Here is a 72,089-nt window from a genome sequence, read left to right as displayed (position 1 = left end):
AAAAGTAAATAAATGAAAGGCATTAATAAGCATTTAAGAAAATCAAATAGGCATGCAATTTTCATTTAGCAAGTTGGATCACATAGGGAGATACACAAAAAAGATAAAAGAAAGTATACCGTCCCCTTTTGTGGTGCTAATAAGTTGGAAAAGGTTCTAAATTGAAGCTACAACCACTAAGCAAAGGATTAATGCACCAATTTAATAGTAAATCAAACAACACAAATTCTTCAAAAACAAAAATTAAAGAACCACTAATAACTATGAAATTGAACCATTAGATCCCTTTAGATAATCAAACAAGTCCATATTCATCAAATGAAATTCCAAGTTAAAAGGGAAAGGAAACTCGAAGGACCCAATTGATTAATCTTTTCAATTGCTTAGGCCATGGTAGAATAAGAAGGGACTTGAGGGGTTAAAGAGCTATTATAAGAACTCTTTTCATGCAAAAACATGCAACCTACGAAGGAAACTTGTTTCTTTGGTATATAAAAATCCTCCAAATACACTAAACCCCTCGGAATACAGATTTTCTATCAACAAGGGTGTTAAAAAAAAATGAAGAATCTTAACACCTCCTTAGGACCTTTTGAGAAGAAAATAGATATAATAACATCAATAAAAGTAGACTGCAATAGATCCCTATTAAAATCAAGTTTGACCAATTCGCTACTGTGAGTCAAGTATCTTTTCCACTACACTCAAAGGAAGCAGGTAATGCAGCAAAAGCAAGAGACAAAGCATCACTTTAATCAAGAAATAATCACAAAAGATAAAAGTAAACATGAAATTGGATCAATCCAAGGCATTTAAAGGAAGGTGAACAGCCCATGTAGAATTTAAAACAAGTAGTGACTTGATTGCAAAAACTAAAGAAATTTGAGAGGTCAATTTGATTGATTTTCCCAATTTTTTGGGTCATACTGGCATAAGGGGAAACTTGAGGGGGTTAAGAGGCAATTTTGAAACAATTTTCCATGCAAATTCATGCAAGCTACGTAAAAAACTGAAATCCTCTTCACTTATGCAAATTTCTGCCGCAAGTTTGGACAGCTTCAAATCACATACCAGAAAAAACACAAAGACCCATTTGTTTGCCAATCCAAACTCAACTAATGGCTTAACAAACTAAAACTTAGATCAAAGAAGCAAGATCATCAAATGTTTTTCCCAGCTTTAACCTTAAACTCCTACATTCAGCATAAGGTTCAGAAGGAAAAGAGTGCAGAAATCTGGAACATATGCAAACATTTGAAGAAAGAAAGCTGCTGCAACTTCACATAATCTCAGCAAACCAAATTTATGTCACGGCTTTGAAACAAATTCCAATCAAAACATGGCTGAACATGTCTAAATAATGCACTTGTTAGAAAAGTTTCATGCAGGTTTTCATTCAAAGCTACAAAACAAGCTTCTGCAAATCAAGAACCAACGCATGCTGCTGCCCTCTTGTTTCCAAAACTTCAGCAATTTTAGCAGCAAATACATCCATTTCATCATACAAACAAGTTCACCAAACCAGAAATTATTGACCCAAATCAAAACATGAAATTTTGTTTGCAGGATTAAGATGACAAATCTGATTTTTGATCGACAGAGAAAAGGAAAGTGCAGCAAAGTTTTTCGGCAATTCTTATCCGCAAAGCTTTCCACAGCTCCTAAACACACTCAAATTCAATATGAACTAAAGCAACGAGACAACCACCTAATCATCTCACTTTGCAACACAAAACTTTAGGATTTGAAGCACAAAATTCAGGTAGAGAAAGCGTGCAGCACTGGATATAAAACTGCTGCAATTTTGTTCCAACTTCCAACACCAAATTCAGATCCAATCACATACCTTAACCAAGTTTTCTTGATATAACATCCGAACTTAGAACTAAACAAACAAAATTTTGACAATCGAGCAAGCAAAGACATAGGAAGGAACTCAAAACGTAGAAATAATTGCTGCAACTAACCTTCACTTGACACATAAAGCTAACAATTTTTATGCCCTATCAATATAAATTTCTGTTATACTAGAATCACAAGCTGCAAAACAACATGCAAGCTCTCGGTTCCTCACTTTAGGTCCAACTCACATTTTTTTATATATCAAAATTCCCTTCAGCCACAAAATATTAGTCACGGCTTAAAACCAACATGCAACCCGTATTCAGCTACATGCATGATCAAACAAACAGCTACCCATAAGATTTAATCCAAAACCAATTTCGGATGTCATAAAAAAAACATCTAACCAGAATTTCATCCAATTCTCTCGGTTGGCATGCATGCAACCAGTTTTCTGTTTCATTTCCTTTTCTTGTTTAATCCGAACTGATTACCCTCGCGTATAGCATAATCATTTAGTTTCCAGCTAGCTAAGCACATAACTAACTCAGATTATCATAAGTTGGTCAAATAAAGCTGCAAATTTCCAGCTTAAGCTCTCGGCAACCACAGTTCCTTCAACATCAGATTTTTCTGTGACTTAATCTAACATCTAACCACACAACCACCACATGCATGCTTATAATCAGCTTCATCAACCCATAAACAACTCATCTAAGTTCAGAAATTACCTTAGCTTGAAGCTCAATACCCTCGGCTAGCTGCAAAACAAATTTCCCTCCTCTCGGTCAGCCCAGAAATGCAGCCCGTCACTCCTCCTCTCTCTTGTCCAAGCTTGCGACTTTAGTTCCTCACAGTTTCTCGGCAGAAACAAATCTTCCGTTTCTACCTGGTGCTCAATCTACCGAGTTAAGGTTCCTTGCTGTCTAACTACTGCTCAGAAATTGCAGAGCTCTCTCTCTCTCTCTCTTGGTTGTGGCTGGAAGGAACCAGAAATGCTCCTCCACTCTCACTCTTTCTCACAGTTTCGAGTCTGCCGCAGAAAGGAAGCCTCGCTCTCTGTTTTTTTTTTCTATTCCTCTCGGTCGATATTACCTAAGTAACTAATCACTCCAGCTCCTCATCAGTCGGTGGTGTCAATACCGAAGCTCTCCACTCCACTTCTACTTCTCAGGTTCACACAACACTCACGGCTTTAGTGTTTTGAAAGAGGAAATGGTTTGACACTCACTTTTCTCTCTCGGATTGTGGCAGACAAAATGAAAACCGAAGTGCTCTCTTCTGCTGTAGTGAGTTGGGAGTAGTGTGCATTAGTGGATGATTGCACTTCGGCAGAAATGGAAATGTGTGTATGTCCTCCTGAGCTTCCGAAATGTTGTGGTAGAGGCTGGAAAGTGCTGGAATGCGAAGTGGAAATGGATTCGGCAGAAATAGAGTTGTGATTTTTCCTTTTTCTTGATTTTGATTTTTTCCTTTTTGACATTAATTGAATAAAACTGATAATAAAAATAGATAACTAACAACAAAAACAACAAAACAAAAAAAAAAAAAAAAAAAAAGTAATTTAATTAACATCGGGTAGAAACTAAATAAACTAGAATCAACAAAACACAATTTTCCATTTTCATCAATTTTCATCATTTTCCTTTTTTTCTTTTCTCAACTTAATAATTTAACAAAAATAATAGTAAAACTAAATAAAAACAACAATTTTAATTACAAACACATCAAAATAAACAAACTAAAAATAACAAGATTACCATTTTCGATCTTTTCTTTCATTTTTCATTTTTCATCATTTTTCACAAGTTTTACGTTAAAACTTAAAACTAAAACTAAAACTAAAACGTGAACAAAATTAATATGACAAATAATTAGCAAATAAAAGACAAATAAAAAGGTAACAACTAAAATGCAGACAATCTAAAACAAAATCATGAATTAGATGCAACATACAAATTATTTAAAAATTTGGTGTCTACAATGGTTCTTTGGTTTCTCCTTGTCGGTGATACCAAGGCAGGGAAATGTTGTTGTGCGCTCAGCTTAAGACCGAGCTCACACAACAAGCGGCTGCAATACTTCTCCCTCTCGGCTAACCAGAATGCAGCCTGCTAGTCCGTCCTTTTTCTTGCTCAAGCTCGCAACTAAGATGAAGGAAGTTTGGCACTCAAACTCCTCCCCAACTCACGGATGGAATTGTTGCAGAACCGCAGGTCTCACTCTCTTTTCTTTAACTCACGAACAGAAAAAAAACAGAGCAAAGGCTTCGGCTCTCCCTCACTCTCAGTCTCAGCTTGCCGGGTGCAGCTCTCTCACTTTCATGGTCGATGATCACGAGGCAGAGGCTGGAGAGGGAGTGTTTGGTTGCGGACTGGGGTAAGTTGGTGCAGAGAGGAAATGGAAAATGGTGTTGGTTGGAAGATGATTGCAGCTAGTGGAGGTTGAAAAGAAACGAAGGGAACTCACGCACAACTTCTCCCTCTCTTCCTTCGAGCTCACGGACAGAAACAAGAAAGATTGCAGCTCTCCAGTTTCTTTTTTTTTCGGATGCAAGGTGCGGCTCCCTCTTTGTCTCTCTGGTCGATGATTCCAATGTGAGGTGGAGTGGTAATGTGGAGAGGAAATGGAGAGAAACCGTGGTGAGGTTGGTGGAGTGTGCGGTGGGGAAATGAAATGTGATCCGGCAGAAAAAATGGAATTGTGATGATTTTTCTTTTTTTTCTTTTCTCTTTTCTCAACTTAATAATTTAACAAAAATAATAGTAAAACTAAATAATAATAAAAACAACAATTTTAATTACAAACACATCAAAATAAACAAACTAAAAATAACAAAATTACCATTTTCGATCTTTTCTTTCATTTTTCATCATTTTTCATCATTTTTTTTCTTCTTTTCTTTTTTTTCAAAATAAATTAACAAAAATAAACCAAAATGCCAAAAATTAAATTTGAACGTATTTTTGTGAACAATTTTCCTTTTTTTCTCTTTTTTCATGATTTTTCTACGCTAAAACTTAAAAATTAAAATAGAAACTAGAAACTAAAAAAACTAAAAGCAACCACGACAAATGAGAATAAAAAGTAAAAGAAATTACACCAAAAATTTGGTGTCTACAGTTTGCCCCTCTTTGTCTGAGTTTTGGAAAAACTTGAGACAAAGAAGTAGACACCAAATACTTACCTGCTTTATTCGGTGGCAAACGTCACGAACGGTGGACGTTTTAGGAATAAGGACTGACCCCTTTTGGCAAAACTTTTAAAATGGAATTGACTTAGACAGGAGATTTAAAGCGGGATTGACCCGAACGAAATTTAAAGACGGGACTGACCCGAACAGGAATTTAAAACGGGACTGACCCGAGCATGGACTGAAAACGGGACTGACCCGGACAGGAATGTAAATGGGATAGACCTGAACAGAAATTTAAATGGGATAGACCTGAACAGAAATTTAAATGGGATAGACCCAGACAGAAATTTAAAACGGGGTTGATCCAGACAGAGAAATTAAAATTGGGACTGACTAGAGAAGGAAATTCAAATCATGGGACTGGCCCGAACAAGCTTTAATCGCGGGACTGACCCGAATAAGCTTTGAATCGTGGGACTGACCCGAATAATATTTGAATCATGGGACTGACCCGAATGAGCTTTTGATCGAGGGACTGACCCGAAAATGCTTTTGATCGAGGGATTGACCCGAAAATGTTTTTGATCGAGGGACTGACCCGAATGAACTTTTGATCGAGGGACTGACCCGAATGAACTTTTGATCGAGGGACTGACCCGAAAATGCTTTTGATCGAGGGACTGACCCGAAAATGTTTTTGATCGAGGGACTGACCCGAATGAACTTTTGATCGAGGGACTGACCCGAATGAACTTTTGATCGAGGGACTGACCCGAAAATGTTTTTGATCGAGGGACTGACCCGAAAATGCTTTTGATCGAGGGACTGACCCGGGATCGAGGGACTGACCCGAAAATGCTTTTGATCGAGGGACTGACCCGAAAAACTTTTGATCGAGGGACTGACCCGAAAATGCTTTTGATCGAGGGACTGACCCGAATGAACTTTTGATCGAGGGACTGACCCGAATGAACTTTTGATCGAGGGACTGACCCGAAAATGCTTTGAATCATGAACTGCTCACTAGTGGGACTGACCCACGGCTAGTGGCGATGCAAAATGAAATGCGCACTAGTGGGACTGACTCACAGCTAGTGGCAGAGTAAAATAAAAATGCCTTGACAATCGGTCAGTGGGATTAAACCCGAGCCTGCCGCGATAAAATTTGTGTTCATTTTGGTTTTTGATTGATGATTTTTGCTTCTTTTTGACTTTTGAAAATCTTTCCAAAAAAATAATTTGCCCCAGTATGATGAATTTTTTGCAATGTGAGTCCAGAGTTGATTCTGTATTGCCATGCCGTTGCATTTTTTGATGAAATTTGCTTGCGACATTTTCAATCTGCCTTTGTTCATTAGGACTCTTTCCGACACCGATTTCAGTGCAAGGTGTGATTGTTTTCATCCATGCATGAAATTTCCTGCAAAAGAGAAAAAACAAAGGAATCGCCACCATTATTTGATCCGTTTGTCCTTGAGAATCGTGTAAACATGAGTCTTTGGATGCCTTCGTCAAAGTTGACCGTGGCATCTGACTTGGTTGGATTTGTCATTTCTAAACGTCTCTGATTTTTTCCCGACTAACCGAGCGTGCATTTTGCCATATTGTGAAGCTTGCGTAACCGACCTTGCTGAATTTCAACCATTTTCGCAAGATGACTGAACCCAAGTATGCTTTGAATAAACCATGGGGTTATCATTCACCAAAAACTCGATGATTAAAAAGTAATTTCACCTATCATGCAGAAATGAATATGTGAAAGAATGCAAACACAAACCATTTGTGCTTAAAGCCTACAAAAATGCCATGAATACAAGCAATTGAGAAAAAATGAGCTTCCTAAGAATGAATTTGCTAAAGAAATATTTTTACAAAACGACACAGTTTTGGCCAACGGATGTCATATTCAATTCTCTGGATATCTTTGCTCTGGAATTCAATGTTGCCAGAGGTTTGACAAAAATGAGAAAAATCCGAATGAACCAGGTCACCAGTTGTTCCTCCTCGTGCTCGTCTGTTTGAAAAAAAACGCCTTGGCGCCCTTTCGGGTTTTCACCAAAGCTACCCCCAATCTTTTCTGCTTTTGTTTGTTTTTTTGTTTTTGTTGTTGTTGTTTTTTTCTTTCTTTGTTCTTTTCTTTTTTTTTCTTCTTCTTTTTTTTTCTTTTTCTTTTCCCTCTTCTTTTCTTCTTTTGAGGTGACCTTTCGGGTTTTCACCTAAAGACGCAAATGAAAGAGCTCAACCATGATCGACTCAGGAGTATGAGTTGAAGATTTCTGGCATCAGTAAAATGCACTTCCCTTAGAAGTTTAGGTGAAGGCATTATAGACATCACTTGCCAATTGATTAGCGAAATTCCTAATAGAAATACAGCAAGTGACGAAAGCCAGGACTTTTGGGCTTTTGTAATGAGGTCAGGTGGGGTGTTTTCAAGAAAAGTTAAGGCCTGAAAGCAAGTTTGATGAAAGGTGTGAAATAACCTGAGATTGCATCATTTTGAGATCATCTCCAAATTTTGAACAAAACTGAGGAGAATTTGCCCCAGTTTGATTGAATTCTTCTCTTTGTGCTTTTCATTGCATTTTTCATTTTTGCATTTTTTTTCAAAGCTGAATTTGCCCCAGTGTGGGGTTCTTTCTTCCTTTTCATCTCACTTTTAAAGATAAATTTGCCCCAGTGTAGAGCTTTCCCTTTCTGATCATCTCTTTTCAAAATGAATTTGCCCCAGTGTGGGGTTTGCAATCCTCAGGGGCTGCCAAACGAAAAAATTATTGTTCTGATAGCTCAAAAGGGACGACTAGGGATGAAATGTTTTGATTGGAAAGGAAGATGGCCTGACTTTTGCCTCGTCCCTTGCATGATTTCCAAAAGAAATTTGCATAATCAGAAATAAAACTTCTTACACATGTCTGAGTTGATAGGTTGAGAGAATATCTGTCTATCCATGAATGCCCCGCCAGGTAATACCTTTTGAACACCCAATGAGCTTTGCCAATTTGAAGCAATTTTTGCCTTTGGCTTCATCTTTCGTTAGCAAAATCACTTTAGCATTTTGTTCCCTCCTTCAAAGGATCGGTGGCGGACCTTTTTGTTATGAACACAGGCCATGGGTCTTGGCAACATTTGGCCATGGCACATAGCATCCAACTATTTCTCATCAATCAAAATCAATCATTGATGACGCTGCTTTAACCCATCAGCTTCCAACCTGGCAGGAAAGGGATTTTTCAATGAAGAATTTCTCAATGAAGGGTTTTCTCAATGAAGGCTTTCTCAATGAAGGTTTTCTCAATGAAGGTTTTCTCTCAAAAGAAGAGGTTTTTCAATGAAGAGCTTCATCAGATTCCAGAACAGTGATATTCAAAGGATCAAATAATTTCATCTTTGGCCATCTAAAAGAATTAAAAAAAATTCATGACAATGATTAAATAAACAAATAAAACCAATTGTGCATTTCATGAAACTCCAAATCAAAGCGAAAACAAGACAAAACTCAATTTGCAAAAGGCGCTTTCATTAAGCTATTCACACATGCAAGAAAAAGTTTTTGTGAACTTTAGCAAATGACAACCCCTAAATTTATCGAAATTATCTTCGAGGGGGAAGATAGTCAGCCATTCAACTTGTGCAGAGCTCCTTTAGGATTTTCAAATTTCGTCATTGGAGGTGGATGCCTCGAAGGTGTCCTGGTGTTCAGGAAAAGGATTTGTACTTATGATCGGCCCTTGTTCACCTCTTTTCCTTAGCACTATTTCTCCTGCCTCGATCATGTCTTGGACTTTGTGCTTAAGTGCCCTGCAATCGGCGGTTGAGTGGCCAGGTACTCCCGAATGATAGGCACAAATAGCATGTGGATTGTACCCAGCAGGCATGCCATGAAGGTAAGTTGGAGGGGGAATCACGCCTATTTTGTTGGCAACCTTCAATTGCTCATACAATTGGTCCAAAGGCCTGCCTAGGTTGGCGAAGGTTCGGGTACGGCTTTGATGGTAGGTTTCAGTGGGTCGGGGATAGTTGTAGGTAGGTCTATTTGGTGGGGAAAATCTTTGGTGGTAAGGAGGCCGAGGACGAGCTTGTTGAAAGCTTGGTTGAGATATTTGGAAAGGGGTTGTAGGCGGGTTGGCATAATTTGGGCGAGGTCGAGGATGAGTGATATTATATTGGTGTGGTAAACAGGATGAGGATTTGAGTAGTAGGAGTAAGGGTTTGAGTAGGTAGGGTATTGTCGAGGTCTGGGTCTTGGGACAGGGTTTTGATTCCAGGCAAAAACAGTTTCCCCCTCTTTCTTTTGGAATTGCGGGTTCTTCCCACTAGTCCCCTGACCTTGCAAAGCATCCAACTGTGACTTGAGGGTAGAGACATTAACAATCTTCCCAGCTTTCACGAAGTCATCGTACTCCTCAAGTTTATTGACAATGGCGGCGAACGAGCATCCAGTCATGCGGAAAATTTCTTCAAAATACGGGGGATCATGTGCTTTAATGAAAGTGTGTATGATTTCGTCCTCAGTCATCGGTGGCTCGACTTTTGCAGCTATTTTCCTCCACCTCTTGGCATAAGTCTTGTGATCCTCGGAGGGTTTTCTTTTTGTTCCTTCCAACGTGGTTCGTGTCGGAGCCAACTCGCAGTTATACTCATATTGCCTTACAAAAGCATTGGACAAGTCAATCCAGGTTTTTACTTCTTCGGACTTCAAATTTGAGTACCAGTCGAGGGCATCCCCCTCCAGACTTTCCGGGAACAACCTTAGAGGCAGGTTCTCGTCGTCTACAGACTTTCCCAACTTGTTAGCAAATAGTCGGAGGTGTGTCTTGGGATTACCCGTCCCATCGTACTTGTTAAACTTAGGGGTTTTGAACCCCTCGGGCAATTGCACATTGGGAAAGAGACAAAGCTCGTCGTAGTCCAGGACTCCTTGCTTGTTCAACCCCTGACTCTTCCTCATAAACTCATCAAAACGATCAAGGCGTTTGAGCAGCTTTATATCAACGGGAGCAGAAGATTCCCCCATTTCTGCCTTGGTTTGAACAATATGGTCTGGTAGGAATGGCTCGGCAGCAGTGTGATAAAAGGTATGTGGCTCAGGTGGTATATTTGAAATGATTTGGGGTGGTGAACCTCGCGTGTGAGTAAGAAAAAATGAAGGATGAGGAGGGTAAGTGTATGGCAAATTTGTGGTGGGATAGGTGAAAGTTTCTTCGGGTGCAATAGGAAATGATGGAGTAACAGTGGTATGGGCCGAAGGTAGGACAAACGGCTCTTGCTCAGGCTGTCTGGCGGGTACAGGTTCGGGTTGAACTCCGCTGCTAATTAGCTCATCATTCAACTTCCTTTGGGCGGCCATCTCAGACGCCATCTCTCCAAACTTGGTAAGCATCTCAGTCAACTGAATCCCCAAACTTGCAGTCTCGGGTTGAGCGGTAGTAGCAGACCTATCTGACTGTTCCGGTTGTGAACTCATGTTTACACGACTCCTCTGGGCTTGACTACGGGATCGCGTTATGATGGGGCTTCGACGAGAAGCTATGTTTAAATATTACCTGAGAATTTTTGAAAAATTGCCTTTAGATTCAACCCTCGCTTAGTTATTCCAATAAAAATAAAGAAAAGGAAAAGAAAAAGGCAAGAGTTAGTAACTATCCAAAAAATTCGGATGCATGTCCTATTGGGGAGCCCTTTTTATGCCAAGGGTAGGCCTAGCATGAAAATGCAATCCTCTAGGGTAAACACTATACCATACCTGACGGATCTGATCAATTCATTGAGTGAAAAATAATTTGAAAAATTTGACCATTGTAGTGACGAGGGATTTGTCAAAATGAGGACAAGTCCGAATAGATTGATCACCTTTGATTTGCAAAACGCATGGGTTTGACCTTGACGAACTCCTATCGAAGAGATTGGAATTTGTCGACAAATTTACTCAGTGAATCATGAGTCAAAAACCCAACTGATTAAATAGTTGGATATAATGGATGGTTTTCTCAAAAATTGACTAGATTTCCCAATTTGAAATTTGATATCGAAACCCTAATTGGTCAATTGACAATTTATTAAAAATTGACTGGATTACCCTAAAAGGGAAACAGGTCAAATGAATTAAATGAAATTTAATTTATCCAAAATTAATCAAATCACCCTAACAAGGGTAAATTGATCAAATAGATTGAACGAAACTTGATCTATTCAAAAATCGGCTCGGTTGCCCTAAAAATGGGTAAATTGGCCAAAAGACCCTAAAAAGGGTAAATTGGTCAAATGAATTGACGATTTATTCAAAATCGACCGAATGACCCTAAAAAGGGTAAATTGGTCAAAAGACCCTAAAAAGGGTAATTTGGTCAAATGAATTGGATGAAATGAATTTATTCAAAAATGATTAGATTGAACTAAAATTGAATGAATTGACAAAAATGGATTGGATAAAATGGATGATTTGTTCAAAAATCGATTGAGTTCTCTACCCATTGGGTAGTTTCAAGAAATCATTACAATGCCTTAGTCTATGAGCCTCCTAGAATCAAGATTTGGCCTCCATTGATTTATCGTCTCAATAGTGAAGAATTATTTGGGTTTCTTCAAGTTAATGTCCTTTACGCAAGGGATTTTTACCCATTTTGATAAAGTGGCCAAAAGGTGATTATTAGACGCTCATATTCCAAAGATCGCTCTATGAAAATGATCGGATCCTACCTTACCTTGTGCACTACCCTTTTGGATGATACAAAAAATGTAAACGTGCAAGTCTCCTTGGATTAAATATCCGAGACATATGGTGGCTTATTCCTAAACACGGGATCCCCTAAATGGCATTCCCTTCCTAGGGTGGATGCGTGATGCCAGTTTATTAAAAGCAGTAAGATATGCAATTTGAAATGAGACATGACCTAAGGAACCCTTTATCTGCCAGGGTAGGCCTAAAATGGCATGGCATTATTATTTGATGAAATATGTCACAATTTTAAACATGCGATATCCTATCTATAAGGGTAGGCCCTAAAAGAAGTCATGCCAGACCTCCTATTTTCTAACGTTTGTGAATGCAAAGGCAAAAGACAAGGAAAGTTAGTTCAACACATAACACGTTGGACAATTAAAGGATATAAAAAGCAGGAAACATAAATAAGGAAAAAGGGTGGGATCCCTCCCCTCGTGAAAGGTGTCCCTAATAGGGTAAGGCAGACTCTACCCTAGGTGAAACTATATGGATGCATGAGGTTGGGGTTCGCTAATGCATCTATACTCAATAAGCTCAGGCCCCCAAGCCTTCAGACTCGTGGCCAAGGGTCATCAATCCCAAGGCCCTTTGTCGGTGGCTCGAGCGATTCCCCAAACACCGCTACGCACACGTCGTGTTACGGCTGCATGTTTGAGTGAATCTATAAAAAACCCTCAACCTTCGACTAAAAACTAAAGGCTATCAACCCAAAGTTTAAAGCGGAAGATTGAGTGACCCATTGGATCGTGCTACGCACACGTCGTGTCACGATCACACGTCCAAGTGGGTCTCCTAATCCTAATAGGGTGGAGTGGCGTGACAAGCCACTAAAAAGAAAATAAAGAGGGATGAATAATAAAGCGTATGCGCGTATGATAGTATACGTTTTGGAGGGGAGGGATCGAGAACCAATGCGAGGCTCTAGGGTATATCCCCCACCCAAATGCAATGCAAAGCGCGAGATAAAACAAGTACAACATACATCCAATCAACCAATCATACATACGCAAGTGAGGGAATAGTTTGATATGCGCGTACGTGGCAAAAAGTCCTAGAAAGGGAAAATGCAATCCTAATATCCAAATGCTATACATAAAAAGGGTAGAAAAAAGGAAAAGAATGGCTAAATCAAATGCTTGGACCCACTTAGGAAGTTCCCCAGTGGAGTCGCCAACTGTCGCGCCCCACTTTTTGGTAAAAAATAAAATAATTGTTTTTTTGTTGAATTTTATTGATTTGGGAAAAATGAATTTTGTTGATAGAAACAAAAATGGGTCTAAATGGGACTTTTGAAAATGCGACGATTTGACCCAAGAAAAATAGTCCAAAAAGGGTTTTTATATGAAAAATGGAGTCGCCACTTGGTATAGAGTTAGGGTGTACCAAGTCACCCAAAAAATGAATTTTTTAAAGAAAAAAGTAAGAAAACCCTTTTTAAACGACTCCTAGTCCACGTAAAACAAAGAAAAAGGTTCGGGAGTCACATTTGACGAAGGGGAAGGCAAGGATAAAAATCCAAGGCACCCCTTCGACCTAACCAAGGCTAGTTGCGTGATTTAACCCTTATTTTCCTATATTTTCTACCCAAAGTATGTATTGCAAATTGGATTTGACTAATGAATGAGAAATGCAATCCTAAGTCTAAGAAATGTTTCTTATGAGGCTTTTGGTCCCATTCACACGAGTCGTGATGGCCAATAAGGAAAGTCCTCATAGAAAATCATGAACGATGCAAATGAGGACTCAAATGAGAGTGTAAGTGTGCAAAGTGTAGAAAAAAGGTGCATGTGTGCAATTTGAAAGTGTTTGTGTGCAAATGAATAAAAATATAAATGCTCGTGTGCAAGTGAATGAAAATAGAAAATATATAAGTAAAATAGGTGCAATGTGTGAAGTGACAAGTAAAGAAAGTGAATGAGTGTGTGAATATGACATGTGGATTTAAAATATATAATTAGTGAGGAAAATAGTGAGAAAATGATATGAAAATGCATGAACTTAGAGGAATGCATCAGGTCGGGTACGGGAATGACCTCTAATTTTTGTGATTTTAATTTCCCCTTTGATTAGAAGGAAAAACTAGCGTGCTAAGGCTATTTTGAAGCCACACTCGCTCGTTTCCCTTACCCAAGGGGGTTTCTCAGGCAAATGGACCCTATAACTAGCATGAAATGCAAAGGTCTAAAATGAAAGGGAAAGGTTAGAGGGACATGCCAAATGCCATAAAACTAAAAAAATGCATGAAATGTAGTGAACATGCAAACATGTACTAACGAGGGGAAATCCCTAAGGGTCTAGCGTTGGACTAGCCCATTCTACGAATTCCGACTAGCATTGGACTAGCGGAAACGTACATTCATCCATCACATTCATTTATAAATATAGAAAGCAAGTAGACATGCAAAACACTCATAAACATATAGCACATAACACTTAGCATGCTCGACTAGATGCAAGGACCTAACAAAGCAAATTAACACATAGTAACTAAGCATGCAAGACAAATAAGACGATTAAAGCCCTAACTATTACATTTGCTAGCTAAAACAAAGAGGAAAGGGAAAATGGACCAAATTACTTGCTATGCCCTATCTATTACAAGCCAAGAGGTGTACACATACCCCATAAATGAAAATAAAAGAAAGATTTAAAAATAAAATAAAAGTAAATAAATGAAAGGCATTAATAAACATTTAAGAAAACCAAGTAGGCATGCAATTTTCATTTAGCAAATTGGATCACATAGGGAGATACAAAAAAAAATAAAAGAAAGTATACCGTCCCCTTTTGTGGTGCTAATAAGTTGGAAAAGGTTCTAAATTGGAGCTACAACCACTAAACAAAGGATTAATGTACCAATTTAATAGTAAATCAAACAACACAAATTCTTCAAAAACAAAAATTAAAGAACCACTAATAACTATGAAATTGAACCATTAGATCCCTTTAGATAATCAAACAAGTCCATATTCATCAAATGAAAATCCAAGTTAAAAGGGAAAGGAAACTCGAAGGACCCAATTGATTAATCTTTTCAATTGCTTAGGCCATGATAGAATAAGAAGGGATTTGAGGGGTTAAAGAGCTATTATAAGAACTCTTTTCATGCAAAAACATGCAACCTACGAAGGAAACTTGTTTCTTTGGTATATAAAAATCCTCCAAACACACACTAAACCCCTCGGAATACAGATTTTCCATCAACAAGGGTGCCAAAAAAAATGAAGAATCTTAACACCTCCTTAGGACCTTTTGAGAAGAAAATAGATGTAATAACATCAATAAAAGTAGACTGCAATAGATCCCTATTAAAATCAGGTATGACCAATTCGCTACTGTGAGTCAAATATCTTTCTCCACTACACTCAAAGGAAGCAGGTAACGCAGCAAAAGCAAGAGACAAAGCATCACTTTAATCCAGAAATAATCACAAAAGATAAAAGTAAACATGAAATTGGATCAATCCAAGGCATTTAAAGGAAGGTGAACAGCCCATGTAAAATTTAAAACAAGTAGTGACTTGATTGCAAAAACTAAAGAAATTTGAGAGGTCAATTTGATTGATTTTCCCAATTTTTTGGGTCATACTGGCATAAGGGAAAAACTTGAGGGGGTTAAGAGGCAATTTTGAAACAATTTTTCCATGCAAATTCATGCAAGCTACGTGAGACTTAAACTACTGCAACTAAAAATGCAACATGTTCTCTTTTGCTTCCAAGACAAAACCAAACGCACAGCTTATTGTTCAAGCTCGGATTCCAAACCCAAACACACAACTTTAATCTAGACCCAAACTCCATACTCACCACCATCCAATCAGGTAGAAAATCTAGAAATATTTCATGCCAAACTCTGGAAAATCATGCAAACATGTAAAGGAAAAAAAACAAAAGGCTGCTGCAATCTCTTTGCGATTTCTACACCATTTCAGTCGAGATTTCATCATGCAAACGAGTTCACCAAACCCAGATTTTAACTATCAATTATCAACTAAATCAAACCCAAGATTTAAATGTACAAACAAAGTGATGAAACCGACTTGTAAGCTGTTGCCGAATAGAGCATTAAACTAATGCAGCAAAAATGATGTGAGAAACGTTTCTGCAATTTTCTTATAAACTCAGATTCTTATCACAATCTTGATTAGATGTAATTAAACTCAACGTCACAACTTTAGACCAAGCCCACAACTAAACCCACCATCATAATCCAAACAAACAAAAAAACCAAGAAGATATCATGCAAATTTCTGGAATAAACATGCGTGCAACAGATTTTTGTTTCACTCAAATTTCTGGTTTACACACAGCCAATTAATCTCATGCAGGGCTTAATCATCCAGTATTTAGTTAGCTAAACACACAACCAAGCGAGGATCAAGCACTTTCCAGCAAATTTCATACTAAAATACCCAAAACAACTCCATCGGCTAAGCTGGAAGATTGATCTAACAATCCAGCAACATCCAACAAAATTTTCCAGCCATACAACCGAATTCCCAGCCATAAAGATCATATGCAAGACCAAATAACAAACTATCTATCAGATTGGATCCAAAATCAAGTTCAAATAATATCCATAACCATCAAAATTTTCCAGAAATTTTTCTGTTTAGCCCGGATGATCTTGCCTTAAGGCAGATTGCACTTTTGAATTTTTATTCCTCTGTTTTATCAAACTGATTGGCTACGTGCAAGGCCTAAGTACTCATTATTAGCTGCATATTTATGATTATAAGCCCAAATTACAAAAATCAAAACCAATTTAAGCTGCACTACTCCAAGCAAGCTCACGGCAAAATTTCTAGCCAAGACAGAATTTTCCACAGCTTTGTTTTTACCATTTGATTGCGAAACTTAACACATGCAAGACTCTAATCCTGATAATCATCCAAAATCCAATTAGATAAACATCTTTCATGCTCAGATTGTCCAAATTCAGACCCATTCAGCAGCCAAAATAAAACAAGTGCATCAAGCTCACGGCAGGAGCTTTATATCTAACCAGAATTTCTGCAGGCTTTCACTATGCCATCCGAAGGTACAAATCAACATGCATGGTGGAAATCATCACATTTTCATTTGGCTAAATCTACTTAAGTGCTCAAGTCATCACAGGAATTCAGAAATAGAGTGCATTATCATCTCAGCTTTCGGATGGTACCTCAATATTCAAAACAGAATTTTCTAATGATTCAATTCAACATCCGACTGCTCTAACATCACATGCATGTTACTAGATAACTCAAATTACCTCAGATTTATCCTAAAAATGATCCATAAATTACCTCACAACTAGTCAAGCTTTCACACGAAAATCTGGAAAATGTTTTCCTCCTCTCGGCTCACAAGCACGCGACAGGTTTTCTGTTTTGGGTTGGCGTGACTGTGGTTGTCGGTGGAGATGATTCTTTGGTTTCTCCTTGTCGGTGATACCAAGGCAGGGAAATGTTGTTGTGCGCTCAGCTTAAGACCGAGCTCACACAACAAGCGGCTGCAATACTTCTCCCTCTCGGCTAACCAGAATGCAGCCTGCTAGTCCGTCCTTTTTCTTGCTCAAGCTCGCAACTAAGATGAAGGAAGTTTGGCACTCAAACTCCTCCCCAACTCACGGATGGAATTGTTGCAGAACCGCAGGTCTCACTCTCTTTTCTTTAACTCACGAACAGAAAAAAAACAGAGCAAAGGCTTCGGCTCTCCCTCACTCTCAGTCTCAGCTTGCCGGGTGCAGCTCTCTCACTTTCATGGTCGATGATCACGAGGCAGAGGCTGGAGAGGGAGTGTTTGGTTGCGGACTGGGGTAAGTTGGTGCCGAGAGGAAATGGAAAATGGTGTTGGTTGGAAGATGATTGCAGCTAGTGGAGGTTGAAAAGAAACGAAGGGAACTCACGCACAACTTCTCCCTCTCTTCCTTCGAGCTCACGGACAGAAACAAGAAAGATTGCAGCTCTCCAGTTTCTTTTTTTTTCCGGATGCAAGGTGCGGCTCCCTCTTTGTCTCTCTGGTCGATGATTCCAATGTCAGGTGGAGTGGTAATGTGGAGAGGAAATGGAGAGAAACCGTGGTGAGGTTGGTGGAGTGTGCGGTGGGGAAATGAAATGTGATCCGGCAGAAAAAATGGAATTGTGATGATTTTTCTTTTTTTTCTTTTCTCTTTTCTCAACTTAATAATTTAACAAAAATAATAGTAAAACTAAATAATAATAAAAACAACAATTTTAATTACAAACACATCAAAATAAACAAACTAAAAATAACAAAATTACCATTTTCGATCTTTTCTTTCATTTTTCATCATTTTTCATCATTTTTTTTCTTCTTTTCTTTTTTTTCAAAATAAATTAACAAAAATAAACCAAAATGCCAAAAATTAAATTTGAACGTATTTTTGTGAACAATTTTCCTTTTTTTCTCTTTTTTCATGATTTTTCTACGCTAAAACTTAAAAATTAAAATAGAAACTAGAAACTAAAAAAACTAAAAGCAACCACGACAAATGAGAATAAAAAGTAAAAGAAATTACACCAAAAATTTGGTGTCTACACAAGGGGCTCGACAACACTTAAAGCATAAACAGAGTTAGTCTCATCTGGGTACTTCATCGCTTCAAAAATATTAAAATTTACAATTTCCCCATCAAACTCCATCGACAAAGTACCCTCATTTATATCTATTTTTGTCCTAGCAGTGCTTAAAAATGGCCTACCTAACAGAATAGGAGACGGATTTAGTGCCCTTTCATCCCCCATGTCTAGGACATAGAAATCTGCAGGAAAAACTAACTCATTGACCTGTACCAAAACATTTTCAACTAACCCTTCTGGGTAAGCATTGGTACGGTCTGCAAGTTGGATTATGATGCCTGTGCCTTTTAACGGGTCAAGATTTAGAGAAGCATAAATTGTCTTAGGCATAACATTAATTGACGCCCCCAAATCCAACATTGCTTTCCTAATTGGAGTACCCCTATCTTGCAGGGAATGGTGAACATACCTGGGTCTCCACATTTTGGTGGGAGCTTTCTCTGGAGTATAGCTGACACGTTTTCTCCCACCGCCACTCGTTCATCTCCCCTTAGCTTCCTCTTGTGGGTGCACAAGTCCTTCAAAAATTTAGCATACTTCGGTATCTGCTTGATTGCATCCAACAGGGGAATGTTGATCTCCACTTTCCGAAACACATCCAAGAGCTCTTTTTCCTTCTCTACCTTCTTTGTCTTTTCCAACCTGCAAGGAAAAGGGGGTAAGTTAGAGCTAATAGTGAGTGGAGAGGTGGAAGTTACCTTAGGATCCTCACGAACACGTCCTTCCTCCTCAATTTCCTTTTCTATCTCCTCCTCGCTTTTGCTTTTTGAATTTTTCACTTTAGGCCCTTCCAGCTCCTTGCTACTCCTCAGCGTCATGGCACTTACATTTTTGGGATTCACCTCGGGCTACGATGGCAGTTTCCCATAAACGTGGGACTCCAAACGGTTAATAGCGGTTGCCAGTTGGCTTATCCGAGCTTCTTGGTCCTTCTTGTCCGCTTTGATCTCCTGATGAAGCTGAGTAGTAGTTGTGGCCAGGCTTTTGACTAGGTCCTCCAAGGAGCTTCCTGAATTGGAGGATGAGGGTTGAGATTTTGGTTGCCAAGGCTGGTGGAATCCTGGTGGACGATTCGGGAATGAACCTTGTTGCATGTTCCCATAACTGAGATTGGGATGGTCTCTCCAACCGGGGTTGTATGTGTTGGAATACGGGTCATACTGCCTGCGTGGCGCGGGCACGCCTCCGGCCATATTTACCCGTTCCGCCCCGTCCTCTTGCAGAATGGGGCACGAATCCGTGCAGTGGTCCATGCTAGTACAGATTCCACACGCCTTCGCTCGCGGTGTGTCTCTCATGGCCAATTGACTGACAGCAGACGTCAACTCTGACAGTTGCTGCTGGATGGATGACGTCTCTGCCTCATTGACTCTACGGGTAGGATTGCTCTCACGGAAGCCGAACTGCTGAGAGTTTTCTGCCATGGCTTCAATAAGGTCCCACGCTTCCCTCGGTGTCTTGCTCGCCAGGGCTCCTACACTCGCAGCGTCAATAATACTCCTGTCAGTTGACTGGAGTCCCTCATAGAAGTACTGGATCAACAGTTGTTCACTAATCTGATGCTGTGGGCATCTAGCGCACAACTTGTTGAACCTTTTCCAAAAATCGTACAATGACTCCCCGGAGTACTGCTTGATGCTGCAAATCTCCTTCCTCAAACTTGCAGCCCGGGATGCGGGAAAAAATTTCTCCAGGAATTTCTTTTTCAATTGTGCCCACGTGGTGATACTACCTGTAGGCAGGTAGTATAACCAATCCTTCGCTGCATCCTTGAGAGAGAAGGGGAAGGCTCTCAGTCTTATTTGCTCCTCAGTGACCCCAGGGGGTTTCATGCTAGAGCAAACTATTTCGAATTCCTTGACATGTTTGTGGGGTTCTTCGCCAGAGAGACCATGAAACGAAGGCAGGAGCTGAATCAACTCCGATTTCAGCTCGAAAGAGGTATTTTCAGCCAGAGTTGGGAACGTGATGCACAAGGGCTGATGAGTCAAGTCTGGGATAGCCAGCTCCCTTAATGTCTGGGTGTTGGCCATGCTAAATTCGTTTTCTACTGACTCGTTTGCAAAAGATAAGTGCCATTCTTTTCGTCTCTTGGTTTCTTGTCTTCGCCTACGCGCTGCCTTCTCAACCTCAGGATCGTATATCAATTCACTTGTGCGAGAGGAACGGGGCATAAACTAGCAAAAATACCAAAAAAAATAAAAAAACAAAAACTAAATAAAAAAACTGAATTCGAAAAGAAACAAATAATTCCGATGCCAGTCCCCGGCAACGACGCCAAAAATTGACAGGTGCCGAACCTGTGCAATAATAATAAATAAATCCTAACTACCACCTGAAACAGTCAATAATCAATTCGAGTACTGGAGCAGGGACTCTAGGTGTGCAATGGGTTACTTGATTCACCCTGTTCCCGAAGAGTTTGCTTAATTCGATATACCTGAATTAATTATTTAACTGAATTCTCCAATTAGTAGACAGTGGTAAGCAGGGTCGTCTCCTCAAGGACTGGAGAGATATTTGTTTCTTTTCAAATCAAGATTAATGGGGGGTTTTGGTATCAAATGCCAACTAAACAAATTAAATGCAGAAAATAATTAATTAAAAGAAATAAATGAGAGAAACTCTAGCCAATGGTGCACTTCAGAAATGGTTCATGCACTGATCATTGATGCAGAAATAATTCCAACATTTATTAATAGATTGATTATAGTTGTCTCGCACGCGCTAAACAACCAACCATTCCTTAATTTATCGATAGCTAAGGTACGACCGTTAGCTATTTCTCTAACCCAAAAATAACCCTAGGTACGACCGTAGAATTTAATTTCTAGATTGCATTAATAATTAGAAAGGCCCAATCCTAACTAACAAACACGTTACGAGGGTTTGTTTAAATTAGATCGTATGCTCCCCTGACATAAACCCAATTACGCCAGTTGCTACTAAGATAGAGATAACGAACAATTACGGATTCAATTACCTCTATTTAGCAAAATAACCTACATGAATAATTAATTATTGCGCACTAACCAATCATACACAAGGCTATAGCGATTAAAAGCCAGGAACATGTAAATATCAATAAATGAAGAAAATAATTAATAATGGTTTAGATCTCACAGTATTAGTTGAACCAATTCATCAGTCGCTCCCTTGACTAGAGTTAGGAGGTTTAGTTCCCCATAATTAGAGTACAGGCCATGCGGCAGAGCTGGAGGAAGCCGTCAATTCTTCAATCAAAGCAAACGGAAGATTTGACCCTCGTTCACTTCGGTCAACCGAAGAAAGAAAAAGCAACAATGGATTACGATTGCTTTCAATTGATTTCCAAGGCCTCAATTTCCTTCGGCCAAAGCCAGAATCAAAAGCATTTTCAAAGGTCCACAATTGCAGCTCCTTTCTTTGCTTTCTTTCTTTCCTCACAAAGATAACATACGAGAGATTGGAAAATTGGTTGATTTCTCAATTTGGTCCCAAAAGCAATGGAAAGTTCACAGGCATCCCAAAGTCAACAAAAGCGGCTATTGCTTGCTGCCTTTCTCTCTACAAAGCTGCGGCTCTCTAGTCTCCTTGCAGAGCCAAGGAAAACAAAACAAAGGAAAAAAAACTCAACTCCCCCCTAACCTAAGCCGCGCGAGAGATAAATAAACTCCCCAATAGCCGGAAATTGTTACTTGTTCAAAATTGCCACCAGACTCCCTCAAAATAAAATAAAATAATATCTATTACAATTAAGTCTCTTCAGCTTCTCAATTGGACCCCACAGCGACAAATCTTCTAAGTTTTGATTTTAAGTACTTTTCAGCGTCCATTCCTGCAATTAGCATCAAAACAAAATATCAGTGGAATCCACCCGATTAATGAAAGTATTTAGTCAATTAGTTGTGCAATAATGCCCAAAATACCCACTAAAATGCATCCTATCACTAATGTACAAAGTTTCAAGAGAATCTCTCCAGCAGAAATACAGTATAGGAGGGACCATCAGTTGTGTTTCAAATGTGGCGAGAAGTATGGGCCTGGACATCAGTGCAAATAGAAGGAGATGCACCTCTTGCTGGCAGTAGAAGAAGGGGATGAGGAGGCAGCAAAACCAGGGGATGAGGAGATCATTGAATACCAAGGGCACCAAAGGAAGAGGGATGTAGAATTTGTCATTCATGCGCTAACTGGAAAGATGCTACACAATACCATCAAATTGAAGGGACAGTGCCAGGGGGCGGAGATGTCCATTTTAGTGGATGGAGGTAGCACACACAGTTTTGTGACCAATGTTGTGGCTCAAATCTGCCCCGAGTCAGTCCAGCAAGTTAAGCCCTTTCGGGTGAGGGTGGCCAATGGTCAATACTTGTGGTGTAGGCAGATGATTCCCAAGATGACCTGGGAGATGCAGGGAAGAACCTTCAGCCATAACATGTTCGTCCTCAACCTGGAGCCTTATGACATGATCGTGGGGGTGGACTGGATGGCAGCGCATAGCCCTATAACTTTTGACTTCAAGAACCTGAGCATGGTCTTCGATCAGGATGGAGATCAGGTGCTACTGCAAGGTGACACTAATGAGACAACACTCAACTTGCCAGCAGATCACATTGAAGGGGAAGAATGGAGTACCAAGCTATGGAAAAGATCGTGTGGCATCAGGCTGTCAGAAGCTCAGGTAAATGACTCTTTTCACCACTCCTTGGATGCTCTACTCAGGGACTACAAAGACGTTTTTGGAGAGCCGAACAACCTCCCCCCCTCAAGAACCTGTGACCATCAAATACCCCTAATTCCTAATGCTAAGCCCTTCAAATTAGCCCCATATAGGTACCCCCATATCCAGAAAAATGAGATTGAGAGGCAAGTCAAAGACATGCTCAGCAATGGGATCATACAAATTAGTCACAGTCCATTTGCCTCCCCAGTTTTGTTAGTCAAAAAAAAAAGATGGGACGTGGAGATTTTGTGTAGACTATAGGCAACTAAATGACTTAACCATCAAGGATAAGTTTCCAATACCTATCATTGATGACTTACTAGATGAATTATTTGGTGCAAAGTTCTTTTCCAAAATCGATTTGAGGGCTGGTTACCACCAAGTTAGGATGCATCCTGATGATGTGCACAAGACAGCTTTTAGAACACATCTTGGACTTTATGAGTTCACTGTTATGCCTTTTGGTCTCACTAACGCCCCAGCCACTTTTCAAAGCCTCATGAACTCAGTTTTTGAACCTTACCTGAGGCACTTTGTCCTTGTTTTCTTTGATGACATACTTATCTACAGCCCTGATTTGGATTCCCACCTTAATCACCTTCAATTAGTACTTGACACCCTCAGGAAACACTCCTTGTCTGCCAAGCTCTCCAAATGCACTTTTGGACAGTCCCAGGTAGAGTATCTCGGTCATATTATATGTGGTGAAGGGGTAATGGCAGATCCTGCAAAAATTAAGTGCATGGTGGAGTGGCCAATTCCCAAATCAGTAAAGTCATTAAGAGGTTTTCTTGGACTCACTGGATATTACAGGCGTTTTGTGAAAGGATATGGACTAATAACCAAGCCTTTAACAGAATTACTCAGAAAGGACGGATTCACATGGAACCAAGAGGCTGAGCTAGCTTTCCAGAAGCTTAAGCAGGTGATGAGTAGCACCCCAGTGTTGGCATTGCCAAATTTCTCTGAGGACTTTGTTCTGGAAACCGACGCCAGTCACAAGGCATTAGGGGCAGTGCTCATGCAGGGGGGACAACCAATAGCGTTCTTGAGCCAGGCTCTTGGACCCAAGAATCAAGGGCTTTCCATTTATGAGAAGGAACTGCTCTCCTTGATCACAGCAGTAACTAAGTGGAAACATTATCTTCTTGGTTCTCATTTCATCATTAGAACTGACCATCAGAGCCTTAAATATCTCCTAGAACAGAAAATTTCTACCCCTCTGCAACAGAAATTGCTCACCAGATTGCTGGGGTTGGATTATGAGATACATTACAAAAAGGGGAAGGAGAACTTGGTTGCAGATGCTTTATCGAGGAGAGGGTATGAGGATGATGAAGGAGACAGGAAGAGAGCTGTGAATACAATTTCTGTGGCTAAGCCATCATGGCTGATGGAAGCCATAGATACGTATAAGGGAGACGAAAAGGCTACAGAACTCCTGCGAACACTAGCCATGCAACCAGACTCTTGTTCTGATTACTCCTTAAAAGGAGGAATATTACGGTACAAGGGAAGGATCTACATTGGAGCTGTAGGTGAGCTAAGGAAGAAGCTGATAGCATGCTTTCATGAGTCCCCTATTTGTGGCCATTCTGGAAATTTGGGTACCTATCAAAGGTTGAAGGAGCACTTTTTCTAGCCAGGTATGAAGAAGGATACTGAGGAATGGGTACAGAACTGTGATTGTTGTAAGAGGAATAAGCCGGAGAACTGCAAGTACCCTGGATTGCTCTAGCCTCTACCAGTTCCAAACCAGGCTTGGCAGAACATTTCCATGGATTTTGTGGAGGGACTTCCTAAGTCTGCTGGATATGATGGCATATTTGTAGTCATTGACAGGTTTACTAAGTACGGGCACTTCATGGCATTAACTCCAAAATATACAGCTTCTACTATTGCCACCTTGTTCTTTGAAAATGTGCACAAGTTACACGGACTGCCACTCAGTATTGTTTCGGATAGGGATAAAATTTTTACAAGCACCTTCTGGCAGGAGTTGATGGGCAAGCTAGGTGTTGAACTGTAGTTCTCTACTGCTTACCATCCACAGACAGATGGCTAGACAGAAAGGTTGAACAGATGCCTTGTGACGTACCTCAGGTGCTTGTGTTTTCAGCAGCCTCACAAGTGGAAACAATGGTTGGCTGCAGCAGAGTGGTGGTATAATACCAACTATCACACAGCACTACAGATGACTCCCTTCCAAGCATTGTATGGTTACCCTCCCTCACAACTAGGCCTAGATGCTGTAAGGTCTCCGGTGGCAGCAGCGGATTTATGGTTAGGAGATAGAGTGAAGTGGAATGAGATGCTCCGGGACAACCTTTTAAAGGCGCAGAATAGAATGAAGCAGTTTGCTGACAAGGGAAGGACAGAAAGGAGCTTTAATATTGGGGACTCAGTTTATCTCAAACTGCAACCATACAGGCAATCATCCGTAGCTCTCAGGAGAAATCTTAAGCTATCTTCCAAGTACTATGGGCCTTACAAGATTGTGCAGAAATTAGGCAGTGCCGCATATAAATTGGAATTACCAGAGGGCTCCACCATTCATCCTGTCTTCCACGTATCCTTGCTCAAACCCTTTACCAAAGGAGCTAGTTTCAACCAGGATCTACCCCTGACAACTGAGGATGGCCAAGTCAAGATTGCACCAGAAAGTATACTCGCAACTAGGGAGGTGGCGAGGAAACGGCAGAAAGTGCTCCAAGTATTGGTTAAATGGCTGAACTTGACTCCAGATGACTCCACTTGGGAGGATGCCTCTGTCCTTCGGTCTCAGTTCCCTAATTTTCAATTCAATCCTAGTGAGGATTGTGTTGAGGAGGGGGTGTTGTCATGATCTGCAAGACTATCAACTCCATGCAGTGGCAGACCAGCGGATCATTCCCATGAAGACGCAAGCTAAGATGAAGAACGTGAACAGCTGCATGGCTGCATGGCTGACGTGGAGGATGGAAATACACGTGAGAGAGTTAGCTGCAATTCTGTTAGGAGTCAGTTGGATCACCGTTCAGTGTTAGGACAAAATAAGCAATGTTAGCATGACAATTCTGATCTAGAATCTTCGGACCGTAGCTATAAATAGAAGGCAGATTTCTGAGATGAACAGATTTTTGGAATGAAATAAACTCTTCCCTCTCATTTCCTCCTTCTTTTCCAATTTCTCTTTCTCCTCTTCTGTTAATTTCCGGGTTCATAACAACTTACAATCTCAATCTTTAACCCTCGCCTTTTGGGAAGAAAAATGCAGGAAACTTCACCAGAGCATGAAGATTGGAGATAAAGAAGTATGCAGGGGCCAAGAAGACTACAGATCTTCTACTAGTGAAACTTGAAATGTAAACTTTTACATTTAGGAGCTTAGCCAAGAAGTTGCTTAGGCCAAGTCATTATGGAGTTCATCACTCATGCTAAGAGGTATAGGATGGTTCATCACCATTCTTTATATTTATGTGGCCATTAATGACAAATGTGTTAAGTTCAACCCATACTCTTATGTGACTATATATTAATATGCGTGATTTCTAAATTGTCAAACGGATAAATATTCTCAATCAATCTTTCATTTTCTTTTCTGCCTAATCTTTAGTGCTTCGGTGATTCAATCAGATCAGCATGTAAATACTACGAGATTGCATTTACTTATTTGCCAATCTACTAATCCCCCAAAAAGGCAACAACCAAAATACTACTTAGAAAAATTAATTCATTATTTTTAACTAACATTAGAAAAAGAAACGAAAAAGAAAAGCATAACCATAGACCATGAACCACTAAGCAAGGTGGTGGAATAGCTTTCCACTTCCGGAGTGATACGCACCCTCCGAGCACCGAACGCAGCATTTGGCCAAAACAAATTTGGGTCCCGCACACATCGAAATGCATATACGGCAGTAGGCGTTTGTACCTCTCTAAGATTTTTGACTATTTCACCGGTCTCCTCTAAGGTTTGTAAAATTACACTGACTTTCCTTGGCAGAAATTTGGGTTCAATTACTTACATCACATGGTGTGAAATTACTACTATACCCAAAGACATTACATTATGTCTTATTTGAAGACTAATATTTGACAAATGAGTAATTAGGGCATAAATTAATTAATTCCAATTGATTAACAAAAATAACTGTGGTGAAGTCCATAATCAGAAACTATAACTACAATTACAAAAATAGCTCCATTTTGTGATTGATATCAGTAACAAGAACAACGAATCAGTCCTATACAATATGAGAAGAAGGTATTTTGTAGAAGAAACAAAACTAAGGACAAAGATGGAGAAAATAAAAGCTGAACATGAGGGGAATTTCTAATAATACTTGTGAGGCTGTGATAGTAGCCAAGTGATTTAGTGGTTTTGAAAGAGAAAGAATGGAGTATTGATAGGGTGTTAATTGTTGGTTATTTTATTATTAATTTCCCCTTTTGTCCTTACTAAATATTGTTTTAAATTGTTAATATATACTTATATTTGGTATTTGGACCTATCTACAGGAAATGAAATTAAAAAGTGCTAAAAAAGGGGACCTGTTGGAGAAAATTGCTCCACATGTGAGAGACTCCAAACAAGCTTCACAAAGCAGACGGATGGCATTTCCTTTTTGCCGATTAGGAGTTGAAGTCTTTGAGGAGCAAGAGGAAACGAAAAGAGAAAAATTTGGCTGGAGCTTACTTGTGGGAATTGGACTCTCAATTTGTGCGGGGACCACGGAGAGAAGAAAGGCATTAGTCATTTGAATTGAAAGGAAACAAACGTGCAGAGAGATGTTTTTGTTCCTTATTTGTGGGGACCACTGGATAGATAACTTTAGTCATTTCCTTTTGGCTATATAAGGACAATCGTAAGAAAGGCTACAGGGAGTTTTTAGCATAGTTTAGTTTTATTCTTTCTTGGTTCCTTTGATGGCCTGGACCTCAATTAAATTACGTGGAGATTTTCTCATGAGATGTGGCTAAATTCTCATTTAGTCGAAGGCCAACTTGAAGGCACGGTTCCAAATATCTGTGAGATCGAATTAATTTTATTTATTTCTTTTATTCATTGGTATTTATATGTTTCCTGATTTAATTGCTTATGTTTGTTATGTTATTTGAATGTCAAGGGCCCGATATTCGAATTAACTTAATGATCTAATGCCAAATTAATTGATTGAATCCGTAATTGTTTAATTGATTAATACCAATGGCGAGTGGTTTCATATTAGGGAAACGTATGATCTAACTTAAACAAACCCTCGTAGCGTGTTTGTTGGTTAGGGTTGAGCTTTTCTAATTATTAATGCAATCGAGTAATTAAATTCTATGGTCGTATCTAGGGATATTTCTTGGTTAGAGAAATAGTTAACGGTTGTACCTTAACTATCGAGAAATTAAGGAAAGATTGGTTGTTCATCGCATGTATGACAACTATAACCAATCTAGTAATGAGTAATTGAATTATCTTTGCATCGATGATCAGTTGAATGGACCGTGTCTGAAAAGTTGCACCTTTGGCTAGAGTCATATTGGTTATTGATTAATTCTTGTTTATTTCTATTAGTTGTTTCATTAGTTAGTTAATTAGTAATTTTATATTTTTCAAAAATCCCCCATGCGCTGAACTCTAGAAGAGACGAATTATCCCCAATCCCTGTGGATTCGACCCTACTCACCGCTATATACAAAATTTGTATTTTTCTTGAGTAGGTAATTATTATTGCGTAGGCATCGACAACCTACCAATTTTTGGCGCCGTTGCCGGGGCCTGGTGCCTGATTAATTTGTTTCTTTTTGAGTTCACCCTGTTTTCTTTCTTCTTTTTTTCTCTTATTTTTTTAATCTAGTTTATGGCTGCTAATATTTCGTATTTTGAGAATAGACTGGACTTTATTCCTAAATGGGGTTATGAGACTCGTGTTTTTCCTAATGATCAATGGGCTGGTACAAATTTTAGAACTTATTTTGCCTTAAGTTATTCACCGACACATGCTCCGCATTTCAAGATAATCTAAGTGCTCCAATTGATACTTTTGGAGATTTTTCATCTCGATTTCAAACGTGGTATGACCCTTATTCAAACAGGTATGATCAAGGACGGTGGGATAATTTCAATTTTAATTATACGACCGAGCCAATGGATTTTCAACAGCAAGAGTCTCAACAACCATCATCCGTATCTGGTATGTCTCTTGAAGAAATGATTGAATTACTAGCTGCTAATATATATCGATTTCAACAGGAGACACAAGCGATGGCGGAACAAGTGCAACTATTGACATCCGAGATGGCAGATCAAGTGCATCTATTGGCGTCCAGGATAACGCAATTAACTTCTTACGTGAGTGAAGAATTGCCCTCACAGACCGTCGTCGACGTTAAGAAAGATGAGAGTGCAATTATTCTGACAAGTGACATGGAATTGCAAGAGTTTCAAGAAAATGGATCTAAAGATGCAGATGAAAAGGATGTTGAAGTGCAAGAAATGGGGCCTCAACATCAACTCGTTCAAGTGAATGAACCCAGTGAACAATCTCCAAATGCAGTGATATCTTCTCCATTCCTTAATCAATATTTTCCTGACTCTTATTCTTCAACTCCTGTTACTGAGATTGATTTTATTATACCAAAAAATTTTAAATTTTATGATAGGAATAAGTTAAAAGTGGCAATGACAAAATATCTTGAACCAATAAATACGCATGATGGAGGAGTAAGTGAAGAATCCAGATTATTGTTGATTGGTTTGGCGCCATCTACTAGTCCATGGAAGATCGTAGCTTGTGTGCTCAAGAATTATTCTATTTACGAGGACTACCAGGATTACATAGAGAATGAAGCACTGAAACGAGCCACATGATTTTATCCTCCCTGAACAAACATGACAATGTCTAGCCAAAAACATTAAAGAAAGACGCTCTTTTGGGAGGCAATCCAAATATTGGTTTTATTGTTTTTAGTTGTTCAATTCTTTCGTTTTGTCGTTTCCCCGTTGGGTAGTATCAATATTAATATTTTCCTCCACAATGACCAGGAAGTGCATTCTTGGCGTGCCCACGCGGTGTTTGTGTCTCCTGAGATCAGTGGACATTTACCAATCTTAGCATGCCCATGCAGTGTTAGTGCCTCCTGAGGTCAGTGGACGTTTTATAATCTTGGCGTGCCCATGCGGTGTTTGACAACCCAAAAACAAATGAAATAATTTTAAAAAAATCAAAATTTTTTTAATTATTTTCCTTTTTGTTTTCTCTTCAAAAATTCAAATCTTGAAATATAAATTCGAAAAAATGAAAAAAAAATATTTTTATTTGAAAAATAAAGAACCAAAAACTATCTTTTTCTTTTCTTTTCTTTTTTCTTTTTTCTTTTTTTTTTTTCTTTCTTCTTCTTTTCTTTCTTTCTTTCTTTCTTTTCTTTCTTCCTTTTTCCCTGCTGCCCTGCTTCCTTTTTTTTTTGTTTCCTCCATTGTCGCCGCCACCAACCTCGCACGCCGCTGCCCCAGCTCTCCCTCTCCCTCACCTCTGCCCCAGCTCACTTTTCACTCTTGCTCTCCACCTCACTGTCTACCTCCACCTCAAATCGCTCCACTTTCCGCTAACGCCATCTCCCCAGCGCACACGCCCGCACACGCCCGCACGCGCAGCCAATAGTGAGCGCCACGGCTCCTCTTCCATCGCGCGCAGCTCCTCCTGAGCTCGCGCGCTAGTGGCAATCGATGCCCGCCTCTCCAGCTAGCTCTCCCTGCCGCGACCACGGCTGTTCCGCTACTCCAGGCCAAGCAAGCAGCGCGCGCTACCCCGTCCTCCTCTCGCCCATGACCGCGCGTCGCTGCTCAGTACCACCACTGCCTCTGCAGGCGTCGAAGTTTAAATCATCTGAGGTCCAATTTCTTTTTTATTATTGCAGTACATTGCAGTCCTTTTGTTGGGAATTTTGTGTGTTTAGACTACCGGAACTATCTATTGCTCCTGTAGTTGGATATTTCTGTGATTCTTTGTTGAATTGGGAGGCTACTGTGCCATTTGCTTTGCTTATTCAGGTTGGGCACATTTGGTGGAATTGTTGGGCTGCATTAATTCTATTTTTGCCTAAATTGAGACCACCTATACTTATTGATTGGAATTGCTGTTTGTTGGGATATTTGTCTAGTCTTTGGGTGGCTAACTTGCACATGTTGTTGATTGGGTTGGTCGTTTGAGTTGTTTCATTTTCTGTGGAGTGCACCAGTGGTGTTGATTGGAGTATTCAGCCTACATTTGTGGATTTTATTTGGTTGGCTGCCTGTTTGACTACTAAATAACGAACCTTGTGATTCAATTATTGTCCGACTTTTGAACTACTATTACTGGCGTTGCCCATTTCTTGGGTCATTTGGGCACTATTTGGGTCTAATTGCCATGTTTGGGAGTTTTCTGGCAAGAGATTTCAATTACTTCGTTCATTGGAGCACTTGCTGCAATTCTGGGCTACATTGATTCTGCTTTTAACTAACATTGGAACCACCAAGACTGGAGACTCGAGTGACCCACATTGACGTCAACTTGCATTACCTGGAGCAGAATTTGGCAGCACTTATGCACCATGCGGGTCTTGCTCCTCAATTCCCGCCTGACCCGTCCCTATTTTAACGACTTCAGGGAAGTACCGTTGCCCTTCTCCTTTCTTTTGCTGTTAGATTATCACATTGGCGGCAATGTGTGATTTAGGTGTGGGGGGGATCAGTTGTGGTACTAGTATTTCCAGTTTTCAATTTTTAGGTGTTTTTCCTTTGTTTTTAGTTTGATATTTATCTCCTTTTCGTTTATTTCTTTTATTCGTGATCAGCTCTTATTTGAATACCAAGTTTTAATGTTGGATTGTTGCCTCTAATTCTGCTCTTGCCAAGTTTTAGTAATAAAAGGGTATCAAGTTAATGTGGTTCAGTTTAGGAACATCTCTTTGGTGAATATCAATAATTGCCTGACTTTTCTAATTTTTGGTTAACTTTTCTAGGCATAGGGAATGATTGTTGGTATTTTTCATGTGAATTGGTCCAGTTATTAATTTTAGTTCTCCATGTTTGAAAATTTGAGGCTGGCTGCTGTTATTTTTGTGTTATTTTTAGTTATTGTGGTATATGATTGTAAATAAGAGGTGACTATACTCCACTAGTTGTTACTACTGAGTAATCGGGGATTTTCACCTAAAATGTCGATTCTCGCGTCAAAATGTAGTAGTTACTATGAATGTGTGGTACCATAGCGATTGGAGCTGAGTAACCGGGCTCCTCCATCTGTCAAATGTTGGAGTTCGCGTCAAAAGGCTCTAAGGGCTATAGACTAAGTCTTTTGTTATTCAAAAAAAAAAAAAAGAAGAAGAAAAACAAAAGAAAAAAGAAAAAAAAAGAGAGAAGTAAAGTAAAGATTGTGTTAGTATATGAAAAAGTTAGCTTGCCGATTTGTGATATTAATGTCGAGATTTTGGTTAATAGTTGGACCATTTGCTGATAAATGTGAGCAACCATCCTCTTTTCTTAGATTAGTTTGCCTTAATTTGGAGGAGTTGGTGGTTGGGAAGCTAATCGGGGTGGTTTTTCTTGGATCTTAACTTGTGATGCTTGATATATGTTTTTCTGGGTATCTTGGCAATAGGGTAGATGAAGCAATACCCATTTTCAAATTTTGATGTTATTTGTCGTCCCCATGCTTGAGGGCAAGTATGATTTAGGTGTGGGGGGGAATTGATAGGGTGTTAATTGTTAGTTATTTTATTATTAATTTCCCCTTTGTCCTTACTAAATATTGTTTTAAATTGTTAATATATACTTATATTTGGTATTTGGACCTATCTACAGGAAATGGAATTAAAAAGTGCTAAAAAATGGGACCTATTAGAGAAAATTGCTCCACATGTGAGAGACTCCAAACAAGCTTCACAAAGCAGACAGATGGCATTTCCTTTTTGCTGATTAGGAGTTGAAGTCTTTGAGGAGCAAGAGGAAACGAAAAGAGAAAAATTCGGTTGGAGCTTACTTGTGGGAATTGGACTCTCAATTTGTGCGGGGACCACGGAGAGAAGAAAGGCATTAGTCATTTGAATTGAAAGGAAACAAACGTGCAGAGAGTTGTTTTTGTTCCTTATTCATGGGGACCACTGGATAGATAGCTTTAGTCATTTCCTTTTGGCTATATAAGGACAATCGTAAGAAAGGGTACGGGGAGTTTTTAGCATAGTTTAGTTTTATTCTTTCTTGGTTCTTTTGATGGCCTGGACCTCAATTAAATTACGTGGAGATTTTCTCATGAGGCGTGGCTAAATTCTCATCTAGTCGAAGGCCAACTTGAAGGCGCGGTTTCAAATATCTGTGCGATCGAATTAATTTTATTTATTTCTTTTATTCATTGGTATTTGTATGTTTCCTAATTTAATTGCTTATGTTTATTATGTTATTTGAATGTCAAGGGCCCGATATTCGAATTAATTTAATGATCTAATGCCAAATTAATTGATTGAATCCGTAATTGTTTAATTGATTAATAGCAGTGGCGATTGGTTTCATGTTAGGGAAACATATGATCTAATTTAAACAAACCCTCGTAGCGTGTTTGTTGGTTAGGGTTGAGCTTTTCTAATTATTAATGCAATCGAGTAATTAAATCCTATGGTTGTATCTAGGGTTATTTCTTGGTTAGAGAAATAGTTAACGGTCGTACCTTAACTATCGAGAAATTAAGGAAAGATTGGTTGTTCATCGCGTGTATGACAACTATGACCAATCTAGTAATGAGTAATTGAATTATCTTTGCATCAATAATCAGTTGAATGGACCGTGTCTGAAAAGTTGCACCTTTGGCTAGAGTCATATTGGTTATTGATTAATTCTTGTTTATTTCTATTAGTTGTTTCATTAGTTAGTTAATTAAAAAAATTTATATTTTTCAAAAATCCCCCATGCGCTAAACTCTAGAAGAGACGAATTATCCCCAATCCCTGTGGATTCGACCCTACTCACTGCTATATACAAAATTTGTATTTTTCTTGAGTAGGTAATTATTATTGCACAAGCATCGACAACCCTGCCAAGTACAAAGGCAAAATCTCAAATTGACAACCATAGCAATATAGGTAATCAATTCCTTGTTATCTCTGTCTAATACATGTTAGTTGCATATCATGAAATTTTCAGAGTTGATCATCATAAATTAAACCCTGCATGTGAGAACAATTAACTTAGTTCGCTGATAAACTACCAAGCATGACAAAAGAAACCTCTTCTCCTTTTATTAATTCTTTCTAGCTTTTATTAGTTTTCATTATTTTACTAATACAACTTGTATAGCTACAAAAGGGGCATTTATGAGAACTATTTTTCATTTTTATCCTCAAAATACTTTTTTAAGTGTACTTTTCTGATTTAAACTGATTTTGTTACAAAACACTTAATCTCACCGCCGTAGGAATAACGCTTCAGACTTCGAAGTCAATAGTTCTCTCCCATTTTGCTTAGAGGATACTTACTCGGGTAACATAAAAACTAGACATCTAGGTTTAGCACTATGTGCATATTTGGCTTTAAGTTGAACTCTCTCCCATCCAACCAAGTATAAGTCAAAAGACCATAAGGATCCTTTATCTTGATAAAGTAAAATTTACTCGAGTATTGAAGAAATTCATTATTTAAGAACATAGTGTTCCCATTTTTTTAGTATAGTATCATAAAAACTAATCATCCTCATAATCTCACAGCATTGGCTCTTTCATATATATTTATTTATTTTTAAATATTTTAGATGAGGATGGAAAGTTGTCGAATGTTTCACATAAAGTTAGTAAACATATATGGAGCTATATATGTTTACTCCCAATTGTAGGATAATTAGCCACATCTAATTGAGATTGGTCCCTCCCCCCCCCCCCCCCAACAACAAAAAAAATATATTGAGGACATTTCACCTTAGTAGTCAGAGTATAAGGAAAATTTAAAAACTGAGAAAAGTTTGTTAATAGCATATTTGGGGACCAAATTTGTTTTAATTGAAACTTTGGGTCAGTTTGGCACACATGCCAAATGTTGAGGATTAAAACTGTATTTTTCACTTTATTTCATTTCATGAGTTTGGTTTGAACACCATCACTGCATATAGGGGTAAATGCAATTTGGTCAACCGACAGGTTCATTTGGTTATCTTAACCAAAAGTTAACATAATTAACCCACTTATACCATAGACTAGATTCAGACAAAAGTTTCCAGTCAACTGCCATCCTTTCATGTAGAAAGACTGCACTATTAGCTTCTTTTGTTGGACTTGCATTCATCTTGGTTGGTTGGAAGCAAATACATGGAAATGAGTGAATAGCTTCAATTCTCGACTCTGGAGCCTAAGGACTTAGACTGGGGTAGTTGTTGACCGAAACTTGTATTTCCACACAATGAATGCCTTAGACTAGTGCAGGCCCATAGAGGATTAGGACACTTCTCTGCATCTTCACTTCTTTTATCCTTCAAATTTTCAGACACTTAATAATTTTAGCTTGGCTTGGAGTAGTATCCTTTTCATCATTCTTGGAACATTATGTTATACCCAAAATTCAATTTTGCCACATAGAATGCTAAAGCACCGGAATTGCTTGTGATATCAATTACTCGAAAGCGGGACAATACATAAAAAAGCTAGTCCGACAAAATCTAGTCGTCCATCGAGGACCAAGAATCAATTTTTTTAAGAAAGTAAAGTTAAAATTGAGAATGTTACTAAACATAGGACATGATGATAAATTAATTATCACCAATAGACTAGGAGAAAATACACTAAAATGGCAAGAACAAAGATTTTGGTTTAACCTTCCCACCCCTCCTTATTTCCTTCCAAATCCCAAACTGCCAAATTTAGGAATCAAATCCTGAACTTCGTAGCAAAGAGACTTCCTCATAGAAACTTGGTGAATAAATGAGGGAATTCTTTTTTTTTTTTAATGTTGTGTTTTTCATTTTAGGATATTTCAAAATATTTGTCATCTTAATAAAATTAAGGTTGTTTTTTTATCACTTTTTTCAATATTGTCCCTATTTTTAGTTGTATGTCAAGTTATATTCAAATTTGAATTTTAAATTTTTGAGGGCAAGTTTAGAAACAGATATCACTCTACCCTGGGACTACAATAACTGATATCAGAGATTCTTGACTAATGCCTCAATAATCACTTTCTCTACCTTATTTATTTCTCCCTTCGCCATTGAGTTATTACCTAATATTTTTTGATATAATAGTAACAGAAAAATTCAACTTAAAATTATTGACAAAAAAAATTTTGTGAATCGAAATACCAACTTTCCATGCTACATATTTTAGCTAGATTTTCTTAATTCAAGCATAATGGATAATTGTTATGCTGATAAAGTGGATTTGGAGATAAGATAGCGATAGAGATAAGCACAAAAAATGAAAATAAAAAAGGGCTCAGATGTTTAAGTTACATTTTTGTTAAACTTCAAGATTTCTTGTGTAAGTTGGACAAATATTGAGAGAGATCATGTGCTCTAACTAACTACCTTTGGACAGTTGGCCACTACCAAAGATTTTAGGTCTTGATGGGGTGAAAAATCAAAGGTTCAAACCTTCTCTCCAATCAATGTGTCACTATATGTGGTTTCTTCTAAATTCATATGGGTGCATAGCGCACCTGTCTGGTTCGATATTGGTTCAATTTTCGTCGATTTCTCTAGATCCTGTTGGGCCTCTCCCTCCACCCCCGGACTCTAGGTAAAAGTAGAAGTAGGGTGGATTAGATATTGCCATCTGATTAAAAAAAAAAAAAAAGAGAGATCATGTGCTCTGAATATAGGGTATTTATGTCATTGGCCGAGTTTTGGTAGTTGGGTTTGAACGCTCCCACTTAATCTGTCCAGTCAACTGCCTTTCTTTCGTGTTAAAAGGACTGTATTAATGGCTTCACTTCTTAGTTTGCCATGTTTCTTGGAGGACAACAAACACAGAATCTGGAGTGTAGGGACTTAGACAGGAGTAGTTCTTGACCAATATATAACTTGTCTTTCCACACAATGAATGCCTTAGACAAAATAGGGCCATAATTGTAGCCAACAACCAAAACAACACTGTTGATCTGAATGCGCTTCTTGCCTTCAAAGCCGCCATTTTCGATCCCCAAAGGATCATCCCAACCAACTGGTCCACATCTACCTCTGTTTGCAACTGGATTGGAATCACTTGTAATGCTCGTCATCACAGAGTCGCAGCCATTGACCTTTCTTACATGGGAATTGCGGGAACGATACCTCCAGAACTGGGAAATCTTTCTTTTCTCGTCAGGTTGAATGTTATGAATAACAGCTTTCATGGACATCTTCCAACCGAGCTATCTCGTCTGCTCCGATTGAAGTACATCAACTTGGAAGGTAATGCCTTTGAGGGAGAACTTCCGTCATGGTTGGGAGCTTTAACTGCACTCCGATACTTATCCTTCCGAGATAACGGATTTTCAGGTTCATTATCAGGCAGGCTCTCTAATTTCACAAAGTTAGAGACCATCAGTTTGGGTTTCAACTTTTTTACTGGAAATCTTTCTGAAGAATTCAGCGCTCTACCGAAATTGACAGTTTTGGACATTCAATTTAACCAACTTGTAGGCCCTCTGCCACTGGCTCTGTTTAACCTCTCCTCATTGCAAGTTATTGGTTTTACCAATAATAGCTTATCGGGTTCCCTCCAAGCACATATCTGCAATTATCTCCCACAACTTAAAGGGCTTTACTTATCACTTAATAACTTTGAAGGCGAAATTCCATCAGGCATCGGAGAATGCTCAAGACTTCAAGTTTTATCCTTGTCTCACAACAAATTCCGAGGATATATACCAAAGGAAATTTGGAATCTAACCACGCTTACACAATTATATTTGGGTGGGAACGACCTGACAGGTAAGCTGCCAAGTTCACTTTGTTTTGAAAAATTCTTGTGTATTTCGAGCACCAATTGACCGCAGATTTAAATGCTTGTAGGGTTGTGAGTTTAGATGCGTGGGGTGTGGAGAAACACTTAAACTTAATGTTTAAATAGATTAAGTTGAAACTTAATGTTTAGGTAGACTGTATATAAGCAATGATTCCTTCTTTTTTGCATATTTGTTCATCAAGGATTATATGGGGATGTTTTCACATAGGTAATAATAGTTAAAAATTGGAGACATTACGCAAGAACCCCATGGGGTGTGGTACTCTAACCTCTAACTGCCATGCGGTTTAGAAATACACAGCTAAACCCTTTGCACTTTAGATTGTAAGCTACGATTATAGATGACAATCAAACCCATTTAACTAAATTTATGCATACGCACCCATCAATAATTGGATATGGGTATATTAAGTTTTTAAAAATGGGTATAATTTGGTAATCCATCAAACCCAATTAACACATTTAAAATTATCTTCTCCAAACTTCCATTCTTCTCTCACCCATTTAGAAGAAATTTGAGACCTGTGTTTGATTAATGAATTCATTGTTGGAGACTTTCATGCATTAATATTGCTGAAACTTTGTATATAGTGGAATGTTTTATTTTTCAGCCTTAACAAATATTTGATACATCTTTTACACAGATAGATATCCTACTTAATTTTTTTTTTCTAGATTTTTCATTTTGCCATGATGTTAACTACGTTTGTTTAATTTATTATTATTATTTGTTGGTTTATCTTATCATTTTATTTTCTCGTTGTTTGTTAACTTGCTTATTTTTCAACATTACCAGTGTATGATAAGTTTTAGCCTCCTTTCCTATATTTCCAAAATGAAATTTTAAATTTACAGACCAAAAAAATGCTAGGGGTTCAAAAGTTTTTGATGAAGTTTTTATGTTAACTTTCATAGTACTTAGTTCAAATTTTTATATTCTTATTGTTCAATTATTAAATAGTATGCAATTTTACGATATAGAACATGGATGGGAAAAAATTGGTAATTAGGCTTATTGAGCATTACAAATAAATGTTTAAAACTAATGATAGGTGTAAAGGGTGAAATAAATTGATAATTTAGTTTGCAAAAATGAATTTAAATAAGTTTACAAAAAGGTAAAATAAATAGGTTACAAATGGGTAATTGGGTTACTCAACTCATTTTTTAACTTACTCATTTATACCCATCTAATTAAATAGGTATAAATGGGTTGACTCACATATACGCATTACCCATTACCTATTTCAACCCTTTCAAACCCGCCCAAATCACCCACTTTGACACCTCTAGTTAAGATGATGAAATGCATACAAACTAACAGTCTTGTGCAAGAAGCCAACTCTATTAACATACATAACGTAAATTCATCCTTTTTCTTAATTCTGTACGTTATCTTTATTTATTTCAAACTGAATTGTTAGTTTGCAATGTTTCGATGTTTTTATTTTCAACTTTTTCATCTTTATTTTGTCAAAAGATGTAAAATGAAAAATATTCTTCCTTAATCAATCAAAATTTGCAACAACATTACTAAAGTAACTAATTATAGCCGGCAATTGTCGTCCATGACTAACTGATTTAATTTTATTGTGTAGAGTGCAGATTAAGACTGAAAATCCATCATAACCCATTGAAAATTGTTCAAAATCCTTGGTAACCCAATGAGAAAAACTCATTGGGTTTTGGAGGATTTTGAGACTAAACTCATAAGAGCATGAAAAATTTACATCACATACACTATTGCTGATAATCGCTAACTACTTGAGTATTGGTGCAAACTTCAAGTGAATAAAGAAGTTTTTGTTTTCAACAAAATAAAGATAAAAGTTAGAAAATAAAAGAACACAGAGTTACTAAACCTAACCTCACCTAACTCGATAGTTCAATTGGTCAACTTAGTGATCTTGGATTAGTAGTTGGACTGAATGAGGAAGGAAATCGTTAACTAGTCAATAATTCATCAATGTAAAATCTAAAATACTGACCTGTTCAACTAGTAATTTAATAATTATAATGTTTTTAGTAATTAAAATATTTTATTGTACAATATTTTAGAAACACCGACTGGGTCAGTAAATCTATAGTTAAGTCGCTAACCTGTTATACCAATGGCCTTCTCAGGTTGATGTCGGACATTTGAAACTTCATGGCTTTACCATCTACGAAAGAAAATGCAAAAAATATTAATTTCGATACGCATATTTAGATTTTATATCAATTTTATTTCTAATTTATGCACACATTTAAAAATCCATTGACATATGCATAAAGATTGCCACCAAAATGACCTCCAATTTTTGGGGGTGTATGTAATCGTCATTTTGCCAATATATACGGGAGATTTACGTGATACTGTTTGAAACTTGACTGAAGATCCTTAGAATTCCTAAATATATATATACATACATATATATATTATACATATAATTATGCCATACTGTTAATTATATTTATCATCATGCCGTGATTTCTGGGCAGGTGAAATTCCAAAAATCATTGGCAATCTCTATAATTTGGAGATACTAAGCATGGAGCGTGCTAATATTACAGGTAAAAAACTAGATACATTTTGACATGAGATCTATTTCATTATTCCATCATTAGAATACTTTTCTCAAACTTGAATTTGAACTTGAAGTCAAGCGAGTTCAAATACAAATCAAATTGGACTCTTTCTCATATGTCAATTGGTCAGTCATACCAGTGCACTGAATGAGCTAAAACGATTTTGATCAGCTTGATCTCAATATGCTACAGCCTACATCTATAACTCAATTTCAAATTCCAATTGATTGCACTTCAAAAATAGAGATACTGATTTTTTTTCGCTACGATAGATCTATATCTATTCTATACTACAGGAAATGGGGATCTGAAAAGATTAAGCAAAAATCGAAGAGAACTGAATCACCTACCGACCCAAACGAGTGCGCTTGTCTGGAAGTGACAGGTGCCGAACCTGTACAATAATAAATACCTACTCGAGAAAAGTACAGATTTTGTATATAGCGGTGAGTAGGGTCGAATCCACAGGGACTGGGGATAATTCGTTTCTTCTAGAGTCCAGAGTATGGGGGGTTCTGGATTAAATGTTAACTAAATAAATTAACTGCAGAAAATAATTAATTCAAAGAAATAATTAAGGGAAAACTCTAGCCAAGGGTACACTTCAGAAATGGTTCAAACACTGATCATTGATTCACAGATAATTCCACATTTATTAATAGATTAGTTATAGTTGTCATGCACGCGATAAACAACCAACCTTTCCTTACTTTCTCGATAGTTAAGGTACGACCGTTAACTATTTCTCTAACCCAAAAACAACCCTAGGTACGACCGTAGAGTTTAATTTCTAGATTGCATTAATAATTAGAAAGACCCAATCCTAACTAACAAACACGCTACGAGGGTTTGTTTAAATTAGATCGTATGTTCCCCTGACATAAACCCAATTACGCCAGTTGCTACTGAGATAAAGATAACGAACAATTACGGATTCAATTATCCCTATTTAGCAAAATAGCCTATGTGAATAATTAAATATTGCGCATCTATTCAATCACTCACACGAGCTATAACAATTAAAAGCAGGAAACATATAAATACCAATAAATTAAGGAAGCAATTAAAATAAATTAGATCTCACAGTAATTGTTGAACCAAGTCTTCAGTTGTCCCCTTGACTAGAATTGAGAGGTTAGTCCTCCATTAATGGAGAACAACCATGCGAAAAAAAGCTAAGAAAAGAAAAACTAAAACTCTGCTAAAAGCTTAAACTAAAACTATTGATTGATAACAGTTCTCAGTACGTTTGTCTCCCTTTTTAAAGCCAAAAGGAAGTCTAATGCTATCTCTAGTGGTCCCCACACCAAATTCAAAGTCTTGTACGTTTCTTTTCCTAGAGTCCAAATGACTCATGCTTCTTATCCGTGGTCCCCGCACGTGGACAAAGCTCCAAAGTACTTGTTGTTCCAAGTCTCTCTACGTTGCTTTCTTTGAAAAGCCCAAATGACTAAATGCCTTGCACTAGCTTGTGGTCCCCACCAATTCAAGAGTCCAAGGTCCTTAGAAGTCTCCATTTTCCCATAAAAGTCCCTCCTTTTTGGTAATTTTCTGCTTTGTTCCTGAAATTAAGCCCCAATACCAAATATAAGTAAATATTAATAATTAAAACAATATTTGGCAAGAATAAAAGGGGAAATTAACAATAAAATTACTAACAATTAACACCCTATCAATTCCCCCCACACCTAAATCATGCTTGCCCTCAAGCATGGGAACAACAATTGAACACCAAAATTTGACCATGGCTGTTACTCCAACTACCGTATTGCCAAGACACCAAGAAAATCATATATCAAGCGACACAGTTCAAGATCCAAGAAAAATCACCCCGGTTAGCATCTAAACTACCAACTCCTCCAATTTAAAGCAAACTAATCTAAGAAAAAGGAATGGTTGCTCACATTTATCAGCAAATGGTCCAACTATTAATCCAAATCTCAACATTAACCCATAGATCGGTAAGCTGACTTTAGACACACTTACACAACCTTCACCTTTTTTATCACGTTTTTCTATTTTTCTCTTTTTTTTTTCTTTTTCAATAATAACAAAAGACTTAGTTTCTAGCTATTAGAGCCTTTTGACGCGAACTCCAACATTTGATAGATGTAGGAGCCCGGTTACTCAGCTCCAATCGCTACGAGACCATGCACTCATAGCAACTACTACCTTTTGACGCGAAAATCAACACTTTAGATGAAGATCCCCGGTTACTCAGTAGTAACTACTAGCGGAGTACAGTCAACTCTTATTTACAATCATATAACACAACAACTAAAAATAATAGCAGCCAGCCTCAAATTCCAAACATGGAGAACTAAAATTAATAATTGGACCAATTCACATGAAGAATGCCAACAATCATTCCCTATGCCTAGAAGAGTTAACCAAAAATTGGAAAAGTCAAGCAAGTATTGATATTCACCAAAGAGATGTTCCTGAACTCAACTACATCAACTTGATATCCTTTTATTACTAAAACTTGGCAATAGCAGAATTAGAAACAGCAATCCAGTATCAAACTTGGTATTCAAACAAGAACTGACCACTCGGAAAAAGAAAAGAAAATAAGCGAAAAAGGGAGATAAATATCAAAATAAAACAAAAGGAAAAACCTCTAGAACCTAAAAACTGAAAACTGAAAATACTAGCTGTACCACAGCTCTCCCCCCCACACCTGAATCCGACATTGTCCTCAATGGAGGTAATAAAGCAAAGAAAACAAATAGGACAGCGAAACTTCCCTGAATACGTGGTGAAAGGTCGCGGGCGGCTATGGAATAGTTGGGAACGGTGGACTGAAAATGGTGCTACGGTAGTGTGCGGCAGCGAAAGGTTGCAGAGGGAAGGAGAGTTCCAGCGTACGTCGTGGTCCAAGCGACAGCAGGGTGGAGGAGGTGGAGGTTGGGAGGTCCTAGACCCAGAAGAGGATCTGGGTCTCACCATGGTCTCCAATTACCACTCCAATCAACAAGAAATCAAAGCGTCCAACAAATATAGAGACCAGTGCTCCAGATGGGGTAATGAGAGCCCGGAGCAACAAACACTCAAGCAACAAAGCAAATTTTCAATAAAAGCCCCAAACAAATCCACACGCAAGCGATAGGCAGATTACCCCGATAATGCAAGTAAAATTGACCAATCTCAACAAGTAAATCACTGTCAGAGTTGCCTCCCAACAATTAACAGATAATGATGGAACTGGCCCACCCCAAAATCCCAACAAATGTCTTCAATTGGACAGTTAATTACACAATTCTACCTGCTAAAATTAGCAATTGACCCAAGAAGAGGGAAATTCAAGCAACAGTAGTTCGGAGATCTAGCAGGAGCAACACTTTAAGCACAAAAGCCCAATAGTCAATGGTGCGCAACAAAAATTAAATCAGAGCAAAATTAAATCAGCCACAAGAACCTCTTAGAAATCGCAACCGATGGTGCACAGAAGCAGCAACTAAATGCCCAACCCCAAATCGCAACAAACGCCCAACAAAAGCAGCGAACCCCCAAAATCAACTCCCAATAACTTCCAAATAAAATAGCTATCAGAGGGTCTAGAAAATATCAATCTCAAGGGCGAAAAGAATTCCCAAACAAATGAATTGGGATAGTAACTATGGCCATGAACTCAGCAATCAATGCACTAAGTATTATAGTTGCTGGATTGAACAAATAAATGCACAACTCTGCCAACTACAATTCAGCAGAGGCCCAAATACTTTAGCTACTTAAATCAACAGTCATAGGGCATCAAGAATTCAGCAAAATAATTTAGCAGGGGCCCGAAAACCAAAATTCAACATAGAACCCAAAGTCTGTGCCCAATTCAGTCTAGAAATGTATTCCAGAAATAGTACTCCAAATATAAGTAATTTACCTTAGAAAGTTGGCCAATAAATTGGGAAAAACAAGTAACTCCGCCTCATATCAGAGGTACCAAGCAGATGATGGTCGCACGATGGAGGGGCGGCGATCTTGGGTGGTGGAGCTGTGGAGCTGTGGAGCTGCGGAGCTGCGGAGCTGCGATGAGTTGGTGGAGGTGCACCAGCGAGGTGGAGAGGGCGACTGGAGTTGGCGGCAAGCTGGGGTGGAGCTGGTGGTGCGCGAGGTGAAGCTGGAGCTGGAGGGAAGCTCGGCGAGCTGGTGGTGACTCTGGCGGCGGGCGAGGCGAAGATCGCGCGAGGTGGATGGCGTACGGGCTGAGAAGCTACGCAAACCAGTGACGGAGCTTCGCACAAGGGGAAGGTCGCGCGAGGGAGAGAGGAAGTTGGGGTGGCGTGTGAAGGAGAGCTGGTGGTCGTCCGTGAGGTGGAGCGTGGAGGCGGCGGCAATGGAGGAAACAAAAGATAAGGGAAGCAGGGCAGCGGGAAGAAGGAAGAAAGAAAGAAAGAAAAAAAGAGAAAGAAAGAAAGAAAAAGAAAAAGAAGAAAAAAAATATTTTTGGTTTTTTTTTTTTCAATGTTTTTTTTTTCCCAAATTTTTTTCCCGAATTTAAATTTTCAAAATCTGAATTTTTAAAAAAAAAATGTTTTTTTTTTTGAATTTTTGAAAATTTTTTTTTTTTTTTGAATTCATTTTTGGGTCGTCAAACACTGCGTGGGCACACCAAGATTATAAAACGTCCACTGATCTCAAGAGACACAAACACCGCGTGGGCACGCCAAGATTGGACTTCCTGTCACAGTAGAGAAAAATATGAAGACCATTACTACTCAACTGAGAAACAAAAAACGAAAGAAATGAAAAACGAAAAATAATAAAATCAATATTTGGGTTGCCTCCCAAAAAGCGCCTTTCTTTAATGTCTTTGGCTAGACATTGTTATGTCTTGTTCATGGAGGATAAAATCTTGTGGCTCGCTTCAATGCTTCATCTTCAATATGATCCTGGTAACCCTCATAGATGGAGTAATCTTTGAGCACATGATCTACAGGCTTCCATGGACTAGTAAATGGTGCTAAACAAGTCAACGATAATTTGCATTCTCCATTCACTCCTCCATCACATGCATTCTTCGGTTCAAGATATTTTTCCATTGCCACTCTTAACTTATTCCTGTCATGAAATTTCAAATTTTCTGGTATAATAAAATCAATTTCAGTAACAGGAATTGAAGAATAGGAGTCAGGAAAATATTGATTAAGGAGTGGAGAAGATGTCACCGCATTTGGAGATTGTTCACTGGATTCATTCACTTGAATGTCACCGCATCTGCAGATTTCTCATTTTGACACTCTTGCATCTCCTCATCACTAGTCAAGCAAATTGCACTCTCGTTTTCTTCTAGATCAACAACGGTTTTCGAGGGCAATTCTTCAAATTGAGAAGCCAATCGATTTATTCTGGATGTCAATAGACACATTTGATCTTCCAGATTACTCATTGCCTCCTTCATCATCTCATTTCTCCTTTGTGTCTCCTGTTGGAATTGATATGTATTAATAGCTATCGATTCAACTATTTCTTCAAGAGACATACCTGACATAGATGATGATTCCTGAGACTCTTGCTGTTGAAAATCCATTGGCCCCGTCGCATAATTAAAATTGGAATTATCCCACCATCCTTGATCATACCTGTTTGGATAAGGGTCATACCACGTTTGAAATCGAGATGGAAAATCTCCAAAAGTATCAATTGGAGCACTTAGATTATCTTGAAATGCGGGACATGTGTCGGTTGAATAATTTGAGGCAAAATAAGTTTCACAATTTGCAACAGCCCATTGATCATTAGGAAGAACACGAGTCTCATAACCCCATTCAGGAATAAAGTCCAGTCTATCATCAAAATATGGAATGTTAGCAGCCATAAAAAATAATAATAATAATAAATAAAAAAATAAGAGAAAAATAAATTTAAAAAAATGAAAACAAAATAAACTAAAAAAGAAACAAATTAATCTGGCACCAGTCCCCGGCAACGGCGCCAAAAATTGACAGGTGCCGAACCTGTACAATAATAAATACCTACTCGAGAAAAGTACAGATTTTGTATATAGCGGTGAGTAGGGTCGAATCCACAGGGACTGGGGATAATTCGTTTCTTCTAGAGTCCAGAGTATGGGGGGTTCTGGATTAAATGTTAACTAAATAAATTAACTGCAGAAAATAATTAATTCAAAGAAATAATTAAGGGAAAACTCTAGCCAAGGGTACACTTCAGAAATGGTTCAGACACTGATCATTGATTCACAGATAATTCCACATTTATTAATAGATTAGTTATAGTTGTCATGCACGCGATAAACAACCAACCTTTCCTTACTTTCTCGATAGTTAAGGTACGACCGTTAACTATTTCTCTAACCCAAAAACAAGCCTAGGTACGACCGTAGAGTTTAATTTCTAGATTGCATTAATAATTAGAAAGACCCAATCCTAACTAACAAACACGCTACGAGGGTTTGTTTAAATTAGATCGTATGTTCCCCTGACATAAACCCAATTACGCCAGTTGCTACTGAGATAAAGATAACGAACAATTACGGATTCAATTATCCCTATTTAGCAAAATAGCCTATGTGAATAATTAAATATTGCGCATCTATTCAATCACTCACACGAGCTATAACAATTAAAAGTAGGAAACATATAAATACCAATAAATTAAGGAAGCAATTAAAATAAATTAGATCTCACAGTAATTGTTGAACCAAGTCTTCAGTTGTCCCCTTGACTAGAATTGAGAGGTTAGTCCTCCATTAATGGAGAACAACCATGCGAAAAAAAGCTAAGAAAAGAAAAACTAAAACTCTGCTAAAAGCTTAAACTAAAACTATTGATTGATAACAGTTCTCAGTACGTTTGTCTCCCTTTTTAAAGCCAAAAGGAAGTCTAATGCTATCTCTAGTGGTCCCCACACCAAATTCAAAGTCTTGTACGTTTCTTTTCCTAGAGTCCAAATGACTCATGCTTCTTATCCGTGGTCCCCGCACGTGGACAAAGCCTCCAAAGTACTTGTTGTTCCAAGTCTCTCTACGTTGCTTTCTTTGAAAAGCCCAAATGACTAAATGTCTTGCACTAGCTTGTGGTCCCCACCAATTCAAGAGTCCAAGGTCCTTAGAAGTCTCCATTTTCCCATAAAAGTCCCTCCTTTTTGGTAATTTTCTGCTTTGTTCCTGAAATTAAGCCCCAATACCAAATATAAGTAAATATTAATAATTAAAACAATATTTGGCAAGAATAAAAGGGGAAATTAACAATAAAATTACTAACAATTAACACCCTATCAGGAAGCCACTTAAAAGTGGCTTGCCACATTTTTGAGATACTGATAGGGGCCTAACAAATGATACAATGGGAAATAGGAAGACGAGGAAGCACTTAGAGAGAGGGTACAAAGAGATAGAAAGAGTGAATGGTTGGAGAGAGGAAAGTGTATAATTCTATGCCTCTGTTGACAATGTCATGTTATTTCGTTTGAAACAGTCTCAAAATGTTTTGTCATTTCCAACATTGTCAATGAATTATACCACTTGCTTTCCTGTCTTTGCCCCTGAATTTGTTGAGATGCTTCCTCTTTCTCTAAATTCAGCCACTTGACTTTAGATATGTGAGATACAAAAGTTTTGCCATGTTGTCATGCTTTGGTTACTACTTTCCTAGGCAAAAATTCTACAAAATGGGATAGCAGTTAGTACCCATGAGTACGGATCAAGTATATGAAAGACACGAATACAATAATTGACGTCAAAGCGGTTTGGATTAGGCACATGAGCTGTAAATTTTACTGAAAGACGTAAGGCTCAGTACAAGTTGAGAATAACGAGGTATTGTTGTGACAAGGTTGTGGGGCACAGATTGAGTGGACATAAAAATGATTGAGAGCTGAAAATGTGGAACTTTTGTTATGGTGGGCAGAGTTGGGGAATTAAGCCATGTTTTTAAACATAGAACGGACCGATCGGTCCAATTGATTGAGTCGAAAATCAGATAAGTATCCGGTCTGAATTATCTTAAAAGCTCAAGTTGTTAGAGACTTGGTCAAAACCAGAAGAACCGGTAAAAATTGGATTTTTTTTATTTTCCTTTTTGTTGAATTTTTTTCCTTCCGTACCTTTAACTCCAAATCCTTGTGAGCTCTCCCCTCTTTCACTTCAATTCAAGTATCAAAAATCAATATTTTAACATTTTTTTAAACAAGATCTAAGATTTGTATTCAAAAGAAAAAAAGATCCAAAAATGCAAAAAAGGGAGTGAAGAAGAGAAAGATTTGAAGAAAAGATATAAGCTTGATATTTCATAAGATTGAGAATAAAAAATTAATAAAATAAGAATGAAAATAAAATTAGAAGAAGAAGAAGAAGAAAGGAGTTGCAGAATTGCAAAGAAAGAGGATGATGAAACTCAGGTAGTTGTGCTCTATGCAATGCGTCAGGAGTAGAGGATGAAATGGGAAAGTGTAATGCGGGGTCAAAGCATTTTTAATATTATGTTTTGACCTCCAGATTGTTAAAAACTATTAATATACCTCAAATATTTTATACTTTATAAATATTGTCCTAAAGTTTGGTGTTATTTTTCAATCAAGTCTATAATTTTAATTCTAAATTTGTTAATGTTCATTGAATAATATAAATTGCTATTTGATTGTTCTAATTTTCTTGTATTTTCTTGTTAAATACATTTGAAACATCAAATATATATGAATATAATTTTATTAATATTAACATGCTCTTAGATATTTTACGTACAATATTTTAATTTTTAAATAATTTTTATTTATGACATCATCTGGTTCAACCCCTAATCGAATCTGATCGAACTCATTGACTCTTAAGTTTGACCGAGTCGATACCTGATTCGAGTCTGAAAATATAGGAATTAAATAAGCAACTTGTTAGTGGTTGAAGCAGTTGAGGAGAACAATTAAACCAATCACGGGGTAGGAGGAAAATGATCATAATTTAATATGTACAATTAATTAAACCAATCCTAGGAGAAATGATTATTAATTATTAAATTAATAATTATAAAGGAGTAAATGAATGGTTAATTAATTAGTTGAGATGGAATATTCGTGGGAGAAATGATATGTTTTTGCATGATTGTTTATCATATTTGCGGATATAACATAAAGAAATTTTAAAAAATGCATTTGCAATGGTATTAGACCAAATTAATGTGATTGAATTGATGACATAATAACTGGAGTGCATATAGGTGAAATTTAATTAGGCCATATTTGTCACTTCTAAATTTTCAACATTATCATCACATCACTTAATTATACTTTTATCAGCTGATTAACATGTTGCCTATGTATTATCAACCAATAGCACAACTAACTTTCACCAATAACCAACCACAAACATTATAATAATATTAAAAAAGCTTTTAAAAGATCAAAGTTTTTCACTTATTAAAATTTTATACCAATTTCTGTTGTATAAAAAGTGATTTTTTTTTAAATTGCACGTAAGCTGAGTGTGCCCTTTATCACTAGTAATGCTAATGGTATTTGTACTAATGTATACATGCTTGAAATCAAATATTCGTATTGATTAGACTATACAGAGATACAATAAAGAATATTTTTTAATAGGTGTAAATACAAAAATATAACTTCTCATTGTCTATTCTAAAAGTAGGACAACAAGCAATCTTCAGATTTTTTTTTTTTTACCAATTTGATTTGTCAGGTATAATACCTCAAGAGATTGGTAATCTTAGCAAGTTGGAACTACTAATCTTGGAGTCGAATAGGTTAAGAGGTCCCATCCCATTGAAACTTTTCAATAGTTCAACTACACGACTTATTTCTCTCGCGGAGAATGATTTGTCAGGCAAGCTTCCATCAACTATAGGTGCTTTCTTACCCAATCTTGAGGGACTCTACCTTGGGGGAAATGAATTCACTGGAACTATACTAACATCTATCTCAAATGCTTCTAGGCTCAGAATGCTAGACCTTGGTGTGAACCATTTTACTGGCGCAATTCCTCGTTCTCTTGGAAACTTGAGATTACTGGAACAGTTTGTTATATCGCAAAATGATTTTTCTGAGGACTCGCTATCCACAGAGTTGAGCTTCATCATATCCCTATCAAACTGCAAACATTTAAGAAGGTTGTGGATAAATGAGAATCCTCTTAATGGCTTCCTCCCAAAGTCTATTGGAAATCTTTCTAGCTCACTCGAATTCATTGATGCCACTCGTTGTGGAATCAGAAGTGAAATTCCAAGTTCGATTGGTAATTTGAGCAACTTGATAGGGCTGAACTTTGCAACCAATAGCTTGACAGGAGTAATTCCAACTACAATCAAATGGTTGTTGAAGCTTCAGATGATAGATCTAACTGACAACCAGATACAAGGAGCTATTCCAAGTGAGCTTTGTTATTTGTTGAACTTAGAAGGATTATATCTGGCAAAAAATAAGCTTTCTGGTGTGGTGCCCTCTGGTTTAGGAAATGTTACAACACTCAGATATGTTTATCTCAATTCTAACAATTTAAGTTCTAGAGATATTTTGGGGATGGACATGTCTGAAAATTGTTTGACAGGTCCTTTGCCTGCGGAAATTGGAAACTTGAAGGCATTAGTCTATTTGAACCTTTCAAATAATCAATACTTGGGTGGGATACCTAGCACTGTTGGAACACTACAGGATTTGCAAGAACTCGCCTTGGAACATAACAAGCTACAAGGATTGATACCAGATTCCATGAAGAATATGCTGCAGTTACAGCATTTGGATCTATCTTTTAACAATCTGGAAGGTGAAATTCCCAACTCATTACACGTACTATCAAATCTCCAATACTTTAATGTGTCTTACAACAGATTGAGAGGACCGATTCCTCATGGAGGACCATTCACAAATTTCACGAACCTATCTTTTCTCTCAAATGAAGCATTGTGTGGTGCTCCTTGGCGCCAACCTTGTACAAGTACATTTCAACATGAATCAGGGACAAAAAGGATAGTCATGATTGTTCTGTTGGCATTAGGTTCTGTCATATTAGCCTTGGTGATTTCAATTTTTTTGATGCGGTCAAAGTTGAGAAAGAAAACTCTAGCTCCGACTCAGAACTTGCTTCTCATGGCGATATTTGAAAGGGCATCCTTCCATGAACTTAGAAAAATAACAAATGGATTCAGCGAGAGCAACTTACTTGGCTCTGGGAGCTTTGGTTCAGTTTACAAGGGAATTCGTGAAAATGGGATGGTTTGGGCCATAGAGGTATTTGATTTGCAGCTAGAAGGTGCATTTAAAAGCTTTGACAGAGAATGTGAAGTCTTAAGCTGCCTTGTCATCGAAATTTAACTAAAGTAATTAGTGCTTGCTCTAGCCCTGACTTTAAGGCTTTGGTGCTTGAATATATGCACAATGGATGACTTGAGAAATGGCTTCATTCAAACCATCATTTCTTAAACATGAAGCAACGATTGGATGTTATGATAGATGTGGCTTGTGGTTTAGAATATCTCCATTATGGTTATTCAACTCCTATAGTTCACCGTGATTTGAAGCCTAGTAATATTCTACTGGATCAAGACATGGTTGGGCATGTTTGTGATTTTGGAATTGCAAAGTTGTTGGGAGATGGAGAATCTATGGTACAAACAAAGACTCTTGCTACATTTGGATATATTGCCCCAGGTGACTTTTCTTGATTACAATTTTGAATTTTTTATGTCATTCAAATTAATGTTTCAATTTTAACAACTAGTACGGTATGTGCAATATAAGAACTTTGAAAAAAAGACTTTGACAATGATTTTCAAACACTGATGCTAGAATATGGATTGGAAGGATTGGTTTCAACAAGTAGTGATGCTTACAGCTTTGGGATTACATTGATGGAAACATTTACAAAAAGAAAGCCGAAGGATAAGATGTTTACGGAGGAGTTAAGCCTCAGGCGTTGGGTACAAGATTGCTTACCGGATTCCATCATTCAGGTTATAGATGTAGATTTACTTCATCATGAAGGTGGACTGGTACAAAGGAAGATTGAATGCATATCATCTATCTTGCAAGTTGGTTTAAGTTGTACAACATATGTTCCTGAGGAGAGAATAAACATGAAAGAGATTCTAAGAGCGCTCCAGAAGATCAAACTTCAGTTTATCAAAGATATCGTACCTTGAAGCAGGTATAAACCATTATTTATGTGATATTCCAATAGCAACTTTTTCTTCAATCTTACGGTATAACAAAAGCTTAATCCAAGGATTACTATTCATTCAAGTAGTACTTCCGTTTTTCTCCTGAATACGTTGCAGAGTTCTGAGGCGCAAATGTAATTGGGGAATTCTTAGTCTTGACTTTGTGCACCACCGAAATGCTTATGGTTCAAAACAGGAATGAGATATGTTGTATTTACCAATAAGTTTGTTTACAGATATGGAGACCTCAAGTTCATAATCCCATTTTATATGTTATGAAAGCCCAAGCATTTTACTTGGTGTTTTTGTTTGACATACATATATTGCAATTAAGTTGATTATTTACTTTCAGTTATTGATCCATCTTTCCCTTTTTCAATTTTTGCAAATAAATGAGAAACAAATTGATCGTCGATATATATCACCATGCAGAGATACACGTAGGCATATGTATTTGTAAATACAGAGCATGCATATGGCATATAGATTCATGTATTTATTTTATCGGTCTGTCTAATGGGTGCTCTCATTAAGATGTACTTCAAATGTTAGATTTTTAGAAATATAAAATTAATTAAAAAAAAGTGCAAAAATGCAGAAGGATTAATTAGAAAAAATGTATAAATGTAAGGGATGGTAGTAATTGTTAGTATATATATATATATACATGATAGATTGGGTGGAATGTGGATGTGTTAACGAGTGTCGATTGGACATGCGTTAAAAAAAAACTTTTTTTTTTCAAATTACATTTTAAAGGTGCACATAACAGAGAGAGCAAAGTAGTTTCATGTCCAACAATTACTACCTAATAGAAATTAATAACACTTTTTAAGCGTTACCTGAAGCTCAAATTTGTAATTGGTGTTGACGATGGTGGGAGATTGTGAATAATAACGATGTACCATTTCCTTGAGCTGTGGGAATATATATTTTTTCTTGTGTGGGAACATTTGTTAAGTAGCTCTATTTTGAAAAATTACTTTCGTTGGAGCTCTTCACTAGACTGTAGGTGATTTGGGAACATTTCATTCATGCATTTTCTTTGACGTTGGAGATTCGGATTCCCCATCTAATTCATACATTCCTTTGACATTGGAGATTAAAAGAATTCAGCCGTTTCCATCCCCTCCGGGTTTTTTTTTTTGGATAAAATATCATAATTTCTTTAAAATTTGCACTAATGACAAAAAATACATCATCAAACATACACAGATATCAAAGACAGATCTGAAAAATAATAAAAATTACATTATAAATCTCCAAATTTAAAAAATAAGTTAAAATAATTATAGTTCCACGGACATCGTATATGCTTCCAAGCGCCAAATTGGCTGATTAAGTGCTCATAGAATCAAATTTGGATTCTGAAATACTCTTTATTTCTCCATGACAAGTCCGTAAAATATTCTTCAGACCATCAAAGAAAAAGAAAAAAAAAATTTATGCAAAGGAATATAGGATTAGTTTTTATTCTTAGCATTTCTGTAAGGTTTAATTTTCAGTTTTGGGACTCAGGACTTAAATGTGTAGACTCCATGACACACTTTGATGCCTGACGGATGGATGGGCCATGGATCCATGTATGGTTTTTTTTTTTATCGCTTTCCCGTTTGTTGCTTAGAAACGTTTGGGCCATAGAATTCAAGTGAGCCCATTCAGTGCTTTAGTATTTTGTAAAGCATTCTCTCAATGGATTTTGATGTTTTTTAGTAATTCTTCTATTTTGCTAATTTTGGCAAAGGTATTGATGGTTTTACAATAAATTCTTGTCAACTGTGTAAACTTATTGGCCAAAACTGAAACATGTGAAAAAATTTTAGGCTACAAATTATCTGAAATAACACAATTAAGGTGTGCGATGAAAATGATAGTTATTCACTACACACAATTAAGGTGTGCATTGGTAATTCGACATGTATCAAAACCAAGTATGCTTTTCATCCACATATCCACTATGGTTACAAAGGGAAAGAAATAAGGGTGCTGCATGGTGCAATTAATTGGAAAGAAAAAAAAAAACACACACACACAAGTGATGATAGAGTTCATGGTGCAATTCGAACTTGAAATTCTAGGGGCATGTAAGAAAAAAAATAATAACTACAACGGGAAGAATTTTTTTTTTTTTTTTTGGGGAGGGGGGAAGGTGAAGACCTTTAGCAAGTCTAGGTCTTGGGTCAAAATCTCGAATCTATTTCTCGCTCCTTTCCATCCAATTAACAGGAAGGATATAAGAAAAAAGAAAAAAATTGCTACAGGCCTAAGTCAAGTGAGTAATGGTAGTATAAGGTAGGCTTGTCAACGGTCCGGGTCTAGACCCGGACCCGGACCGAATCCGTGAAATTATTGCGGGTACGGGTAGGGATTTAATTTCGTTATCCGAACCCGGATTCAGATCAGTTTTGTCAAACAAAAAACGGGTCGGATACGAAATATAGTATTCCAGCCCGTATTAGACCCGGATCATGATATAAATGAATTAATAATTTAAAATATATATATTTATCAATATAATTTGATTAGAGTGATGTATTTGAGTAAAGTGAATTTGATTTCTTTTCTTATTTGATTTTTTTTGTATTAGTTAGAAATTAGTTTACAAATATATATTTTTCTCATATTTATTAGAAATTGTAAGTTGTAATAATTTTTTTCAAGCAAACCCGACCCGGATCCGAAACCCGTCGGATCCGGATCCGGAACATAGAGTAGAAGACCCGTCGGGTAAACGGGTCGGATCGGGTCCGGTATAGTGTGCCGAGTCCGGAATAATGAATTTTGGCCCGGACCAGGCCCATTTACAGGCCTAGTATAAGGCCTTTATCTCCTACAAACTAGGAGCCAGAAAACTCAGATAATTACTTATCTTTCTCTACACTTCACTTTAGAAAAGTCGGATGGAAAAAAGAGACATGGATTTCTACCCTTGTGGTCTTCGTCAAGATGGCAATATGAGGTGACTTTAGTATCAACCCCGGATTAGGGGAAAATAGACTCAACTGACAAGAAAAGGTGTTTAAAAGTCTCCATAACTATGTATCACTATCTGGAAAGAAGAATCCGCTTATCCCGAAGTCCAACATGAGGAATAAATCTTCCTTGGTAGGCAGGAAATATCTTGCAAGTGAATGATTGAAATGCATGTAGGCTCTGAGCAAAAAATAGAGTAAAAAATTTAATGAATACCTTAAAATGCTCTTATCTTACAAAATTCAATTTGTTCTTCTAAACAAAAAGAGTGTCAAGTTTTTCATGCCAATATTTGTTATTTGATAATTAATTATAACAATAAATCTTTTGTTGTAGTATGGTATTTTTCATAACGCTTTACTAGGAATATAAATTCTTTTTATGATAGAGAAGAAAGTGCTATTTTGTTTCTCTATTTTGTTTCTTTTAAAGTTTATGGACTATTTTTTTTAATAAAAATTTATGGACTAGTTTAGTGGTGGAACTATCATAATTTGGTAGTGATTTTGGGCCATTTTGTTTTAATCATTGTTGACTTATCCTTGATTTTGATACCAAAGAAAAGAGCTATAAAAAAAATTGGAGGATATTAAAAGTTATCAAAAAAATATTACTAGTTTAAAGTTTAATTTGGATAGATATTAGGGACAACAATGATAGTTCTTCTATACTTCAAATGAAATATAAGAGAAATAAATAGGAAGGAAAAAGGTAAAAATAATAATAAGATCCATCCTTTGCATAAACATGGCAACAAAAGAGTCTTCTTAAAATATTAAGGATAGTGTTGTCATTTTAAATGGACAAAAGAGGTAGGTGTAATTCTTGAAACTTTAGGGGAGCCAAGTGAAATTATTAGAAATCTCATGGGAGGTTTCTAAAATTATCCCGTCTAATTAACATAAACGCATTTATCACACACTTGACTCAGGCCATGTTACAGACTTTAAATTCCCCGTATTTAAATCCTTGGCATTATTGTTGAAGTCTTTTTTTGGAAAATAAAAACTTTGGCATCATCCTGATGGAAATACATGGATATATATAACGGTAGAAATGAATTAAGAGATCATTTTGACACTTTTTTATTGTTGAGGGACCAATTCAATATTTGAAATAGATAAAGGACCAATAGTTGATCATTGGAATAGTGTAGGAGCTCCCTAAGTGGTTCACCCCACAAAATAAAATCCAAAACTTCAGGTTAGTTTTTAACAAAAACAAAATTCAATATTGACGTAAAATTATACATAGTGAAAAAAGCAAAATTTATGAGTTCTTAAAGTTTTTGGAGACATTACACGTAACAGTATAAATTGCAAACGATCCCCGGATTTTTTTTAAACATGTTTACGTACAATACTTAATTGGGTACAATTTGAAGTCTTGAATCTACCGTTACACCAATGCTGTAGGACTACTCACTTCCAAGAAGACGTTCTCACAAATTTTGTTTTAGATGAATCCACGAAAGTGAATGTTAAATTTTCTATGCATTTGTGGGGTAGAAGATAATTAAAGTCCAGTTGGGGAAATTCTAGTAACATGGAGCCATTTACGATTCTGACCATTAACCAATGAACGGAAGCAGGCCATCCACGATGATTCTATCATCTTCTACGCTCCACCACATTAATTGGTTAAGCGCGGACTGGATTCGTACAAGAGTATTATGGTCCAATGCCTTTTAGTCAATTGGAAAATGCAAACTTTAATAGCTTCGCTTCTCAGTTTGTGGTCTTTCTTGAAAGGAAATAGCAGAAATAAAATGAATAACGCGTCAATTCTTGACTTGGGACCAGGTGAGAAGTTTTTTGGTGCAACCTTTTTCTTTCCACATAATATACGCTTACACGAATAAAGGCCCCTCACGAGGTGAGACAGTTAAGAGGATAATTAAAATACTTGAACAAGTCTTCAGTCTTCTCTTCTTTAACCATTTAGGAAGTGTTTGATTCAAATTCTGGAATCAAAATTGAGATTGGAATTGCAGAGCTCATTATGAGTATACATCTTGGTTATTTTCCCTTACTTGTCTGGTTAAGGAGTGGAATGAAATTCATTCTATTTAAGAGCTAATTTTTTTGAAATTCAAGCTATAAGTAAGAAATGATGAAGAAGAAAATGTAACACTTTCATTTCCATAGTGGTCTACCAAACAATATATATATATATATATATATACACATATATATATATATATGTATAGACTCACACACACTCTCATACCCATTTACCAAACACCTGCTTTATTTTCATATGGAAGTTGCCCAAATTATAAAGATATTTATCTTCGCATGGAGTAATGTCCATATTCCATTCCATCATTGGTGGAAGATTCAGATGTTCAAACATCGATTATGGCCAAATATAGATTTGCTTGTGATACCGATTACCTTACAAAACAATCAGCTGCAAAAGATTTTTAAAAACAAAGGTATAGAAGAGTTAATTTAACACAAAAAAAAGTAAATTGGAAAAGAGTGTTCGTATATGATAATTAATATCTGGTCTTGAATTACTTGTATTTCGGTCCTTTCCTTTTACTTGCAGGGGAAAATTTATGCCTTGCATTTGGACTTGGTCACCGATGGGGTCTTTTTCCAAGTAATAATAAAGTTATGGAGTATTCTAAACAGCAATTTGTCCCAAGTCATTTGAGTGAAAGTCATTTGACGTTACAATAACCATCTTGAGTCTTGAGCAAGACTAGTGGTTCTGCACTGAAGGATGATATCGTGAAGAAGACCAATTTGGTACGCGAACCAAACATTGATGATTAGTAGTGCATTTTTCGCTTTATATGATTCCGTGAGTTGGGCTTGAGCACAATCATATACAGGGGTAAATGTAATTTGGTCAACCGAAGGGCTCATTTGGTCATTTAACCAAAAGATAAACGTGATTAACCCACTTGTACCGTAGACTAAATCCATACAAGAGTTTCCAGTCAACTGCCTTCCTTTCATGTATAAGTCTAGGGGCTTAGACTAGAGTAGTTCTTGGCAAAAACTTGTGTTTCGACACAATGGCCCATGGAGGCTTAGGACACTTGCTCTTCTTTTTTTTATTTTTGTATAGAGATTTTCAAACACATAATAATTTTACCTTGGCTTGGAGTAGTATCCCTTTCATCATTCCTGGAAAATTGTTATACTCAAAATTCAATTTTGCCACATAGAACGCTAGAATATGATTGCTTGTCATATCAATTGCTCAAAAGTTGAAGAATACATAAAAAAAAAAAAAAGCGTAATATAGAGATTTTCCATAAATTCACCAAATTGAGAAACAGATTTTCCATAAATCTAAAAGAAGAAAAGAATTTAAACTAGCAAACATATCAAAATTGAGCCTAGTTGAACAAATGAGGATCTTCAATTTGTCAAAACCTTGTCACTTCCTCGTGGAAACATTTTAACTCAACCCCAAGTATATGCCTATATAACTCCTGCCCAATGTCACAATGTATGCTTGTGTTTTATTTACCTTTTGTTTGGCATTCCTCAAGTTTTATTTGCCTCTATAAGCAATGCAGAGAACTTATTTTCTTTTCGTTGGAGCTTTAGCCTTGCACTTTATCGCAACTAGCATAATTGTAGCCAGCAACCAAAACAACACTGTTGATCTGAATGCTCTTCTTGCCTTCAAAGCCGCCATTTTCGATCCTCAAAGGATCATTCCAACCAACTGGTCCACTTCTACCTCTGTTTGCAACTGGATTGGAATCACTTGTAATGCTCGTCATCACAGAGTCGCAGCCATTGACCTTTCTTACATGGGAATTGCGGGAACGATACCTCCACAATTGGGAAATCTTTCTTTTCTCGTCAGGTTGAATGTTAGGAATAACAGCTTTCATGGACATCTTCCAACCGAGCTATCTCGTCTGCGCCGATTGAAGTACATCAACTTGGAAGGTAATAACTTTGAGGGAGAACTTCCTTCATGGTTGGGAGCTTTAACTGCAATCCGATACTTATCCTTCCGATATAACGGATTTTCAGGTTCATTATCAGGCAGGCTCTCTAATTTCACAAAGTTAGAGGTCATTGGGTTGGGTTTCAACTTCTTTACGGGAAACCTTTCAGAAGAATTCAGGGCTCTACCAAAATTGAGAGTTTTGGAAATTGAATCTAACCAACTTGTAGGCCCTCTGCCACAGGCTCTGTTTAACCTCTCCTCATTGCAATTTATTGGCTTTACGAGTAATAGCTTATCGGGTTACCTTCCAGCACATATCTGTGATTATCTACCACAACTCCAAGGGCTTTACTTATCATGGAATTACTTCGAAGGTGAAATTCCATCAGACATCGGAGAATGCTCAGGACTCCAAGTTTTATCCTTGTCATACAACAAATTCCGAGGATATATAACAAAAGACTTTTGGAATCTAACCACGCTTACAGTTTCATATTTGGGTGGGAACGACCTGACAGGTAAGCTGCCAACTTCACTTTGTTCTTGTATATGTTTGAAATACTTTTGGTAGAGATACTTGCACTAAAAAAATTGGGAAAATTTTTAAAAAAAAAAAAAAAAAGACCCTCATGCGGTGGTAATGTGCCATCTAACTGCCATGCGGCTTCAAATATTACATTTAACTTCTTTCTACTTTAGATGAAATTCATTCAAATTAATCATTTTTCTTTGCAAAAAAGACAACTCTACCCTAACGTACATAATGTCAATTCATCCTTCTTTCTTGTTTTATTTCATACTTGAAAGTATGTTTAGTTTTGGCCGCATCCTGTACGTTATCTTTATTCATTTCAAACTGAATTGTTTGATTTTTCTTATTTCTTAACTTGCTTCCTTATTTTGTCAAAAAGGAAAAATAATCTTCTTTACTCAATAAAAATTTCTAAATTTTGTAGCTATAATCGGCAATTGTCATCCATGACTAATTGATGTAAGTTTATTGCATGAATTATGAATTTTCATTAGGTTTTGAGACTAAATTTATAATTCACATGAAACATTTACATAAAAAAGAATGCTGTTGGCAGAGGCTAATTACTTTAGAAATATTGGGGAATACTTCCTTTAATTAATTTTCTTGTCATGTCATGATTTATTGGCAGGTGAAATTCCAAAAGTCATTGACAATCTCTATAATTTGGAGACACTAGACATAAGGAGTGCCAATATGACAGGTAAAAAGCTTCAAACGTTTTGAAATAAGATCTATTTTATTATTGCATTATCAGAAGAGTTTTCTCTAAGATTTACTTTATTATTTCATCTTACCTTACGTTCTTAGATGGAAGACATCATCATATTCAAAGTACTTGTGCCAGTGGAAATATTTGTACGTCCCACCAATTATTTCATTAGCATCGACTATTACAATTCTTGAAGTTCAAAAAACAGGAAAAAAGAAAGTACATAAATACAACAAGCCAACACATAATTCAAGTTAAATGAAAATATTTATTATCATATGCTAAGTAACATGGATTAACTTTACCCAAAAAAAAAAAACATGGATTTACTTGAACTCGTCTTTATCATTCTGTATCAAAAACTTGCATCCACTATGTGTCTGTCTTCTCATTACTTCCCTATCTCAACAAATTGTTTCAAGTCAAATGACTCATTTTTTTCTTACCAATTTGATTTGTCAGGTATAATACCTCTAGAGGTTGGTAATCTTAGCAAGTTGGAAGTACTAAACTTGGGGTTGAATAGGTTGAGAGGTCCCATCCCGCTGAAACTTTTCAATAGTTCAACTGTACGAGTTATTTCTCTCGCGGAGAATGATTTATCAGGCGAACTTCCATCAACTATAGGTGCTTCCTTACCCAATCTTGAGGAACTCTTCCTTGGGGGAAATGAATTCACTGGAATTATACTAACATCTATCTCAAATGCTTCTAGGCTCAGAATACTAGACCTTGGTATGAACCATTTTACTGGTGCAATTCCTCATTCTCTTGGAAACATGAGATTACTGGAAAAGTTAAGTTTATGGCAAAATGATTTTTCTGAGGACTCGCTACCCAAAGAGTTGAGCTTCATCATATCCCTGTCAAATTGCAAACATTTAAGAAGGTTGTGGATAGATGAGAATCCTGTGAATGGCTTCCTTCCAAAGTCTATAGGAAATCTTTCTAGCTCACTCGAATCCTTTCATGCAGGTAGTTGTGGAATCATAAGTGAAATTCCAAGTTCGATTGGTAATTTGAGCAACTTAGTAGAACTGTTCTTTGAAAACAATAGTTTGACAGGGTTAATTCCAACTCCAATCAAATGGTTCTTGAAGCTTCAGAGGATAGATCTAAGCAACAATCAAATACTAGGTGCTATTCCAAGTGAATTTTGTAATTTGCTGAACTTAGGAGAATTAAGACTTGGACAAAATATGCTCTCTGGTGTGGTGCCTTCTTGTTTAGGAAACATTACAAGACTCAGATATGTTTATCTCAATTCTAACAATTTAAGTTCTATGATACCAACAAGCTTTTGGAGCCTCAGATATATTTTGGAGCTAGACATGTCAGGAAATTATTTGACAGGTTCTTTGCCTGCTGAAATTGGAAACTTGAAGGCATTAGTCTATTTGAACCTTTCAAATAATCAATACTTGGGTAGGATACCCAGCACTATTGGAGCACTACAGGATTTGCAAGAACTCTCCTTGGAACGTAACAAGCTACAAGGTTGGATACCAGATTCCATGAAGAATATGTTGCAGTTACGGCATTTGGATCTATCTTTTAACAATCTGGAAGGTGAAATTCCCAACTCATTACAGATACTGCCAGATCTCCAATACTTTAATGTGTCTTACAACAGATTGAGAGGACCAATTCCTCATGGAGGGCCGTTCGCAAATTTCACGAACCTATCTTTTCTCTCAAATGAAGCATTGTGTGGTGCTCCTTGGCTCCAACCTTGTGCAAGTACATTTGAGCATGAATCAAGGACAAAAAGGATAGTCATGATTGTTCTGTTGACATCAGGATCTGTCATATTAGCCTTGGTGATTTCAATTTTTTTGATGCGGTCAAAGTTGAGAAAGAAAACTCTAGCTCCGACTCATCTCTAAATATTTTTTTTTTATTGTATACATAACGAAGCAGCCCATTTAGTTGCAAATTTCACGGGGTTAATAGATGCACAAATGGGCTTTTAGGTTCAATTTGTTTGGACAATCGAATTGAACCAATTCATATACATGGGCTTAAAATCACAAAACCGTTTATCTGGGCCATTCCATCCCCAATGGAATAGCCGAAAAAGGGCTGCTATGTAGCTCAAATTTAAACTTAATCGAGTGATTTATCAACTCGATGATGGGCAAAGATGGTGGCTGTTCTCCGCTCAATCTTGACTTTGTTTAGAGCTCCACTTGGTTTTTCAAAAAAGAAAAAAAAAAACTCCACTTGGAACCAAAATGTACTAAATAAAAGAATTTTCACTTATATTTTATTTTTCTGTTTTGGGCCTAATTTGCTAATTGCCATGCTTGGACCACCATTTTTTTTGGCTTCACATATTCGAGAAGGTATCTCTGTTTATGCCCCAATAATTGGGCCTTGTCTCAATTGGTCTGGTCACTCAACTTTGTGAACTGTAAAGTGGGAATCAATTAATTTATTTTTGACAGACGCACATTTGATAGATAACTTGCACATTGAGATACATATAATATAATAAATAGTTCATTCAATACCACTCTCTACGTAGTGGCTTTCTCTCTCTAGTTTGAGATTCTCTCCCCAAGGTGGGAGCTTTTCAAAATTCCAAAACTTCAAACTTTCAAAAAAACAATTGCGCTCTAAAATTTCAGCAAACAACACCATCACCACTGTGAGATCCAAGAACACTGATCCTCAGGCTTTTACATCAGAATCATCGTGAGGAAAACTCTAGGCTCCGTCTGGAATACTTTTCTCCCAGAGACTAGTATACAGAGGGACTAGTTGGAGCTTCTCCAGAAAACCCAAGAAACAGAGGAGTTGTATAACCAGAAACAATACAGATGACCATCTCGTTGCGGCTAGTTGCAGGATATGCAGGTCCGAAAGCAGGGAAGAAATAAAGGCTACTAAATAGGCGGTAAACATTCTAGTTTACAGCTATGACCCATAACCTGGTGTTGTTCTCATGAGCTAGGATGTCCTTAAACCGTTAACCTTGATAGCTTCGGTGTTTCTTTCAGTCTTTGCTCTTTTCTTCTTTTATTCGCTTTTTATAAGCTTTTTCTTTGTCAGCTTGTGTTTTTTTTGTTAGTTGTGGGGAAGTGCCCTATATGAACTGAAGTTTACTTTGTGTTAATTTGTCTTGCTGTCCTAGTTTTATTAGTTTAGGTGTGTTTGGATCTGTGACTTTTGTCTGTGATTACGGAAGAATTCCCTAAGTATTCGAACGACAAGCAATGGAGGACGACCTGGCAGAAATAGTTCAAAGATTTGCGTTGTCATTGTCAGAAATGCAGGGGGCTGTATTAGATGCAAAGGATGCTGATTGTGGAATACTGGAATGCCAGAATAGTTTGATTGGACGAATTAAGGGGGAAAAAGTAGCAAATTTTACAGGAGTAAAGAAGTTTGTGACAGCGGCATGGGGGTATCCAAAGGAGCTGAGGATAACAGAACTGGGACCAAATTTGTTCCAGTTTCTTATCTCGAGAGTGGAAGAAAGGGAAAAAATCCTAAATGGAGGTCCGTGGATCATGGATAATCAGATCCTGGTTCTTAGACCATGGAGAGCAGGGATTGAAGAAGATGAAGAAGCTTTTAACTTAGCTCCATTATGGGTACAGGTATGGAATTTGCCGATACACTGGATTGCCAAGGAAGTGGGAAGGAAAATTGGGAGTATATTTGCAGAAGTAAAGGAGGTAATCATACCACAAGGGGGAGGAAAAAAAGGGAAACATTTGAAACTGTGGGTTACAGTGGACTTAAGCCAACCCCTGCCTAGAGGAACAGCTGTGAAACTAGAGGGGGGATATAAATGGTTACAGTTTAAATATGAAAGAAGCCCAGACTTTTGCTACCATTGTGGATTGATTGGTCATAGTGAGAGAAGCTGCAAGACACAAATTATAATAAGTAGAGGACAGAGTGAGAACCAATATGGCCCTTGGATGAGAGCAGGGGGAGGGAAACTGTCGCCCCAAAAGGAAACTACTCACTCTCACAGTAAGGGTAATGATAAACAACATTGGTTCTATAGGAATGGAGAACTCATCCCTAAGTTTCAAAGCCCCCCAGAACCACAGAAGGAACTTATAGGGGAGTATAGGGCAGTGGGTAACAGGGGACATGGAAAAGAAGGAGACAGGAATGTAGAACCTACCACATCACGGGTGCTTCCAGAGTGGAACAGTGGTAAAGAAGATGGAGAAAAGCAGATGATGGGGAAAGGTCAATTGAGTTGGGAGCAGGAAGAGGATGAAGGGAGGATAACGGATTCTGTTGACAATCAAATGGAACAAAGGATGAACACTCCATTAATGCAGAAGCCAGTGAATGCAGTGATGCAGGAGATAACAAAAGAAGGATCTAACACTGACTTGCTAGTGGGGAACAAAAATAAAGATACAGAACACATGCAAGTAGATTCAGGCACAAAAGAGGCAGGTGAGGAACTGAAATCAAAAGGAACAGGGAGGAACAGACGAGGAATCAAAATGCAATACAGACAAAAACAACCTTTGAGGGATATCACAGCACAACAGAATGAACCTCAAGAACTGGGAAAAAGGAAATTTCAGTTAAGGGATGAAGAAATGGAAGAGTACTCAGAACAGGAACAGACAGGTAAGAAGTTAAGATGTGAAAATGCAAATAACCAGAGTGGATCACAAGGGGAAGGGATGGGGATCAGCCTTAACTGGTCCCCCAGTGGTCCATGAAGATAATGGTGTGGAATTGTCAAGGAGCAGGGAGCCCCTTGACAGTTCCCCAACTGAGGGAGTTTAAAAAGCTCCTCTCCCCTAACATGATCATGATGAGTGAAACGAAAAATAAGGAAACTATGATGCTTAAACTTAAAAAAAAAATGGGCATGGAGAACTGCTATATAGTGGATGCAGTCAATAAGGCTGGCGGAATGGCATTATTTTGGACTGATGCGGTTCATATAAAGGAACTTCAGCATACTGAATTCACCATTGAAGCTTTGATAGAAGATGATGAAACAAGAGTGAATTGGAGGATAATAGCAATCTACGCCAGCTGTGATAGACAGGTGAGGAAACAACAATGGACCATGTTAACTGAAAGGAAAAGACTATGGGGTGAGAAAGTGATGATTATAGGAGACTTCAATGATATAAGGTGTAAGGAGGAAAAATGGGGTGGAAGGAACAGGGAAGAATGGACTTTTAGAGATTTCAGAGAATTCATCAACAGGAACAATTTGGTGGATATAGGATTTGAAGGAGTCCCATGGACATGGAGGAATAGCTGGGATGAAGAAGTGGAAATAAAAGAAAGACTAGACAGAGGCTTATGCTCCCCTGAGTGGCTCGAGGTGTTCCACAATGCAAAATGCACACATGTTGAAAATTGGGCATCAGACCATAGTATTCTACTGCTAGACACATGCCCAGCAAATAAAAGGAGGAAAAAAAGATTCTTTTTTGATAAAAGATGGGTGCAATATGAAGATGGATACCAGGTAGTCAAAGAGGCCTGGAAAACTCAATGTGAAGGATCCAGAATGTTTAAGGTTACAAAGAAAATCACAAATTGCAGGATATGTCTTTTGAAATGGCACAAAAACAAGATTGGTAATACCAAAAAAAAGATAGATGAGATCAAATGCAAGTTAGAAGGAAAAAGGGGGCAGGAGAGGAAGCTGGCCAAAGAGGAAGTGAGGTCTTTGAAAAAACAATTGAAAGAGGCATACCAGGAAGAAGAAAAATTCTGGAGTCAAAAGGCAAGATTGCAATGGCTGAGGGAGGGGGACAAGAATTCTAAATACTTTCATGCAGTTGTTAATGGAAGAAGAAGAGCAAATAGAATGAACCAATTGCAGAAAGAGGATGGGAGCTGGACAGATTCGGAGGAAGCAGTGGGACAGGAAATAGCCAAATACTATAGACAGTTATTCACTGCATCAAAGACACCAACAAGAAAGAATAGCATTCAGGAGATACTTGAGGGGATTCCAACAAAAATCACAGATCAAATGAACAGAATCCTTGTCAGACCTGTGGACGAACATGAAATTAGGACAGCTGTGTTTTCAATGAATCCCAATAAAGCTCCGGGCAATGATGGAATGTCACCCCTTTTTTACCAGACTTATTGGGAAATCATTAAAAATGACATTGTTGAGGCAATTCAAGCTTTTTTTCATTCAGGTCACATGCTCAAATCCATAAACCATACTCTGGTGTCTCTGATTCCCAAAATTCCCATTCCTACTGGATTAATGCATTATAGGCCTATTAGTTTGTGTTCTGTTTTATACAAAATCATCTCAAAAATCCTAGTCAATCGTCTTAAACCTGTGTTAGACATGTGCATAAGCAAAAACCAATCAGCTTTTGTGGCAGTCAGACAAATTCTTGATAATGTTATCCTAGCTCATGAGTTTCTTCACAATCTGAAAAATAAAAAGAAAGGGCATATGGGATGCATGGCTGTAAAATTGGATATGTCTAAAGCCTATGATAGGGTCGAATGGGATTACTTGAGAGCTATGATGAGAAAAATGGGCTTCTGTGAAATCTGGATAAAGTGGATAATGAAATGCATTACTACTGTGTCTTACTCTTTCAGTGTTAATGGAGAAGCAAGAGAGTTCGTAAAGCCAGAAAGAGGGCTAAGGCAAGGTGACCCTCTGTCACCTTACCTGTTCCTAATTTGCTCAGAAGGATTCTCAAGTCTGCTAAGGAAAGCAGAGGCAACTCAAAAAATGAAAGGCATGAAGATCAGCAAATATGGACCTGCACTAACTCATCTTTTTTTTGCAGATGATTCACTGATATTGAGCAAAGCAGGTCAACAGGAGGCCAATGAATTGAAGACAATTCTAGAAAAGTACGAGGCAGCTTCAGGCCAGCTTATCAACCTGGAGAAATCCTCAGTTTTTTTCAGCAAAAATACTGATCAGAAAACAAAGGATTCAATAAAAATGGAGCTGGGAAAGATCCAGGCAGTGAGTCAAGGGAAATATCTTGGGCTGCCTATGATCATCACAAGGACCAAAGATCAAATATTTGGCTTCATAAAGGACAAGATCAGAAAGAAAATGGACCACTGGAAGACAAAATTGCTAAGCACTGCTGGGAAAGAAACCTTGATGAAAGCAGTGACAATGGCTACTCCTACGTATGCAATGTCCTGTTATAAACTCCCTAGGAAGCTTTGTAAGGAAATTAGCTCCATGATGGCAAGATGTTGGTGGGGACAAAAAGAACTGAAGGACAAGCAACATTGGATAGCATGGGACAAATTCACCAGAAGCAAGGCAGAGGGTGGGATGGGATTCAAGGATATTCAAATGTTCAATAAAGCTTTGCTAGCAAAACAGGTATGGAGAATAATGACACAACCAAATCTTTTGGTAAGTAAAGTATTGAAGGAGAAATACTTCCCAGGAGGGTCAGTGTTAGAAGGAAAAGTGCCAAAGAATGCATCCTGGATTTGGCAAAGTCTTATGAGTGCTAGAGAGGTGATCAAAGATGGCTGTCAAAAGAAAGTGGGAAACGGAAAAGGCACTAACATCTGGGATGACAAATGGATCAACAATGGTAGAGATGGAAGGATAAGGACACAGAAACCAGAGGGCAGTGAATTGAAAAAAGTCTCACAACTCATGGTCCAACACAGGTGGAACATAAATCTGATTTACAAGGTTTTTCACAAGGAAGATGCAGAACACATTTTGAGCATTCCAATAAGCTGGTCTGACCAAGAAGATAGAATGATATGGAAGCACAACAACAATGGTCAATACACAGTGGCAAATGGATACAAAATCCTGCAACAAAAAGAAAGGGACAAAAAGGCAAAACGAAGCAGAGAGGAAGGATGCAGTTATCAACAATCAAACAAGGAACTGTGGGAAGCTCTATGGAAGATGCCTATCAAACACAAAATGAAAATATTTGTGTGGAAATGCATCAACAATGGACTTCCAGTCAAGGCTCAGATTTTCAACAGAACAAGAAAAGGAGATCCAATATGCTGTGGGTGTGGAGAGAATATGGAGACTATCGAGCATGTACTATTGCAGTGTAAGAAAGCAAAAGAAATATGGAAATTTGCACTGGTACAATGGGATGGACTTCAAGACCAAACTGGATGCTTCAAACAGTGGTGGAATATGATGATGAATGCAAGAGCTAGGAACGAAGGGGATGAGCACATAGCCTTAACAGTTAATGTGCTATGGCAGATTTGGAAAGCTAGAAATGCAAGAGTTTTCAACTCACTGCAAAAGGAGCCTTTTAAAGTAAGTGAAAAGGCAACTACGGAATGGAAGGAGTACCTGGATGCAGTTCAACACAATCCGAGGAGGAGCACAGTAGAAACAAGAAGGCAACAGGAAAGTGGACAAGGGGAACAAGCAGACATTGAGGCGGTAACTCTGAAGATTGCAATTCAACATCAGAAGGGAAACAGTTCCTTTGGCATTGGCATCACAGCCTTGAATGCTGCAAACCAAGGAATAGCAGCCTGGTCACTAAGAGAGAGATCATCAGGGAACAAAGATCAAGACCTGGCAGAGGCAGTGAGATTATGCATGGTCAAGGCAGCAAGGAAAGAATGGAGGAAAATCAACATCAGGCTTGAAAACAAAAACATGATGGTACAGTTCCAAAAAAGGAAAGCATGTAATACAGCATTAGATGTCATCTTGGAGGACGTCAAGCAAATGTCATTATGGTTTCGAATGTGCTCTTTTGGAAGATTGCATGATGACAATGATAGCTTATGCTATAGTTTGAGCAAAATTGCTCTGTTGAATTTTTGTGATTTGGAGTGGAATTATGCCACTTTGTAGTGCTAAATGCACTCTTGTAAAGATAGGAGCCTTTGCTCCAAAAGTGTAAAGCTTTCTCAAGTTATAAAATTCTATCGTTTCGGAAAAAAAAAAAAAAAAAGAGATACATATAATATAATAGAGAAAATATGTATTCCAAATTCCAACCACAAGGATCAGTTAAAAGTTGTCAATGTGGTTCTATACTCACGAAAATAACCTTGAGAGGCAATATGTGCCAAATATGAACCTTAAGGTACTAAGTTGGGGCAATCCCAAGGGGAAGGCCATGATTACAAATTGGCTAAATTTCTAATAATGCATCCAATGCTTCTAACTTACAAGAAATCTCTAACAAAAATGAAGAGTAAATTTACCAAGGTTAATGAATTTGGATTGCCAGAAAACTAGCTATAAGTTGATGCCTCTTTAGCTGAAGCAGAATGTAGAACCGAATGTGATCCATCACCAAAACGTGAACCAAATTAAACTTGGCATGAACATTTGACATACAATTCTTGGATAATTACACGGATTAATTGCTTTACAGTTAAAATTACGAACGTTTGATAATGCATCAATGTACAAAAACTTCCTCAAAGTGATTGCGTGTCAGGTCTTATCTTTCAGCTGCTAAAGAGAACTATTATAAAGTAGAGAGCCATATTGTACATGCACCAGTTACTGTGCTAAGTGAACCTGTAACTTGGGAATCTTAATGATGTCCTCTTATTTCAACTTTAACCTTAACTAGTTTCAAGGAAACTTGCAATCTCAATCTTTAACCCTTGCCTTTTGGGAAGAAAAATGCAGGAAACTTCACCAGAGCATGAAGATTGGAGATGAAGAAGTATGCAGGAGCCAAGAAGACTGCCGATCTTCTACTAGTGAAACTTGAAATGTAAACTTTTACATCTGGGAGCTTAGCCAAGAAGTTGCTTAGGCCAAGTCATTATGGAGTTCATCACTCATGCTAGGGGATATTGGACGGTTTAATTCCCGCAGAAAGAGTTAGCTCAAGTTAGTGCCTTCTTTATATTTATGTGGCCATTAGTGACAAATGTGTTAAACTCAACCCACACTCTTATGCGACTGTATATTAATATGCGTGATTTCTAAATTGTCAAACGGATAAATATTCTCAATCAATCTTTCATTTTCTTTTCTGCCTAATCTTTAGTGCTTCGTTGATTCAATCAGATCAGCATGTAAATACTACGAGATTGCATTTACTTATTTGCCAAGCTACTAATCCCCCAAAAAGGCAACAACCAAAATACTACTTAGAAAAATTAATTCATTATTTTTAACTAATATTAGAAAAAGAAACGAAAAAGAAAAGCATAACCATAGACCATGAACCACTAAGAAAGGTGGTGGAACAGCTTTCCACTTCCGGAGTGATACCCACCCTCCGAGTACCGAACGCAGCATTAGGCCAAAACAAATTTGAGTCCTGCACACATCGAAATGCATATACGGCATTATGCGTTCGTATCCCTATGAGATTTTTTTATTATTACACCGGTTTCCTCTAAGGTTTGCAAAGTTACACTGACCTTCCCTGGTAGCAATTTGGGTCCAATTACTTACATCACGTGGTGTGAAATTACTACTATACCCAAAGACATTACATTATGTCTTATTTGAAGACTAATATTTGACAAATGAGTAATTAGGGCATAAATTAATTAATTCCAATTGATTAACAAAAATAACTGTGGTGAAGTCCATAATCAGAAACTATAACTACAATTACAAAAATAGCTCCATTTTGTGATTGATATCAGTAACAAGAGCAACGAATCAGTCCTATACAATATGAGAAGAAGGTATCTTGTAGAAGAAAGAAAACTAAGGACAAAGATGGAGAAAATAAAAGCTGAACATGAGGGGAATTTCTATTAAAACTTGTGAGGCTGTGATAGTAGCAAAGTGATTTAGTGGTTTTGAAGGAGAAAGAAGGGAGTAAAAAAGCAAAATCTCAAATTGACAATCATAGCAATATAGGTAATCAATTCCTTGTTATCTCTGTCTAATACATGTTAGTTGCATATCACGAAATTTTCAGAGTTGATCATCATAAATTAAACCCTGCATGTGAGAACAATTAACTTAGTTCGCTGATAAACTACAAAGCATGACAAAAGAAACCTCTTCTCCTTTTATTAATTCTTTCTAGCTTTTATTAGTTTTCATTATTTTACTAATACAACTTGTATAGCTACAAAAGGGGCATTTATGAGAACTATTTTTCATTTTAATCCTCAAAATACCTTTTTAAGTGTACTTTTCTGATTTAAACTGATTTTGTTACAAAACACTTAACCTTAGGCGAGGTTAGTGTAATTTTACAAATCTCAGAGAAAGTAAGTGAAGTAGTCAGAAACTTCAAAGGAGGTTGCTGAAATTATCCCTATCTTAAATCTACTTGTCTGTGCTTTCCATCCAAACAAAGAGAAGAATAGCCGAAGAGAAAATGATGAAGCGGTCTAACTTCCCAGCCACTCATTTTATTTATCTTACCATTTTGAGTAAGTTAGAGCGTTTACACCTTA

The 72,089-nt window shown here is 37.5% G+C and overlaps 5 protein-coding genes across 5 annotated transcripts; 4 read left to right on the top strand and 1 right to left on the bottom strand.

Annotated features, from left to right (window-relative positions):
* Positions 1 to 19,127: 19,127 nt before the first annotated feature.
* Positions 19,128 to 20,312, bottom strand: LOC113752486. The gene has a single exon (XM_027296598.1). The coding sequence runs from the start codon at positions 20,310 to 20,312 to the stop codon at positions 19,128 to 19,130; it is 1,185 nt and encodes a 394-aa protein (XP_027152399.1).
* An 8,790-nt stretch (positions 20,313 to 29,102) lies between these two features.
* On the top strand, positions 29,103 to 51,757 carry LOC113752485 (LRR receptor-like serine/threonine-protein kinase GSO2). Its single transcript, XM_027296596.1, has 5 exons — positions 29,103 to 29,490; positions 36,622 to 36,706; positions 37,019 to 37,881; positions 40,397 to 40,468; positions 50,130 to 51,757. Exons 1-5 carry the CDS (start codon positions 29,103 to 29,105, stop codon positions 51,755 to 51,757), a joined length of 3,036 nt encoding a protein of 1,011 aa, XP_027152397.1.
* Positions 51,758 to 51,867: 110 nt separating this feature from the next.
* Positions 51,868 to 52,584, top strand: LOC113752484 (receptor kinase-like protein Xa21). Its single transcript, XM_027296595.1, has 2 exons — positions 51,868 to 52,093; positions 52,232 to 52,584. Exons 1-2 carry the CDS (start codon positions 51,868 to 51,870, stop codon positions 52,582 to 52,584), a joined length of 579 nt encoding a protein of 192 aa, XP_027152396.1.
* Positions 52,585 to 59,107: 6,523 nt separating this feature from the next.
* LOC113752483 (receptor-like protein 35) lies at positions 59,108 to 60,070 on the top strand. The gene has a single exon (XM_027296594.1). It carries the CDS (start codon positions 59,108 to 59,110, stop codon positions 60,068 to 60,070), a length of 963 nt encoding a protein of 320 aa, XP_027152395.1.
* A 1,410-nt stretch (positions 60,071 to 61,480) lies between these two features.
* On the top strand, positions 61,481 to 62,629 carry LOC113752482 (LRR receptor-like serine/threonine-protein kinase RCH1). Its single transcript, XM_027296593.1, has one exon. It carries the CDS (start codon positions 61,481 to 61,483, stop codon positions 62,627 to 62,629), a length of 1,149 nt encoding a protein of 382 aa, XP_027152394.1.
* Positions 62,630 to 72,089: the final 9,460 nt, after the last annotated feature.

The sequence above is a fragment of the Coffea eugenioides genome, chromosome 11, assembly GCF_003713205.1.
Source record: "Coffea eugenioides isolate CCC68of chromosome 11, Ceug_1.0, whole genome shotgun sequence".
Lineage (NCBI taxonomy): Eukaryota > Viridiplantae > Streptophyta > Magnoliopsida > Gentianales > Rubiaceae > Coffea > Coffea eugenioides.
The sequence above is the reverse complement of the archived record's forward strand: the minus strand, read 5'-3'. Positions and strand labels throughout refer to the sequence as shown.

Bases quoted from the DNA above. Each gene is read 5' to 3' on its own strand.
- LOC113752485 (XM_027296596.1), top strand. From the start codon at position 29,103: ATGGATTTTCAACAGCAAGAGTCTCAACAACCATCATCCGTATCTGGT. The intron at 29,491-36,621 runs GTGAACAATCTC...ATGGGTGCATAG, and splicing joins CGTTCAAGTGAATGAACCCA to CGCACCTGTCTGGTTCGATA. The intron at 36,707-37,018 runs GTAAAAGTAGAA...TGAATGCCTTAG, and splicing joins CCTCCACCCCCGGACTCTAG to ACAAAATAGGGCCATAATTG.
- LOC113752482 (XM_027296593.1), top strand. From the start codon at position 61,481: ATGAACCATTTTACTGGTGCAATTCCTCATTCTCTTGGAAACATGAGA.
- LOC113752486 (XM_027296598.1), bottom strand. From the start codon at position 20,312: ATGGCCAACACCCAGACATTAAGGGAGCTGGCTATCCCAGACTTGACT.
- LOC113752483 (XM_027296594.1), top strand. From the start codon at position 59,108: ATGCAGAGAACTTATTTTCTTTTCGTTGGAGCTTTAGCCTTGCACTTT.
- LOC113752484 (XM_027296595.1), top strand. From the start codon at position 51,868: ATGAAGCAACGATTGGATGTTATGATAGATGTGGCTTGTGGTTTAGAA. The intron at 52,094-52,231 runs GTGACTTTTCTT...CACTGATGCTAG, and splicing joins ATTTGGATATATTGCCCCAG to AATATGGATTGGAAGGATTG.